This window comes from Lygodium microphyllum, chromosome 21 (assembly GCF_053477565.2).
Source record: "Lygodium microphyllum isolate KBCC chromosome 21, Lygodium_microphyllum_v1.1.10, whole genome shotgun sequence".
In the NCBI taxonomy this organism is placed as follows: domain Eukaryota; kingdom Viridiplantae; phylum Streptophyta; class Polypodiopsida; order Schizaeales; family Lygodiaceae; genus Lygodium; species Lygodium microphyllum.
This window is the reverse complement of record NC_141155.1, coordinates 15,298,874-15,370,962: the sequence shown is the minus strand read 5'-3', so window position 1 is coordinate 15,370,962 and position 72,089 is coordinate 15,298,874.

The window sequence follows — 72,089 nt, the reverse complement described above, 5'->3', positions numbered from 1 at the left end:
TTTGGAAACACTGATGGGCTTTTTGGGACTCTCTCTAGAGTCTCCTCTACGTCTCCTTCCCTTTTCATTTCTCCCATGGCTTCTTAGATGATGGTGATCAGCACCCCTCTAAACCTTATCAAGGATGCTTTTGATGCAGGTGTTTTCCAGTGACTTGGTTGTGGTGGCCGATGACTCACCTCTTGCAAGTCTTTGACTCGATGATAGTGCCTTGGCTGACGATTCAATCATCTTGCAAATGTAGGTATTCAAATTTACTTTGTCTAGGGCCCCTGCTACAATAATATCAAGCATCAGTGTACTGGGATCTGAGTCATGAGGGTATTGTATTAGTGACTGTAGAATAGAGCATGCACCATCTTTGCCTACAATTAGAGGAGTGTGGGGTCATGGATGTTTGCTAGACTAATCCCATCATTAGTGTGTACCTTTGTCTTTAGTATCTTCAACGTGCCATAGACATCCCTCGTTGGTCTCTTTCCCTATGTGTTAGCCAATCCCAAAGCCTTCTCCACTATTTCAAGGCTCAACACAAGCTCCATCCTTTTGGGTGAGCCTTCCTTCTTGCCAATCACCATGCTGCTATTCTTTCTTACATCAAACATTTGCAAGAACTCTATGCACTTGTGTCGGTCAATTTTTTGGCCAACCTTCTCTACACATCTATGGAGATTGCACTGGTCGACTATTTGTCTCGCCGCGTAGCCCTTGTTCACCAGCTCTTCCAAGGTGTTGACTGCTATGATACTTTAGCTTGTTGTAGACTTGCATTTCAGTGGCCAATCAGTACCTGTTGTGTTCTTCCTCTGACAATGGAAGTTGGCCTACCATCTTGAGTTCCTATTCTGGCACAATAGATTACCATTAGCTCATTTGAGAGTACCTTGTGTGGAGAAGAAAAAGTTTAAGATCAAACATTATGGAATGATGCGATGTTCTAGTAAGAAATGGAAACTTTTTATACTTCAAGTAGTCCACAAATTCCAAACATGAATTCCATAAAAGATTTTTTCCAAGTCCAAGTTCCCTTTATTTGTCATTTTTTGCTTTTGAATCTTTTTTGCTGTGAATTTCGGTGTGAAGTTCTCAAGTTCAAGTCATATTTTCTTTTCTACCTTACCCCTCCCCCTCAGGAATGTTAAAAATCCTTCCTAGGATTAAGGGCATGAAGTAGTTGCTTTTGTGCTTTATTTCTTCATGAGCCAAGCATAGAACTGTGGGTTATACTCTAAGTGGGCATGATTGTCCATGTTTTGAGGCCTAATGCCTATGTGTGTAATGCAGGTTAAGACATCGGTTCGGAAGTCTCCAAAGTCCGTCCTATTGTGGCGATGTGTAGTTCTTCTTCATGAGTCGATCCAAATATATATGGGCAGTAACTTGTTCCTCTAAAGGTCAGTTGTGTGTGATGGCTAATACTTTGAATGAGGTAGGAGCCATATAGACTGGATCGTACTCAGAGGTTTTGATTGCGCATCTCTACTTGGTGTTGGTCATAATTTGGTAGCCCTCTTGTTCCCATTGGAGATGTAGAGCATATGATTTTCATAGAAAGGAAGAGTTAGACTCAACTAATCGTTTTAGCTCTTCTAGATCTTGGGTTGTTACAAAGACTATGCTCTTACTATAGGAGGTGAGCAACCACTATTTGAGAGCTTTCTCTCGAGAAATCTCACTGTCAATCAAGACCTTAGCCACCTCAAGAATCTTGACAAACATGAACTCTTATTCCTGCCAAGTGCATGGCAAGGAGCATAATTTTGTTGCTAATGGCGAATCGTGGATCAAGGAGGCCCAAATCCAACTATTCATAACTTTTAGCAAATGTGGTAAGATAGTATCCAAGCATCTGATGCAGGTGACCAAGTTGTTCCCCATGTTCGTGACTAGGTCTGAGGCCAAAGTAAGGATAGATCTTTGCTTATAGGAGGGTCGAAGGCCTGCGAGAGGTCGGGGTTTGGTAGAGTTGGATAACTCTACTATTGATGCTTACCACCTCCTAAACTGTTCAATGGGGTGTTTGTCAACCTGTTATGCAATGGATTGGTCTTGCAACTAAGTTCATGTGCTGCTCTTTGCTTGTTGAGTCATTGGAATAGTAGAAGTATCAAGTTAAATCACTTCGAATGCAATGGGCCACAGTTTTGATTGATAGACCTATTGAGGCTCGCTGGGTTTGATTCCTTTTGGGTCAATTTGTTTCTCATACCTAACTCACTCATAGTCTCGTCGAGGTGCGTGGGAAGGCAGTGGCTAAGGAAAACACGTGCCACTTGTGGAATTGGGCAACCAAATCCAAGTGTTGCTTTCATAGCAGCCTTGAGCGCACAATAGGGCTTTGGGCACCCATTGTGGCTTGATTGTTCATCGGCTCCTGTAGTGCCATGTTTGTCTCCTAGGCCTAGGGCCTGAGGTTTTGGGATCACAGATTTATGCATGATTGAATTTGAGGTGACTGTGTTTGTCATTTTGGAACCCATTTGAGCTGTTGTTTAGTGGTTTTGGGTGTGTGTGCTAGTGGTTCTGGTTGATTGGTTGTGGTGGGTCTGGATAAGTCACGACCCCCATCCTTAGGCTTGGTACTAAGTTGCTCTACGAATGGCACTGTAGTCTTAGATGGAGCCCCACTACCCTTGCTAAAAGCCATCACTAACATAACATTTCCAATGGCAAGGTGACTGCACTATGAGTAATAGTCGACATTACAGTTTGCTTGTTTCTTGAATGCACATCCTAGCAGTGATTTCTTACTAGCGGCTTTGGTGTTAGGCATCATATAGAAGATCATTGGCAAGCTTTCATTCTCGATAGAGACTACTACCTTGCACTTTCCAACAGTGAATAAGACTGCATGCCTCCCAAATGGGCTTAGTTTTGTGTTAGTAGGTTGCAACTAGGGTTGACCAATGAGAGTCCAATGGTCATCTGTAAGGATATTACGGTAAGCTCCCTCATCAATGAGTGCCAAGGGTTGGGTTTTAGATAGGTGTTCTAACTCTAACAACAGGCGTTCTATCCATGCTTCCTTGCCATCTTATCTTTCTTGTACAGCCACTCACAAGCTTGGAATAAATAACTCCACTAGTAGGATGGCTTTGGTCCCACAAGTTAGCTTGAATGGTATCTGCCCTATGGCCATCTTGTAAGCTATCCTATAGGCCCATAACACTACCATGACCTTATTATCCCAGTCACTACTATGCGATAGGTGGAGACTACCTTATTTAGGACATTTACTAGGATCTTATTCATAGATTCTGCTTGACCGTTAGCTTGAGAGTAATATGGTGAGGATTTCCTATGGATGATCAAGAAGGTGGATAGGAGATGGGAAATCACTTCATTAATGAAGTGTGGGCCTTGAGTACTAACTAGTTGGATGGGGTAGCTAAATCGAGAGATCACCTACTCCCAAAGGAACTTAGCCATGGTTCTAGCATTAGTCTTTCTAGTGGCCTGAGCGTTAGCCCATTTTGTGAGATAGTCTGACAATTACATATTTTACCTGTGAGTACTATGTTGCAGGGCTAATTGGCCTAATGAAGTTGATTTCCCATTTTTAAAATGGTTGTCGTGCTATCACCCGGCTCAATTCCATCTTGTCCTTTTCAGATGGGAACTTTGGTGCTTTGGCACTCATCTCACAATGCTTCAAGAGCTTAGCTACATCACGAAATGGGGTGAGCCACCACATCTAAGATTGCAGCACCTTGCATACCATATTGTCTCCGATTAAGCGTGTACCAGCAATTCCATCATGCACTTTAGCAAGTACATCATGCATCTCATTCTCACACAGACATCTTCCTAATAACCCATCCTGTCAAGTCTATAGATCTGGCCAACTATCAATTGATAGGGTTGAGCCTTGAGGATAAGGCGCTTTAGCCCTAGCCTTCTCTCTCTATGGGTCTCTCAAGCATCTATGCTCTAGGATTTGGACTATGTCATCTACGCAACACGATGTCAAATCGGCCATGAAAATCTCTTAATCACTAGATACTCCAAAAAGATGTGCATTTGGTAGGTTGTTTATGATGTCGTGGTTAGCAGCTTCTCCTTGGGTATGCAGGACATATGTTGTGTCATGTAGTGCTACTTATCCTTATGTACAACCACAGAGAAGTCAAACTCTAGTAGTAGAAGTAACCATCTAGCTATGTGTCCTACAGTGCAAGGTTTGTTGACTAAATAAAGCAAAGCCTCATGGATCAACAAAGAAGGTGAAGAGCGTAGCTAAAAGATAATGATGGAACTTGTTCATAGCAAACACCATAGCTAGGTCTTCTCTCTCCATCCATGGAGTAGTTCATCTCTGTATTTGTGAGTTTTCTACTAGCAAAGCTCACAAGATAATCGAGATTATACTCACCAAGTTGACACAATGGTGGCAAAATTTGATGCATCAGTGTACATGTGGAATGTTATATTCCAATTTGGGGCTTGTAGGATTGTTGTGGTTGTAAGAGCCTTCTTCAACTCCTCATAAGCATGTTGGCATTCCTTGGTCCACCCAAATATGAGTAGTAATTTGTAAAGGGGTCTAGCAATCAATGCATAGTTCAGAACGAATCACCAATAGTACCTTGTGTACCCCAAAAAGCACTTAACTCCCTTATAGTTCATGGATGGTGGTAAATCAACAACAATGACCCCAACTCTAGAGAAGTCCTTGGCAATGCCATTCTTAGACACCACATGCCCTAAGACACATCCGTGTTTTTACCCAAAACTGGCACTTCAAGGGGTTCAAGGAGAGATTATATAGCCTACACTGCTCAAACACTATGCGAAGTTTATCTAGGTGTTTCCCTCAACTAGATGGACACATAGATCATCAATGTGTACCTCCAGTTCTTTCCTAAGTATGTCTTTGAAGATGGCACATATGAGGTGCTAAAAGGTAGCTGGTACATTAGTTAGCCCAAATGGCATAACTATGTAGGTGAACACACTTGATTCAATCGCAAATGTTATCGTTATCAGGGTACACTGCACCTAGTTGTAGTTTGAGAAGCCATCCAGGAAACTATAGGCTTCCTTTTTTACTACTCTTTCGAGCATGTGCTCCATGTAGGGTAGTGGACAGTTATCCCTCTTTGTTGCAACATTGATCTTTTTATAATTCACACACACTCAAATCCTCCTATTCTTTTGAGACAATCACTATAGGTGACATCTAGTCCATGTTCTCAATCTTGTAGATGAATTCGGCCTTCAATAGCTTCTTTATTTCCTCTTGAATGGTATGTTCATGCTTTGGATTCATTGGGTAGGGTAGTTGCTTGACTAATGTTGCATCAGGAGTCATGGGAATATTGTGAGTCATGACCCTTGGATCTACTCCTTTCAATTTTCCATCTAAGGAGGATCAAGCAAACACATCTACGTACTCTCATAGGAGAGCCATGAGATTATCCTCCTCTTATCTAGTTAGGTTCTGGGCTATGAATACAAGCTAAGACTTTTCACCTTCCCATGCTAAGTTATATTCCTTGACCTTGGCAGGCTCTGCGATCAGTTTGCTTACTTGTCCTTGCCTCTTAGTTCCTAACAAGATCACTACCTTGTTGCCCTTTTTGAACTTCATGAATCACTTTAGTAGATCTTGGGGCTTTCTTTGCTCTTCAACTTCTGACTCCTTTGACTACCTCCTCTTTTCCTCCTTCAACTGCATCACCCTTAAATGGACCGGCAGCTCCCCTTGGTCTGTTTGATCTTAGGTGGATAGGGTGTCTCTGAATCACTCTTAGAGCTCACTTATAATTCAAAGATAAACTCACAATCATCTCTAGAAGAAGGAATTTTCCTCGACAGTCGTAGCTCTGAGGTTGATTCTGTTCTCAAGAGTGGTGTGGTACTTGGTTGAACTACTCTAGATTGCTCATAGTCCATTACATCTAGATGGTCCAACCAAGTATGGTCACATTCTATCATGACAACTCCTCTTCCAATCCTAAAGATGTTGGCTTCTGTGGCTTGGAGTCTACTCATATATGTTTGATTACTCGGCTGTCCATATCATACTCTATCGTATCAACCTCTTTCTCACTTTCCTCATTCGTAGAGTAGCACTCTTGTGGGAGCTTTCACTCAACCGCCAAGACCCACGGACCGCTTATTGTTTCAAGCGTTCCAAGCCGAACACTAATGGCTACCTCTCACATAGCCGACGCGCCATCCATATCTACGGGTGTAGTGAGCTTACCTTGATGCCGTTCGAGTTACCTCCTCTCCCGCGCACTCCGGTAGCTCGACGATCCAAGTGCAAGCTTCAAGCAAGCTCCATCCTCAAGCTCCACGCTCCAAGCTCCATTGCCGCGAGCAAGACAAGAGAAGAGAAGAGAAGAGAAGAAGAGAGGAGACGATGGAGAGCTTCTCCTCCTCGGTCCCTCACCCTCACACACTCACTCCCTCACACTCGCATACTCCCTCTCTCAAGCACAAGCTCAAGCAAGCAAGAACAAGAAGAAGAAGAAGAAGAGGAGAGCTACTTTTGGCCACACACAAGAATGAGCTTCTCATTCACTTTTCAACTTTATATACAAAACCCTAAATCCCTTTTGGGCGGTCATCCCCTTTTTCCCCTTTTTACATGGCCGGCCATAGCCTAGGCCCTTTTTCCCATTATCCTTCTATCTTCCTAGCTTCCTTTCCACTGCCCGTCTACATTTACAAATTGCACGGGTGAGAGCCCGACGCTCTTTTACAAGATTTCAGGGTGCGCCTTTTTATTTTAAAATGCGCCTTTCCCCTTTTGCCTTTGCCTTGGACTTTTAAGGTTGCCCTTGCTCTTTTGGCCTTTTCTCCTTTTCTTTCTTCAGTCGGGCTACCTTTTTTCCGCCTTTGCCCTGCGTCTTTTCCACTTCCTTTTGCTTTCTTCGTGTTGGGGTTAACATTACCCCCTCCTAGACGAGTGCCAGTCCCATGGCACTCACCGTCGTAAGTAGCAAGCTGTAGCATGCACCGAAGACGTGGGTGACAAGGACGCCTGTGGTTTCCGTGGAGGAGTGTTGGTGGTGGTGTGGCAGAAGGTCCTGGGGGCCTGTTGGTGGCCAAGATGGCTGGTGGAAGGTTGTTGGAGTTGGTGGTAGGGCATGCTGTGTTGGGGATTGCATGGATGGCCAGCACAAGTATTGGTTTATTGGGGATTCTGCGCATGACGATTCCTTGCGGGATTGTCGGATGGTAAAGGACAAGCATTCAGAGTTGAGTGTTGATAAGGAGCGATTGGAATTTCATTGGAGGCTTCAATACCTGCAATTTGAAAACCTCTCGTGTGATCTCTCCCGAAGGGGTAGTGCTAGTCTTCTTATCGTGCACAAGACATATTTGATTAGTTTGGGAGACAGGTCGAACTCTAAGCAAGCTGAGAGTATTGTCCTGCACTTGAGGACCCAAACTGTGCATATACTTTGGTACAGATATTATGTAAGTGCTCGTGCATACTTAGATATTACATAGTTAGAAGATTGTGGGCTAGTTTCTCATAACAATTCGTGGATGAAGCAAAGTTGTCCATGTGGAGAAGGAGTACGCGTGAAGGCATATGAGACATCCTTTGCATTGTGACTGCACGATGTAGCATAATGAAATACAAGGACACCGCACTTTTAGTAGCTGGGAACTATTGGACTCACTTGATGAGTACGGTGTACTTTTCATGGCCAATCATGCGGTGCTTACCACCACTGATTGCAATGGTACGAAGGCAGAGTGCAAAAGAAAATTGTGCAAGTGGGTCAGGGTGACAGGTCTAACCCTAGGCGAGACAAGCTCCCCAGGTATGTCCTGCCCTTGATGTGCCCTGAACAATTGTGGGTGAGTGTAAGGGGCTAGGGGACTAGGGATGAAGCCGGTCGACCAAGGTCACTAGACGTATCTAATTTGAGGACCCCTAGGTGCTGTGCTGTGATCGCGGATGCTTCTTATTTTTCCATTCATTTCTTTTCCTTTTCTTTTCCTTTCTTTTCGTTTCTTTTTCTTTTTCTTTTTCTTTTTCTTTTTCTTTCCTTTTCTCTTTTCTCTTTTTTTTTTTTTTTTTTTTGGTGCCTGAGTACAACCATTACAATATGTTGAGGCTATCAGCCTTTCAATGGGTTGGAAAATGTCAAGCTTCGAAGGCTCAGAAAATGAATAGTACAATGATGATGGTGCCCTAGCCTCGTTGTTTAGAGAAGCAGTTGGCGAAAGGGGGAGATACACTGGAGATATTGCAACCCTCCTTGCGGCACATGCGATGTGGGTACAATTGAGGTAACGACTGCCGTGAGCCAACTATAGAGCTTGACCCATAAAGGGGGTGTGGCCCAGGAATGTGTTTTGGGCCATGCAATGTGGGCGATTGGCAAGGGTGCTTTTGGCAACATGGCTTTGCCGCGGCTCGTTGTGGGGTTGTTGGTGTTGCGGTGATTGGGCATTGAACATTTTCGCACAAGGACCTGTATTATCCTGCATCCACTTGTCGCTTCATGAGAGCATATGCATTGTGTATGCCACAAGTATAATAAATCAGTGCAATGCAGGGAGACATCATGTATTTGAATTCTATGGTGTTGACTAGACATTTATCACCTGTGCTTGATTAGCTTTTTCTTTTGCTAAAGGTGTAGCATATATTAAATGCAGATATGATAAGTTCATACAAGTCAGGAACATGTCAACACTTAATAAGTCGGGAACACTTAACCATTTAAAAACAAAAAGTCCTGGCCAGTTATTATTTGATAAGCCCCTTATGCATTATGGGCTACTCGATTTGTAGGAGGCGGGGCGAGTCTGGATGGCCGGGTGATTGGGGCTCTGCTGGTGTGGGACTCCCGTGGGGGTGAGCAGGGAACATGTCGGCCGGAACATGAATGGTGTAATCCCGGCCCGCCACCGTCTCCAAAATATCTTTAAATAATTCATTAAATTGTTCGCTTTCCTGAGCTGCCCTTTTTGCCTTTGAGCGTCTGGGGCCCGAGCGGGACCTGGGAGTGCGTACCACTAGTGCTGCCACCTATTGTGTATTTCGAGTCTCGACTTTCCTGACTCGAGGATTCTTCGGCCTTCGTCCTGGGCAGTGTCGCTTAGGGCCTCGCTTCTTGGCATACCTCTTGATGGTGGGCACATAGCGCTCCGGTGGAGGGGCACGTGCCACATGCTCCCGTCTTTTGCTAAGAGCGTCTTTGCATGCTAGCCCTCCATGATTCTTCATGTGTTCCGCCACAAAGGGAAGCCTGCAAGATGTAATCCAAGGGTCAGACCTGGACATAGGATACAACTGTTTGCATGGAAGGGATTTTAGTGTGGTTTATCAAGCGCATGTGACAAGAAGGGGAGGGGTGAGGCATGCAGTGTTTTGTCGTAACGGGATGGCCCCCATGATGATGTTCGTTTTGCCTCCAGCCATTAGCCAATGTAGGGGTTGCACCCTGTCTACACCATCAATGTTGTTGGTCAAGGCTTTCTATGGCGGTAACGTGGGTTGCATGCCCTTCACTTGGAGGTGGGATTTGTCATACGGCTTTTAAATGTGTGATGAGAAGAGGACTTGAGGAGGTTAGCCTGTTAGAACTAACTCTTCTCCCTACGCTTGACTATCATTACTTGTGTGTGTTGATATTGTTTATACAAGGTGACACAAAAAATCAGTGTTTTTTTATATACATATCTATGAATCCATGTCACATCACGAGGATAAGAACCAAGTGTAGAACTCGGGGTTGTACCGGAGCGTGGCACACGCATCTAGTATTTGTGGCAGCTGACTTAATAGTGATAGATATTTTGCCACGCCGCGTAGCATGGAACCCTGACCGAGTCTACTGGCAATATGTAACTCCTCCTCAGTGAGAACCTTATCAATCAAAGGGCCCTGAAGCCTAGCCCCAGCTAAGTCCGTACCCCGAATGTCAGTGAGCACTCGAAGGGACGTTGGTGCCACATAGGTTGGGTCCCTTTGGGATCGCCATTTGGCCAATCGCTCTTCTGAGACCGTCATGATCTGAGCCCCTAGTTCAGCCATTACAACGCGGCTTTTGCACCAACGCTGCTCAAATTGACTCTGGTCTGCTGTCAGTCGCTTTAGTAGCTCTATGTCTACGAGATTCGGTCGGCAGAGCACTTCATTGAACGTGACGGTTAGGCGCAGTTTGTCAGCCTCCTCGTCAGGGATGAGTCACATATGTTCATGCAGGAGCCTGTCGTAGTGCCCGTTAAGATGTTCTTGTTCTTCCCATGATAGAGGAAAGGTCAAGTAATCTCCAAGCTGCTCCTTGGGGATCGTGCCCATGTCCGCAAGGACGTAGACACGCGCGACCACCTTGAGCTTAGCCTCCAACTCAGTTAAGCATTCTGTGACACTTCTATGTTCAACGAGGACTTGCTCGGTTGCTATCTCATGCAAAGTTCTAAGAGTTTCCTTAGGCTTTAGCATGGCTGGGGGCTCAGGCCTAGATGAGCAAGATTGGTCCACGCCAGGTTTTCTTATGCTCTTGGGGTTCTCACATTTCTCCTGAGGTTTTGCTGTTATTTCGTCATGGTCCTTCTCGGATGTGACTGATATAGATTTGTCACCCTGTTGTGACAGCGTTGTATCCACTCTTGATTGATCAATGTGAGTTCTATTGTCAGTGGATAGAGTGTTGCAAGCAACTGTTGATGGCAACGGTTGCTTTGGTTTCTCAGAACACACGGATGTGTCTGGGGTTTCACCGCTATTAGGAGAGGCATCAGTGGGTTCATTGGTGGATGGACTCGATGCTTTATTCATCATCTCTCCAGCGCCCTTCGTCTCAATGTTCTTGGGGTCCACAACCACCTGCAACTGTTGCTGTTTTCTCTGCTTTCTCCTCTTTTTCTTGGTCAATGAAGGTGCCTCTCTCGATGACTCAGGACCCTGGGCTATATCGACCGTTGATGTGCTTGGTCAGGCCTCACCATTTCCCTTCTCTAGTGTGTCCTTATGGGACATAGCCGTGGTTTGCTGAATAGCCTTCCTCGGTTGTGAGGGCACAATTGCCGCCCTTTTCGGAGAATCTAGCTTTTCAACCAACTCCCTTGCGTTTGAGTCCTCTGTCCTAGGCTTTAGGCACTTTGAAAGTGCTGGAGTTGCCGAGGGATTTGGTTATGACACCTCCTCCACAGGTGAACTCCTAAGGACACGTTCCACATAGGGTATTGTTACAGCCAAGGGCTGTGACTGCTGTGGTCCCTGGTTGAAAGTAGTAGCAGCTAGTTTAGTGGGCTGGCTACCCTTGGTGGATTGCGGTGTCAAGTCCCTAGGGCGATCAGAGGTGGTCATGTCTTTTGTTGGTCTTTGAGCACTCAACTATGTAGATCGAACATGAGCTGATCTAGTCGCATTAGGTGGCTCAGGCATATCCTTGGGTCGAGGGCTACAGATGGCATCATGTCCCACCTCTTTGACGGTTGGAAGCTTGGATGGAGATAGAGATTGGAATTGAGCAGTCGCCCTTGACAACTGCTGTAGTGCTTCCTGCGTCTGTTTGGGAGAAGAGGGCGTAGGAGATCTAGGGCTCCTCGGTGGATGTGGCACTAGCTGAATGATTTTCTCAAGGCTATTAGATGATTGTGCCATGAGCAATGTTGTGCCTATGATGTTTGTTCTCCCCTTGGGAAATCAAAGGCTTCTTGGGCACTAATGATTTTTGTGCACGCTCAATGGCTGCATCTGATGCCCGCTTGTCAAGCACACTAGGCTGAGGATCTACTTTTTGATAGGCCATGTTTGGTTTCTTGATTTTAGTAGTGCTGGGCTCAATCACTCCAATATTTTTGGTTTGAAACTTGGCCTTTCGTTTAGTTTCCCTCTTGCGCCTCTTTGCTTTGGACATAGTTTGGGCTTCTGATAGAGGTGGCCTAGCAGGGAGTTTGGGTACCCAAATCCAATGATTGCCTGCATAATACCCTTGAGCACGAAGCAACGCCTTGGATATCCATCGCGGCGTTGTGCTAACCCTCCATCGATGCCTGCGTCTATAAGGCTTGGACTTCTTTCGTGGTCTTCTACGATATCTGTAAGTCCAAAGCCCATCCTTGGCATTGTCTCTTGACCTTTTTGTTTCAAGCATGGCCTCACTCACTGGTCCTCGGTGTTCGACCTGTGCTTGTATCAACTCTTCCAACAAATCCTTGCCCTCGTTAGTAGGCTTGACTGTTACATTAGCACCTTCCTTGCCTTTCCCTCGAGGTTTGATGAGGTCACCCTTGCTAAAGGTTGTGACTATCCTCACACCCGGTAGTGTCAGGTGTATCCTCTATGCTACATAGTCAGCCTCACACTTGGTCGCCCTTTTGAAGGGTCTTCCAAGGAGGGTTTCTTTCCCACAGCTAGCACTATTTGGAGGAACATGAAATAGGATAGGCAAGCTTTCAGTTTCAATAGTTGCCAGGATTTTGCACTTCCCCATGAGTGCTTGTGGGTGTCCCCCATAAGGGCTAAGAGTTGCACTAGTCGGTGTGAGCTCCGGTTGGCCCAGTAGGGTCCATGATTCATAGGTCAAGATATTGAAATCTGCTCCTTCATCAATCAGAGCATCGATAGTATGCTCTCTTTTCGCAGTGAGTTTGACCCTAAGATAAGCAGGTGGTACTATGTCTTCATCTTCCGGGTCTTGGCTTGTAAATTTAAGCCTTCTGACCGATGCCCTTGAGTTCTCGCCTGCACGACCAGATGTGGATTCTCCACTGCTGTCTTGGATCGTCAGTGCGGTGCTATTCAAGGTACATCTCTCGTCCAGAGTGTCATGTCTAGTCATCCTCGCATTTGTAGCTTCCTGAAGTTGCATTTCACTCTGGCTAGACATGGTATGAACACAATGTCTTTGTGTTCTAGTGATGTGGCCTTTTTTCCCTTGATGGCTAGATTGGCCCGTTGAGGTTCTAGGGTCTCTATTTGTCTCTGTTCGGGTATGGGCTTTTGGCTGCTCTTTTGCACGTGAGAATCCATGCTCGTATAGAGCCATTACTTCACTAGGTCCCAATTTGGAAGGCCTGTCACGGCACGCATTTTCTCTCCAACCTACTCGAGGGAGGTGCGGAGGGGGCAGAGCCCCCTCTGCGGGGGTCCGGGGGGGCAGTCCCCCCCGGCCTGCAGGGCCATTACGGTAGACACCATATGCAATTTGAAGGACCGTTTATAGCCAAATTTTGAACTACGTGCTCTAAGTTCCAGCCCAGTGATGGATCTGTGATGTGCCTTTAGCTCTACGTGGTCTTTGGGGTCAATTTCGGAGTTTAGATGCATCAGATTTGTGTTCTAGATACATGTCCGATTTTGACAGTTTTCTGGTCCGATTCTAAGATGTCCGATTTTCAAGAGTCCGATTATCAGAATCGGACGTCCGATTTTGGGTTGGTCCACTGGTCCGATCGGACCAGTGGTCATGGATCAAAAAGCGGTCCGATTTTCAAGTGGTCCGATTCTGGGAGTCGGATCGGACAGGGTGGTCTGATTCTTGGAATCGAAACGGACAGGGTGGTCCGATTATGCCTGGTCCGATTTTAGCTGGTCCGATTCTGAGACTCGGACGACCTGGTCCGATTGTGAGTGGTCCGATTATGGACTCGTCCGAGTGTCCAAGTCGGACGGATTGGTTCGAGCGTCCGATTCTCAAAATCGGAGGGGGTGGTCCGAGTGCCACGTGGCACGTCAGATCGGGCTAGTCCGATTTTGGGACTCGGACTATCGGGTGGTCCCATTCTGGGAATCGGACCACAGCGAGTTGGTCCGAGTGCGTCGGCGGTGGACGCGATTCCCGCGCATTTGTCCCCTCCTCACTGTCTGGTGCACAAAATCACCACAGCCTTTCTAGATCTGATCACGGCACTTGTTGGAAAACACCAGACTCACCTGGAGCAGCACGAATCACCGGCGCCTAGAAATCGGGGCAGCGCTTCCTCGTCCTGTGAACCAGAAGTTCTCTCTCTCTCTCTCTCACAAAGCAAATCAAGGAAATGAGGTCTGTCTTGGCCTCCCAAGCCTCTTAAGGTCCTTTCCCAGCACTGCAGAATCTTACAACTAGTTTCCTGTCCCTATCTCACCCAGAACTTGAATCTGGTCCCCTGTTTCCTTGTTTTAGCCTGTTATACAGCAACAGAAGACCCTATTGTTTGCCTGCTTTTTCTTCTTTTTCTTTGTTTTTTCCTACCCTAAATGCATCCAAATCACAAAATAAATACCTATACTACTCCATTCCACAACATAAATCTCAGAAAGCAAAAAACCTACTTGCCAAGGAGATCGAATACCCTCTTCAACCCCCTCGCTTCCTACCTATCTACCTCAAGCACCGTTTTGGGGCAAACCCTACTCCAATGCTCGATTCGAAGCGCAAGCGCTCAAGGCTTGAATCCGTTGGTCCCGGCAATGGAACCAAAATGTGGGAGCTTTCACTCAACTGCCAAGACCCACGGACCGCTTATTGTTTCAAGCGTTCCAAGCTGAGCATTAATGGCTACCTCTCACATAGCCGACGCGCCATCCATATCTACGGGTGTAGTGAGCTTACCTTGATGCCGTTCGAGTTACCTCCTCTCCCGCGCACTCCGGTAGCTCCACGATCCAAGTGCAAGCTTCAAGCAAGCTCCATCCTCAAGCTCCACGCTCCAAGCTCCATTGCCGCGAGCAAGACAAGAGAAGAGAAGAGAAGAGAAGAAGAGAGGAGACGATGGAGAGTTTCTCCTCCTCGGTCCCTCACCCTCACACACTCACTCCCTCACACTTGCACACTCCCTCTCTCAAGCACAAGCTCAAGCAAGCAAGAACAAGAAGAAGAAGAAGAAGAGAGCTACTTTTGGCCACACACAAGAATGAGCTTCTCATTCACTTTTCAACTTTATATACAAACCCCTAAATCCCTTTTGGGCGGTCATCCCCTTTTTCCCCTTTTTACATGGCTGGCCATAGCCTAGGCCCTTTTTCCCATTATCCTTCTATCTTCCTAGCTTCCTTTCCGCACCCGTCTACATTTACAAATTGCACGGGTGAGAGCTCAACGCTCTTTTACAAGATTTTAGGGTGCACCTTTTTATTTTAAAATGCGCCTTTCCCCTTTTGCCTTTGCCTTGGACTTTTAAGGTTGCCCTTGCGCTTTTGGCCTTTTCGCCTTTTCTTTCTTCAGTCGGGCTACCTTTTTTCTGCCTTTGCCCTACGTCTTTTCCACTTCCTTTTGCTTTCTTCGTGTTGGGGTTAACAACTCTTCATACTCATCATCCGAATCGTCATATTCTGAATGGTCCTATATATTAAGTTTTTGCTCTCAGTCTTCTTTTCATCCTTGATTAGTGCCCGATTGCACAACACATTCAAATCATGCACTTAGGTCCATTGCTACTTCAACTCATCCATGAGGTCCTTGAGAGGTTTGAGCTTTTTAGCTAGGTTATTGGTTAGATCTCTCATCAAGTATTCAAGAATCCCATGGAATTCAAGCCTATTGGATGGGATGTGGAAGGGGACATGTGTTGGTCATCTACTAGAGCTCCTGGCCATCATGCAACGTGGTAGACTAATGGTGGTATCCTACTCTTTGGTAACTGAGAGGGTGTGACTTTTTGGGACTCACCGACTACCGTTGGTAACATGCTTATAATCATCCTCGTCATTTGAGAACATTGGATTGATGGTGGCTAATACATGCATACAATCCTGCCTGTCCTCGTCAGGGCAAGGGATATACTTTGTTAGTGGCCCGTACAAATTATTGACTTGTGATCTCCTTTCAAATTAGTAGAGATGGCATCTAGGTCAACCAGTGTGGTTTTCCAAGTATCCATCTCGACTCTCAAAGCTTTTGATATATTGTCTAGGAATATTAGAATATTTCCCTAGTCTTCTATCACTCGTGCGTTTCGCATCCATGTTTGGCCTTGCAAGGTTTTGTATTCCACTCCTTTCATGACTATGAAGTTTACTGAGAATTGGATTCCCACTATCTTCAATGGCTAGCCTTTTAGCACTCTGATCTTCATTCTGTTAGCTAGTGCGATGTTAAACCTAGCGGTCTGCAGAGGAGAGTTACCTTGAGATTGTAGGACTGGCTGGCTAAGCACACTGAATCTTGCTCCTATATCTACAATTCCCTTCCTTATGACATCTCCTGATGCATTGACAAGCAAGACTGCATGCATGTCGGTGCCTTTTCACAAGGCATTTACGTGTAAAAACTTAGGCATCGAGTTCAAGATTAAGCTTGGTATATGTATTACATTATCGTGGTCAGGCAAGTTGGTCACTCCAAGCTTGTCAAGTCATTCTACCCACTACTTCAACCCTTGCCATAGTGTTGAGTTCTACCTAAGTAGCTCTCCCAGAGGTAGGGTCACAGGGGCTGATATCAATGTTGTGGCAGGTTTCCAACCACTTGATTTTCCTTAGGCTCTACACTCTTTTGCTAGTGATCTCGATCAATCTACCTACCTATGGTGTCTAGGCTTTGTTCATGCAATGCTACATGGGGTGCGGACGTCTCTCTCGATCTTAGACGCGTGGGCGAGACTAGTGTGCTCACACTAGAGATCTCATCGATCACGTCTTCCATGATGGGTTCGGAATCCTTGAGGTACTCTTGGGCTTCTCTCATCCACCCCTTGACCTTATCCACTACTTCTAATTGGTACCTTGGGTGGAGATACTCCCCTATCTTGGCACTCCCCTTTTCTACCATCTTAGGAGTAGATGTTTCCTCTTCTACACATGTGACCTACTTCTCATGGGGTAGTGTGGTGGCACTATATTTCTTAAGTGTTACCTTCATCTTGGCCTTCTTTCGCCTCCTCCTACGGCTCCTCTTCCTTATTGAAGCTACATGAAGATTGCTAGGTTTGGGTAATAAGATACTAACTTGCTTTGTTTGCGCTTAGGTCATGACATTCAATGGGATTTTGGTGGCCTCACCATCAAATGCCTCAACTCCAAACAGCACCAAGGGTATGGATGGCACGATTACTAAACTAGTGGAAGCTTTCTACCTAGAATACTCAGCATATAAGTGTGTGATCTTGCACTATGTACATCTTACATCGGCTTTGTCTTGATTGGCTTGCTCCATTTTGGGGCAACGCAATGAGATATGCCATCGGTGACTAAAAGTTCAGCACACAATGGCTTCTTGGTGATGTCCTCCTAAACCTCTTCCTCTTTTTGTGCCTAACGCTATCACCACACCAATTAGAAATCCATCATGATGGGGTTACCCTCTTCATCGTACAAAGACATAAGGGTTTACATATGCTTCATACTCATTCGGCTCCTCTACGTAATGTACCAGAGTATCCCTCGATGGGTGGTTCACGAAGGGTCCAGGTGGTCTAGGTATCCTTGTAGGATTGATGTCCATCCTAGGGATGGCTAGCTTTGAGTCATTGGGTGTTGGGAGGGCCAATGGAGCTCTCCATTTGAAGTTAGGTAGCTTATTCCCCTAGGAAGTATGGCTAATTGTATGGTTGTGGGTACAAAAATCATCTTAGCAATCTACAATGCATTACATCATGTCCAAACCTATTGCAATTAGAGAATGGTGTTGACCTAGGATCCAAGCACTCAATTGGGAGGTGATTTCCTCTACAATGCACGTATTACACATGAGGTCAAGTGGTTCTTCTCATAATCTCTTGAGCAGGTCATCCACACATATGGCTTCTTCAAAGACCCTAGCTAGCACATCCCTTTGTTTGCAAGTTTGAATGGCTCACCAAGGCCTTATAGAGCTCTTCACTTTGGATTGCATTTATAAATACTATGGAGACCGCTCATTTATTAGGTCGTTCTATCTCATTGGGATTCTCTTAAAGAGGCTTTGCACGTGCGTGACATAATCTCATATGTCCTCCTTGTCCTTTTGGTTGACTTTCATCAACTTGATGATGAGGTTGTCGAAGTATCCCGTTTTGGAGAACCTCTTGATGAAGAGACTCTTGAGATTATTAAAATTATTATTTTTGACATCATCTAGGCTAACAAACCACGTCCACCCTTTATCTTCTAGGAAAAATCGAAAAGCTTATGCTCATTAAGCAAATTTCATGGGGCCATTTGCCTCACATACTTACTTGAACTACTCCAAAAAGCTATATGGGCCATTGCCAGGTGGATATTTGTTGATTTTCTAAGGAAGTATAGGTAATTTGGTCTGGCTTTTAGAGATGATATGATTCCTAGTCATGCTAGTAATGTAATTGCTAGGGCTTCTCCGCTCTGCTCTATAGCAGTTGCATTATCTAAGAGTTTCTTCATGAGAAGCTCACTTAGCGTAAGATCAACCTCTAATGCTCTCTCTCTCTCTCTCTCTCTCTCTCTCTCTCTTTCTCTCTCTCTCTCTCTCTCTTTGTGCATTTGGTCTTGCCCTAGTTCTATTGGTGTCAGAGTTAAAACATGCTAGAGCTCGCATATTTCTATGTCTTGTCTTAGGTTCTAGGCTCGTTGCTCTTGGTTGTAGGTAGCTATGCTTTGCAACACTTTCTTTGCTAACCTTCTCTCTTCCTTGAGATCGACTATGATGTCCTCGGCTGGTGTACCATGATGCACCATTTTGGTTTGCAGGTTGTATTGGTTTATCATTTCCTGAATGTCAACTAGGAATTCTCCTAAATCAAGCTTGTTATGTACAGGGTTGGTGCTAGTTCTTGACATGTTAGCAGTTTCTTGAGCCAGTAGTGAGTCGACCAAATTGATTAGATCGGCAGAGCTGTGTCCCTAATTGAGTTGATTCTTTGTCCTTCTCTGCCGCCGCTGCTTGACAATTTGCAGTTGCTTGCTTCAGGTCCTAGTTCTCAAGTCATATTTAACTTCTTGGGGTTTGCTCCTATTAATATGTTTGTTTCCTTACTTAGACCTCATTAGTGTATTCCTTGTTATACACATCAATTTGCAATGTTATTACATGAATTGAACACATGAGTGGTGGAGTGGACTTGTGCCAAATCAAGCTTTCATCAATTCATGTACACTTTAAGTGTTTATGTGACAAAGTGTGTGAGTTCAATCATAATCAATGCAGATCACATTCCCTTTAATCAGTTTTGGCTGGTGCTAGCTCTTTTGTGTAAGTGGTGTCTACTCACAATGGTCCATTCTAGGTTCTTTCTATATGTTTCAAGCGTGGTTTGAAGGGTAGTGGGTTCAAGTTGTCTATTCAAACCTCTATTGGGATATGTTTAGTGACCATAATTGCTCTTGGAGTGTCGGGTTTCAACTCTTAGATCAATAGAGTCTATTGCCCCACCCACTCACCTGGGGACCTATTGGGGTATCCTATAGCTAGGGCTTGCCCCTACAAGTTTTAGGAAGACTAGAGTTTGTCAAATATTAATGTTTGGCTTTACTGTCTGATTTGCAGGTTTTTGGTTTGATTCCCACAATCAGACATTCGATTCTAGGTGATTTGACTATGGACTTCGGAGTCCAATTTGTCTGAATGGGATAGTTAAGGTGTTTGATTTTTGGATTGTCCAATCCTGGACTATCTTTTTGGGAAGTAGACAGTCCCCGAACATAGTGACGAAAACTGAAAGGTGAGAAGGATCGAAGCTTGCACTTGAGAGCTATGGCGAGAGAGCAAGAGCAAGAAAGAGAGAGACAAGAAATGGGAACTCCAACAGTCACAATGTGTGACCGGGCCTTCCTTTATTCAAACTGTCACTAAAAGAATAAATAATAAAGTGACAGTGACAGGCGCCTGCCACCTACAATGTGCAGTGGCGGTGACTATCAGTGTAGTAATATACGGGTGGCTAGGCGGAGGCACCTTTACCCCCAATAACCTCCCACTTAAAAATCTACCCTAATGAGGAGTGAAAAGAAAAAGAAAAAGACAGTACAATATGTACACATGTACAACAGGATGAGGAAAGACGTCATCTCATCCCACGCCCATCAACCTCCTAAAGAAGGCAAAGTGCTCTGTAGAGAGGCTTTTCATGAGCAGATCTGCAAGATTCTGGTCAGTCAAGATTTTGACAAGATCAACAGACTTGTCCTCAATGACCCCACGTATGAAGTGATACCTCACCTCAATGTGTTTCGTCTTCGTATGGAAGACCGAATTCTTGGCTAACTGAATAGCACTCATAGAATCCGAATGTAGTGTAGGGATAGCATCAATACCAGGGTCAGCAACCAACGACCCAACCAAATGGCCTCCTTGCAAGCCTCAGTGGGGCTGCAACATACTCGGTCTCTATAGTAGAAAGGGCCGTGCATTTCTGCACCATGGACATCCAAGAAACAACACCTCCAGCATAGGTGAATACATAGCTGGAAGTGGACTTTCTACTATCTGCATGTCTTGCATAATCAGAGTCAGTGTACCCCACGTGTTGAGAGTGGAAAAAGAATGCATTTTTTATTGATTTTTGTTGTTTTTGAGGTCTGAATGGTTGATTTTTGATAGATTTAGAGTGATGTATGATTATCAGTGGGAGTATTTGAGAGTGTTTTGGATGATATTGATTATGTTTTAGAAGTTCATGATGATTTTCAGTGGAGATATGAGGCTCTGTGATGTTCTGATAGGTTTTGATTAGTTCTGTATAGCTTCTGTTTTGTTCTGATTGTCTTCTGTATGAAGCATGGATTGATGATTGATGAAGATTGAGATCTTTTGAAAGCTTATTGAATATTTTTTGAGATTTTGGAATGGTTTGAGTATGAGCTATGCGGTTTTGATGACCTTTTGTAACCCTCTGTAGAGCCTCTGTCTCTGTATTGTAACTGTACTGTAGCTGTTCTGGTGCTGTACTGTGACTGTTTTGTAGACCTTCTGTAAGTGTTCTGTAAAATGTATGTGTGAATTTGGGAAAGTTTTCTAACCTTTGGAAAGGATGAATCTAAGTTCAAAAGAGTTAAAACAAGTGGAAGAAATAGCTATTGAAGACTGAAGAGAAGACTAAGTGATAGTGATAGTAGTGAGCTATGAAAAGACACTGTAGTGGCTCTGGTGACTCTTCATATCAGACATACCTCTTGGGAGGTGCATCAAAGACCTAATAAGGATTATTGAGGGTTATTATGAGAGCATTGTAGTGAGGATATGATGTATTATTGATAGATAGAGAGAGAGAGAGTTAGAGATAGTCAAATCTATCAAAACAATGTAACTGTATATGAGAGATTGAGAGAGAGAACTATGAAGACATTGAAGAAGAATAATATGTGATTGATTTTCATTCAAAGATGGTGTATTCCTTTGTGTTCTTTATTCTATTGAAGAATTTTATGAAGATGTTGAAGATTATGGTTGATTCTATCAAATCCGTGGGAGAAATCTACTATGATGTTGCGTGAAGAATTGTTGTTTTCTTTGTTTTGATGATCAAAAGAATGAAATAAAAGCTTGTTGATGTTACAAGATAGATTTTCTTACAAGAGAATTCCCTTTTCCTTGGTTTTCCTCTTGGGGCTCCATGTTTTTGGTGCGCAGCCTGGGAAACTTGCCATCAACAAGTACCAAAAGAGGCTGAAAATGAAGGAAATGGCATTGCCAAGAAGAGAAGAATTCAGTGGATGTTTGTAAAGTTCCTTCTTCCACTGAAGATTTGGAAATTCTCATTATCAAAGCCACTTTCCACAAGAAGTTCATCCCACAATGGCAGAAACATATCACCATCACGATGCATGCTCTATGTGGTGGACTGTTTCCTCTTCCTGTTGAAGCAGCAGAAACTTGCATCTTAGTGGCAAACTGTTTGGGAACAAACTGAAGAGCAGAAACAGAGAGAATGACCATCCATAGAAGACTCAAGAGTCTTGGTCTGTAGAGGTTCACGAAAACAAGAAGGAGAAGAGTTAGAATTTGTTTGTGGATGCTCAACAGCAAGATACATGGGATGCTTGGTGCACTGATAATCTTCTGTTTGTCCAATTAGCAACCCACTGGAAGTTGGTAGACAGAGTGTTTTTCACAACATACACTGTTGAAACCCTCAGAAGCTGGCATTATTATAATGACGCAATAACAATCCTAAGAAGAATGAGTTTTAATACTTTCAAAATAGAATATCTTCCCCTCTGTAGTGGTTTGAAAGCCAAATTCAGAGATATTGAGAAGAAGGAAATAGAGGAGATGTTGGCCAGAGAATCTATCAGATACTGAAGCCCCCTCTAACACTATCCTGTTGAGTCCAGACCAACTGGTTGAAGCCAACCCCCTGATGAATGATGCAATAAAGAGGCAAGCATTGGAACAAGTCCAGAGGTACGTGAGAAGAGAGAAGGCAAAAATCAAAGCTGAGAACAAGCTCGCAGCAGAAGCCTCCTTTGATGCCCTAAAAGCACTCTTTATAGAAGTCCCCATGGCAACTCAAGGTCCCCTTCCTAGTCACATTCGTTCTGGAAATATTGATGACAGGCCAGCAAATGTAGTCCCATTGCTAGTTTTTAAGGGAGAGTACAATGAATACCTTGATCTTCATGTAGCAGAGTTCATGGTAGCATATGTGGCTAACAATGCCAGAACCCCTGATCATTGGTTATCAATCTTCCCTGCTACTTTCAAGGACGCGGCGTTTCAGTGGTATGAGAGACAAGCAGTAGGAACTTTTGGCATATGGGACGACCTGAAGTTGGCCTTCCTCACTAAATTCAGGCGTGAAGGTTTTGAAGAGCAAATGCGAGAGGAGTTCATGAATTTAAGTCAGTCCTCTGGAGAAAGAGTAGAAGCTTATGTCTCCCGAATGGAATCCATCCTGAAGAGATGGACTAACCATCATTTGGATGAAGGTATCCAGAAAGGAGTGTTTCTCAAGGGCCTACAACCAGAAGTTCGCAAGTTTGTGGAATTGAGAAGACTAGTCAATCTGCAAGCTACAGTGGAAGGTGCAAGATTGTATGATGAAGTTGAAGCAAGGCTGTCAATGACTCCAGGAAGGGGAGTCTTACCTCCTCCTATGCCTGGAATGGTATACCTACCAAATGCAATCCCAGGGACAGTTCCCTACCCCTATCCCCAGATACAAACAGTGCCGCAATATAGTGCACCTAATCTAGTGTGGTCAGCATACGACAGTGCCTCAAATGATGGTTCAACCACAACAACAGTGGCCTCAAATAGTTCCTTCAATGGCGACTCAACAACAGTGGAATCCTACCAACTGGAATCAACAATCCCAAGTCTCAATAGGAGCTCTGAATCAGAGCCGGAGCAGAGGACCTTCTGGATCTACCCAACCAGTGTATGCAGTAATTACAGACACTTCCCAAAATCCCACAACAAGCAGTTCAAGAGGTGAAAATCTGAAGGGTTACTTATCCAACTCAGTTGCAAGTATCAAAAAAGAGCTTCTGGATGTGATTACAGAGCAGCTACAGACGTTGAAGGTGAATACCACCAATATATCCACTCCTGCAGGAGCTGGAAGAGATGTGATGCACTCTAATACATGGTGTGGAAAGTGTCATCAAGCGGGACATTTAGCCACTGAATGTACCCGAAAACCAACCATTCCTGGAGCCTTCTGTTCCTATTGTTTGTGGAAGAACCATACAGAGGATATTTTCTTTCTGAAAGAGATGCATGAACGAAGAAAGAATGATGAAAATGCAAGATTCAACTTGCTGGAATCTAAAATGACAACACAGGATATTGGACCTAAGCCTAGAGAGTTTGGTCCTAATTTCGGTCCAAGGAGGTTTCCCTCTCAAAGTTACAGAGGATGACAATCTGGCGGTGGTCAGAGATCAGAGGTGGAATGTTATAGGTGTGGAGAAAAGGGACATATCTCCCCAAATTGTCCAAACCCTAGATGATCTGTGGATTAGAAGCCCTTATGCAGCCGATGTAAAGGTGAAGGCCACACTGCAAAGGACTGTCCCAGTCTAACCCCTGTAAAGGCCAATACCACTGATAGCCAATAGAAGGTACAAGAACCTGCTTCCAATTCGGTCGAGTTGGAAGTTTCCGCTGTGACGTGCACCAAGAAGAAGGAACCAGTGGTTCAGAATGAAAATAATTCTCCTGCCAAGACTGTGAAGTTTAACCTACCTTCAGAGGGACAGAGCAGTACAGAACAAAACAGTACAGTACAAAGCACTACAGTGCCACAGAGAGTTACAGAGACAGTCCTAGAGACAGGACCAGAGGCCCAAGAGATGGATGATACAGAAGCACTTCTAGAGACAGAAGAAGTGCCGATGTTGCAATTGTTAGAAGAAAAAGGAAAGATGAAAATGGGTATAGCCCCATTCCCCAGCCTGTTGGAGAAGCCTGTGGATCTTATCAAAGATTATGACTTAGTCAAAGACCTAGACACTTTTAAACCAAACTTAACATTCCAATAGTGGTGTCTCCCAGCTGCTGAAAGAGATTCAAAAGCATCTTGAAACGAAGGCGTGGACTAAGGATCGCTCCTTCAATAGTGACCAAGACCAATAAGGCCCCGGAGCCTGTAAAGGAAGTAGACGTGGCTAATTCCTTTCTAGATCCTGGAACCCCAGAGATTAGTGTATGGATAGAAGGATGCTTCATTTCAAATGCATTGATTGATGGAGGCTCATCAGTAAACATAATGATGGATGTCACAATGAAGGACTTAGAGTTGCAAGGAATTCAACCTACAAAGTGGCTTATCAGATTCGCAGACCAAAGTAGAGTCAAATCATTGGGGATCCTCCCATATGTAAAAACAACCCTTGCCGGAAGAGACTATTGGTTGACATATTTGGTGGTCAAACCAAATTCTTATGGGACTTCATACCCTCTGCTGTTGGGAATGTTGAGATATCGAGCTCCACTCGTGATACGCCAGGGTGACCGTTGTGTATTTATGTCACCGACTTGTCAGTTGCAGATGCGGTTGGTACACCGCCCATGAATAATAGCTAGATGACAGCTATCCTTATCTACTCTAGTTTGTGGCTCAGTTACTATGCCATCTTAGTTAGTTGAGTTTAGTTTGAGACCCGTATATAGGGTTCTTCTATTTCTATGTACGTGAGTTCTTTTTGGCTTACACAACTAAGAAGAGGAAAACTGTTTTCAGCCTTCATCTCTGTGTGTATTCCCCCATTGTGCAAGCAAGAAAGCTTCAAGTGAGACTCCTTCCTTCTCTCCCACAATCGTGACATGGTATCAAAGCCTTGTTCGTGGTAAGGAGCTCAAGAAAGCAAGCCAAGCTCGCGGTGTTCTAGTAAGAGGAGCAGTGTTGCTTTCATTTTCTGTTTTGGGAGCAGATCTCTGCAGGCAGCACAGCCGGAAATTGCAAGAGTGCATTGTCTCAGGTTGAGATGCCCTTCGCGGTGAAGCAAGAGGGCAGTATATGCTGCGGGAAAGCGGGCTTTAGCCCCTGGCGACTCTGTTTTTTTTATTTGAGGCCATTTCGGGGCCTGTTTTGGAGGCGGAAGTTTTCTGCACGCACTCAGGAAAAAGCCCTATTTTATGCTGTGCTACCACTATTCTACAGGTCGGTGAAAAGTTACCACAGATACTGCATCGTATGCTCATGTGCAGAGACATTGGGAGTTACAGAATCATCCTTGGTTCCTGTATATGCAAAATCATCACTAGGAAGTGACTGTGTGGTCAAATACCACTTTCGCCAGTTTTGCAGATTTGCCCTTGTGAGGCTGAAGCTGTGTTTTGTGCAGTGACAGAATTTTTTGCAGTGTTCTGTAATGGCGTCTGATTCTCTTTCACAGATTGTCACTGAAAAGCTTGACAAGAACAACTTCCAAGCATGGAAGTTTAGAATGACGAATTTCCTTATGGGAAAAGGATATTGGGAATTTGTTGCAGGAAATGAAGAAGAACCAGTTCTTCCTGATGCTCCCAATCAACAACAAATGCAGGCATTTAAAGCATGGCATGAGAGAGCCAAGAAAGTTATGTATTGGCTGTCTATCAGCATTTTAGACTCTATGATTGTGCATATTCAAGATACAAGTACGCCAAAGGAGGCATGGGATACTTTGTCAAAAATGTATAGCACAAATACGCAAGCCAGGAAAATGCAGCTCAAGCAAGAGTTGCACAATGTGCAAAGAGAAAATATGAGCATCAACGACTACCACATGAAGGTGAAGAAGATTGCAGATGCACTTACTTCCATTGGGTCGCCAGTGGAAGATGATGATTTAGTTTCTGTGACCTTGAATGGTCTAGGAAAGGATTATGCACATTTCCGAACATCCATTTCCGTCCGTGAAAGATTTCCTGATTTTGAGGAGTTGATTGCTCTTCTAATTTCCGAGGAGCAGAGAAATGGTGGTGCATCTTCTTCAGGAGGAACTTCAAAAGAAGCTGTCTTCTACTCAAATGCTGGAAGAGGTAGAGGCAGAGGTAGAGAAGGCCGATTTGGAGGCCGTGGTAGAAATCAGAATATGCAACAAACTCAAGAAAACCAGTCCTATGGAGGAGGACGTGGTAACTCTAGAGGCAGGGGGAGCCAAAGAGGTCGTGGTGGATGGCAAAGAGGCCAAAATGCAAACAGCAATGTTGAATGCTACTACTGTGGTAAAATGGGTCATATGGCTAAAGACTGCTATAAAAAGCAGAATGACATCATGAATGGGAAATTGCAACAAGGGAGTTATGCATCTTCTAGCAGACAGGGTGATGACAGAAATGAGCATTTGTTTATGGTCCAGCACATGAACAATTCTGTGACAAGTGTAGAAGAAAGCAACGATGTATGGTATGTTGACTCAGGTGCATCAAACCACATGACAGGTCATGCAGAATGGATGGAGGATGCAAGGAAAATGGAAAAACCAGGATTTGTGGAGACTGCTGATGATACTGCACATCCTATTGTGCAGATTGAAAAAATTCCTTTGTTTGTGCAGGATGGGAAAAATAAATACCTGTCCGATGTATTTCATGTCCCGAATATCACCAAGAATCTGGTTTCTGTTGGTCAAATGGTTGAGCAGGGCTTGCAGGTCAGATTTAATCCTCATGGATGCTTTGTTGAGGATATGAAAAATAAAGGTCGCTTGATAGCAAAAGGAAAGAAGAAGGGCAGAATGTTTACGTTGGATACAGACATGCCTGAATTGAGTACAGCAATGTTTGCACATAGGACCGGTGTAGTTGCAGATATTGATATCTGGCATAAACGCATTGGTCATGTTAATGTACAATGACTTAAATCAATGCAGGCCCAAAATATTGTTGCAGGATTGCCTAAACTCAAGGTTGCAGAAATGCATAAGGTATGTGAAGCCTGTCAATTTGGAAAACAGGCAAGGAAACCATTTCCTAGACATGTTCAAGAGAGTAAGAAGCCATTGGAATTAATCCACTCTGATGTGTGGACTACTAAAGCTGCATCTCTTGGAGGCTGTTATTATTTTGTCACTTTTATTGATGACTATAGCAGAAAAGTTTGGGTGTATTTTATGAAAAAGAAAAGTGAAGTTTTTGAGCATTTCAAAACTCTTAAAGCTATGGCTGAAAAAGAAACAGGTCTGCAAATAAAATGCCTAAGGTCGGATGGAGGGGGAGAGTACCTCTCAAATGAGTTTGCAAGGTTCCTGCAGGAGCATGGCATAAAGCAACAATATTCATGCAGTCATACCCCACAACAAAATGGAATTGCAGAAAGGAAAAACAAGCATATTGGAGAGGTATCTCGTGCCATGCTCAATGAAAAAGACTTGCCAGATTTTTATTGGGCTGAAGCAGTTGCTACAGCACTCTACATAATGAACAGGACTCCCACTGTAGCAATACATGGGATGACTCTAAAGGAGAGGTATACTGGTAGGAAACCAGATATTTCTCATTTGAAAATTTTTGGTTGCATTGCTTATGTACATGTGCCAGATGAGTTGAGATCCAAATTGGATCCAAAAGCTGAGAAGTGCATCTTTATTGGTTACTCTCTGCAGCAAAAAGGGTATAGATGCTATAACCCTTCTACTCGTAAGTTTACAGTGAGCAGAGATGTTGTTTTTTATGAGATGAGTAGCTGGTATAAACAAGTAAATGTGATTGATGATGTAGATGCACAAAATGGTAATGCTACACAGAATTCATAGCAGCAGTCACAAAATATTAGTGGACCTGGAGCGTCCTCTAGCAGTGGTTCACATTCTTCGCCATGGACAGGCAGATTGAGATCAGGAGAATCTTCTCAAAGCAATGCAGATAGTGGTATACAGGTATCACGAAAAGGAAAAGAGAATGTTGATCAGCCCATGTTTGATGTGAATGCAGGTCACTCTTATGTGGATGGTGAATCCAGTGGCTCAGAACAGAGCATTGATGATGAGTTGGGTATTCCTTCTATTGTTACACCTGGAGTAAGGAAGACAGGGATGTTTTGAGAGCATCTGGGAGTGAACCTATTTTGCGCAGGTCTACGAGAGCTAGGTATCCTGTGGATAGGCTGAAATATGATGGATTTACAGCCATTCACTATGCATATATGGTCAAAGTGATACAGGAACCAGAACCCACTTCTTTTGAGCAAGCCATGGGAAAAGAAAAATGGGAGAAAGCCATGGATGAAGAAATGGATGCCTTGGAAGCAAATGCTACATGGGAATTGGTACCTTTGCCTAAAGGTAAGAATGCAATTGGCTGTAAGTGGGTTTATAAGGTGAAGCACAATGCAGATGGTTCTGTGAACAGATACAAGGCAAGATTAGTAGTCAAGGGGTATGCACAAACATATGGCATTGACTATGAAGAAACATTCAGTCCGGTTGCAAGGATGGCAACCGTAAGAGTAGTCATTGCTATGGCTGCATCAAAGGGATGGTCTTTACATCAGATGGATGTAAAGAATGCCTTCTTGCATGGTGATTTGCAAGAAGAGGTCTATATGGAGCAGCCACCAGGTTATGTGCATGTTGTTCATCCTAAGTTTGTTTGCAGGTTGAAGAAAGCCTTGTATGGCTTGAAGCAAGCACCTAGAGCATGGTCTGACAAGATAGAACAGTATCTTGTCACTATTGGCTTTCAGATTTCCAAGGCAGATTTCTCACTTTATGTGAGAAAAACAAAGAAAGGTATTATGCTACTTGTCATTTATGTTGATGATTTGATTATGACAGGTGACAGTGATGAAGATATCCTTCATGTGAAAATGCTATTGAAGCAGAAGTTTGAGATGAAGGATTTGGGAGAGCTGCATTATTTCTTGGGCATTGAGGTGATTAGATCACCAAGTGGGATACAGCTCTTGCAGAGGCAGTATGGATTGGACATGCTGTCCAAATATGGGATGACAGGCTGTAAGCCTATTTCAGTTCCCTTGTAGCAGAATGTGAAGCTGAGCGCAGATGCAGGTGAGCTTTTGGAAGACCCTACTATGTACAGACGCATAGTAGCAAGCTTGATTTATATGACTATTACCAGGCCAGATTTGAGCTATGTTGTTGGATTGGTAAGTCAGTTTATGCAGGCTCCAAGGAAACCACATTTGGATGCGGCTAGACGCATACTCAGGTATGTGAAGTCCACATTGCAGTATGGACTATTTTATGAGACTAGGGTTCAGATACAGTTACATGGATACACTGATGCTGATTGGGCTGGTAGCATTTCTGATAGACGATCTACCAGTGGTTATGTGTTCTCTTTTGGGAGTGCTGCAGTCACTTGGAGCAGCAAGAAACAGCCTACAGTTGCCTTATCCAGCACAGAGGCTGAGTACAGGGGTGTAGCAATGGCTGCATGTGAGGTAGCTTGGTTACATAAGCTACTTTATGATATGCATCAGCCTACAGATGGACCAGTTGTCATTTATTGTGACAACATGAGTAGTATACACTTGGCAAATAACCCAGTCTATCATGCTAGAACAAAGCACATTGAGGTGCATTATCACTATGTGCGGGAGAGGGTTTTACTAGGTCTTATTGATCTAGTTTATGTCAGCACAGAGGATCAGGTAGCTGACATATTCACGAAGGCATTGGGCGCAGAGAAACTGCCAAGTTCAGAGACCTGCTTGGTGTGCAGGAATTGGGATTGAGCTCGAGGGGGAGTGTTGAGATATCGAGCTCCACTCGTGATACGCCAGGGTGACCGTTGTGTATTTATGTCACTGACTTGTCAGTTGCAGATGCGGTTGATACACCGCCCATGAATAATAGCTAGATGACAGCTATCCTTATCTACTCTAGTTCGTGGCACAGTTAGTATGCCACCTTAGTTAGTTGAGTTTGGTTTGAGACCCATATATAGGGTTCTTCTATTTCTATGTACGTGAGTTCTTTTTGGCTTACACAACTAAGAAGAGGAAAACTGTTTTCAGTCTCCATCTCTGTGTGTATTCCCCCATTGTGCAAGCAAGAAAGCTTCAAGTGAGACTCCTTCCTTCTCTCCCACAATCGTGACAGGGAAGACCTTGGCTTTTTGAAGCAAGAGCCAGGACGGACTGGTTCAAAGGAACCCTAACCCTAGGAAGAGGACCCAATAAAGCAGTGTTAAAGCTGTATGGATCGCAAAAAGGCAATGGATCCACATCCATTGAAGTCATAACTGACTCCTCTAACGAGGCAACAGATGGTACATCAGGAGATGAAGAAGTTGTTAAGCAAATATTTCCTAAGAAAACAAAGGCACAGTCCCTAACAGTGGGCACTGTAAGCCAGGTACCAAGGGAAGTAAAATCCTTATCCATGGGAGAATATATCCTGCCTCAATTAGAATTAACTTCTGAAATCACCTCTGACAGTGAAATAGAAGCATGGATGTATTGTTCTCCCTGTTACATGGCAGTCGCAGAGATAGAGCAGAGACAGTACAGAGACAGTACAGTTACAAAGTAGAGACAGTACAGAGGCAAAACAGATACAGAGCGACTACAGAACAGAGACATGCGCGATATAGAGACAGTAACAGATACAGAGCCAGAGCCAGAGCCAGAGGTAGAAGCAGAGTCAGAAGCTGTGACAGAAGTAGAAGCGCATGCAGAGGCAGAAGATCTGTTCTTCTCCTACAGAGCCTCTACAGAAGCAGAGACAGAGCCTCTAGAGGATGAGGATGAAAATGATGAGAAAGAAAATGAAGTAGGCTATGAAAGTGCAGATGAAGAATTCCCTCTGATAGAGAATGATCTGGTTGATGTCCCTACAGAGACCTCAGAGGCCGAATATCTCAGGGTACTGGATGGAATGACCATGGTTCCGTTTGGGTTGGTCAATGGACCACAAAGTATGCAGAATCTGTATAAGCAATGGATTAAAAGCATAAAAATTAACTTCACCAGTGGCTCTTGTCACCCTGACTGTTCAGTCCAAAGAAAAGATGATGATGATGCCCCCTGCCAATAAAAGCCCAAGCCCTTAAAGCCACGGCCTCTAGCAAGTCCGTGCTCTGTGACATTCCTAGACGCACCCTCTGAAGATGAAGCCTTGAGTCCTAAAGAGATCACCACTCAAACAAAAGCAAACAAAGCTCTGATACCCTTCCAACAACTTAAACAGACAAATGAGTCATCTATTCAGAAGGAAGACATTGGTTCTAATGGGACATTAGACAAGGATACGACTCTCTTGAAAGAGTCAGACCTCTACCCAGAAGCAATCCGTGGGACATTTATCCACGAAGTGGAAGGTGAAAGATAAGTAACGTTCCTGGATGCTGAGGGTACTGAACGCCACCTAAAAGTGGGTCTCAATCTTCCAAAAGAAGAACGAGTGGTCCTGTGAGACCTACTCAAGGAGAACTTAGATGCGTTTGCTTGGTCCTACAAAGACCTAAAGGGGATTGATCCCACAGTATGTCAACATCACATTGATCTAGAGCCCGATGCCAAACCTATAAGGCAAAGACAAAGACGGATGAATCCTAATATTTTCACTCTAGTGACTGCCGAATTATTGAAACTGCTTGAAGTTGAGTTTATTTATCATGTGGCTAACAGTGAATGGGTTTTGCCCGTGGTAGTACCCAAGAAGAACGGGAAACTTCGAATATGTGTCGACTTTCGAAAGCTCAATTCAAAGACGAAGAAGGATCATTTTCCTATCCCTTTTACAGACCAACTGTTGGACACAGTGGCAGGCCATGAGCTGTATTCCCTCTTGGATGGATTTAGTGGATATAACCAAGTCCAAATCGCAGAAGAGGACCAATCTAGAACAACCTTCACCACGGAATGGGGGACCTATGCCTACAGAGTGATGCCATTCGGACTCTGTAATGCTCCTGCCACCTTCCAATGAGTAATGATGGTTGCCTTCCAGAATCATCTTCATGATTTTATTGAGGTGTATCTTGATGACTTTTGCGTCTATAGCTTGATTCGAGAGCACTGGGGACACCTAGAGCAATGTTTTGACAGATGCCGAGAGTATGGGATTTCTCTCAATCCCGACAAATGTGTCTTTGGCGTCTCCTCGGGAGTGCTTTTGGGCCATATTTTCTCGGCACAAGGGATTGCAATAGACCCAGCAAAGATTGAAAAGATTGCCGCCTTAATAGCACCAACAAACCTCAAGCAAATGAGAGGATTTCTTGGCTATATGGGCTATTACAGAAGATTTATTCCACATTTTGCAACCAAGGCAGCCCCTCTGCACAAGCTCCTAAGGAAAGAAGCTGATTTCCTTTGGACTGATGACTGTGAAGAAGCCTTTAATACCCTAAAACAATGCCTGGTCCAAGCACCTATTTTACAACCTCTTGATTGGACGAAGGAGTTCCATGTGCACACAGATGCATCAATTGAAGGGCTAGGTGTTGTTCTATGTCAAAAGGGCCCTTCTAAATAAGATCAACTGATATATTATGCAAGCCGAAAGGTCACTGATAGGGAACGGAACTATAGAGTGAGAGAGCTTGAGTGCTTGGCAATGGTGTTTGCACTGGAGAAGTTTCGACACTATCTACTGTCCACACTTTTCAAGTTCTACGTGGATCATGAAGCCCTGTCCTTCTTGATGAACAAAGCAGATGTTAAATGACGAGTGATGAGATGGTTGCTCCTATTCCAGGAGTTTGACTTTGAAGTGGTTACTAAGCCTGGCCGTTTCCATGTCTTAGCCGATCATCTGTCACGGATCCCTCAAACAGAAGAAGAGGAACACGATGATCTAGACCTTCCTGATGCTTCCTTGTTTCTAGTTGAAACAGTTACTCCCTGGTATGCAGACATAGCCAACCTCTTGGCAACTCAACAGTATTCTCTTGGCATCTCAAGTCGTGAGCGGAAGAAGCTTCTCTTAGAATCAGCCCCCTACACTTTGCTAGGCGGTGCCCTGTACAAGAAAGGCAAATATGAAGTGTTGCGAAGATGTGTTGCAGGGGATGAAATCGGCATAGTATTGAAAGCATGCCATGATGAACCATGTGGTGGACACTTCGCAGGAGAAGTGACAGCTAGGAAGGCTCTATTAGCAAGATACTAGTGGCTGACCCTCCACAAGGATGCATATGATTATTATAAGAGATGTGATGCTTGTCAGCGAATGGGGAAACCCATCAAAACAAGTGCCATGCCACTGCAACCCATTCTTCCCCCTAAAGCCATTTGAGAAGTGGGGATTGATTTTGTGGGTCCCATTGATCCACCTACCAGACGGAAGCCGAAAAGATACATCTTAGTATGTATGGATTATGTCACAAAGTGGTGTGAAGCTAAAGCCCTAAAGCGGGACGATGGTAATAGTGTCACACTATTCATGTATGAGATTATTATCACTCGTTTTGGCAGTCCCCTCGAGCTAGTAAGTGATAGAGGTACTCATTTCCTTAACAAAATCATGGAGGAGCTGACGAAATTGTATAAGATCCACCATCGTAATTCCACTCCCTATTACCCCAGAGCCAATGGCCAAGTTGAAGTCACCAATCGCATCCTTTGCTTGATTATGACAAGAACGATTGCCACACATTGTTGCGACTGGGATGATCAACTTACAGAGGCCCTCTGGGCATACAGAACCTCCCATAAGGCAGCTACAGGACAGACCCCTTTCCAGCTAGTGTATGGTACAGAAGCCGTCTTCCTTGTTGAGCTGGAATTGCCCTCCTTGCGAGTGGCAGTTAAAGAATGCTTGGGAGATAATGAGTCAGTGCAACGCCATCTCCTACACTTGGAATGCTTGGATGAGATCCGGCGGATGGCCCTACAGTGCATGGAAACCACTCAAGCGCGACGCAAGGCCTATCATGACAGTTTCATCAAGCACAAGGAGTTCAAAGAAGGTGATCTTGTTCTAGCCTATGATTCGAGATTTGGCAAGTTTCCTGGCAAGCTTCAACAACGGTGGATGGGCCCGTACAAGGTACTGGCTGTCAATCCTAACGGCTCTATTCAGGTGCAGACCATTGATGCCTCTGATGATCCTTTCGTGATTAATGGATATTGTCTGAAAAAGTACTTCCCTCCTTGGGGATCTTGACAATCACAGTCGGCCTACCCTTTCCCTTTTGGGCATTGCACTGTCCTTCTTGTCGTGCTTCTGATAGCCATGATGATTCTCCTCATGAGGCGGTCTCGTTCTACTACCCCCTCACAGAAACATCCCAATCCGACATTGTTCTCTTCTCGTCTGATCCAACAACGATGGCGAGGTTGGTCCTTATATATGGTATTTCTACCATTCTCTTTTTTAAGAAAAAAAAAGAAGGGAAAAAAAAGAAAAAAAAAAAGAAAAAGCAAAAGAAGGAAAAAAAAGAAAAAAGAAAAAACGAAACTGTTATGGGAGAAAAGGAAGAAATTCCTTGTCATAACAGGCCTCGTTCCAAGAAAAGGTGGAAAAACCCTTGGGCGAGAAGCTGACTGTGGAAAAGGTGGTAACACCCCCCAGTTCAGGATAGCTGACTCACCAGCAGAACCTCTTCAGCAAGAAATTTGAAGCCACCTCCCTTGGTGCGTTGTCTCTACAATATCCATCCGTCTGCCCTTCTTAACAGATGAATCTTCTTACAAATCCTTAACGTACGAGATTTGTAGGCTGCCTCCCTAGGTATGCCTCCTTCTTAAGATCTTGATGACCCCAACAGTCGACATGATCTTCATCACCAACCTCTGGAGTGATGTGAGCTTTCATCCTAATAGGATGGGGATGTGAGTATGGGCTGCCCTCTGTATCTATCAGAGAGTGAGACAGAGGGTGGGGTGAGTGACCAGTCTTTCCCTTCAAATCAAATGAGAGGTGAGATGTATGAACGGAGTGTTGTATGCAGGGGAAGGGCCTCTCAATGCACAAACCACGATTTGTTCTTGTGCACTGCACCATAAGGCTCCCTGGCCTTCCTTCTTGCACTGTATGCCGGCACAGGGCGGGATGCACAGTTGCACCATTAAATATGCACAAGGCACAGGGCGGGATGCACAATTGCAGCATCAAATATGCACAAGGCATACAACCTTTGCACAAGTGGCCGTGAGGATTACATCAACGGGTTTCAGGATATGGCTGCCCTCTGTATCTTTCAACAGAGCGTGAGACAGAGAGTGGGCTGAGTGTGACTGGAGTTTCTTCAATCAATTACTGAGAGGTGAGGATTGAGGGACGTTATGACCTTTGGAGTCAGGTACGTTCCCGTTTCCCTATGCACCCAAAGGCTGGGTTTCTGCCATCAACATAGGACACATCATTCTGTTCTACACACTGCACTACAAGGCTCCCTGGCCTTTCTCCTTGTACCTATGCCAGACGGGTTGGACACACCGATGCACCATCAATTGTGCACCTTGGCATACTCCCTCTGCACCATTTCCTTGTCGATTCCTAAACTGGGTGTGCACTATGGGTTTTCATCCTGATTTCCTCGAGTGATATTAGTAATGGGGCGAGTGCCTGCTCTTTCAATCCATTTGAGTGATCGTGAGTTGAGTGTAATATCTCTCGTCATCGACGAATTTCCTATGATTCCTTCAACCTGCTACCTCCCTGGGTGTTGCCGCTTAGTCCTTGCCATGATGGCCGAAGAATGTGTGCTATGAAGATACCTTGTTACCTCCTGCACTCAACGACGCCTCCAGATGCAACCTCGATAGTCAACATTCCTCCTCAGCAATATGGGCCAAGTTTTTCTAACCCTATAACTTCTATTTTTAAGTACTGGTCATGTTTTAAGTGTGGGGACGTTTGTGGTTGGTCTTATGAAAGGTACCATGTCCTTGCAGTTTGGTTTATCCTTCCTGTTAAGGTTCTTAAGTGTGGGGACGTGTCCCTACGCGTCTATGTTGCATACCCCCATGGATACACCCTGTTCTAATCATGCATCTATGCCATGATTTCATGCTACCCTGATCGGGTCCCTTCCCCACCCTTACGTTCTATTTCACCCTGTCCTAGGGGTTGTTCCGTGACTGTTTGCCCTTATTCTTGGTTTTGCGCTTATTTCATGTGAACGGACCTTACACTTATCGGAAACTCCATCCAACCTTACAGCCTCGTTCATCCCTTCAAATTACCTATTTTTCCTTTTTACTGACTCCTGTTTCGCCAAACGGTTTTCAAGTTATAGATTTTTGAAGCATTTCCCATAAAATGGGATATTTTTCCATGTGAACGCATCTTTATTGCTTCGGAACCCTGATCTGATGTGTCAATCTTGTCCTACCCTTTCTCCCTAACATTTTTCCTTTTTACTTTGTCTCCTTTTGATGCACGGTTCATCCGTTATTAATTTTTGCGAGTTTTCGAACCTTTTTCGTGTCTCTTTTTCACATTTTTCCATGTGAGCCTGCCCGATTTTCACCGGAATTCCAGTTTGATTTGACAGCCGTGTCCTACAAGCCTTTCCCCCATCTTTTCCTTTTTCCTCCCCCCTCTTCCGACTGCCAGATTTTTAGTTATTAATTTTTCCGAGCGTTTTTTAATGCATTTTTCGTGTTTTTTCCATGTGAACCCTTCCTAATTTCCCCCAAACGGAGCTTTGATGTGCGAGTCCTGTGACTTCCTTTTTCTCGAACATTTTTCCTTTTTACTACCTGCTATTCTGATGCACAGTTCTTCCCGTATTAATTTCCGAATCCATTTTTTGGGCCATTTCTGGGGTTTTTTCCATGTGAACGCATCCTATCTCGATCGGCACTGTGTTTTGACATGATAGGATTGTTGGACTTATTGTTTTGCACACTTTTCCTTCTTTCCGCACTTCATTCTGATGTGCAGATTTTCTGATGTTAATGCCCGTATGCATTTTTGGGTTTGTTTTTTTCATTTTTCCCATGTGGACACCCTCATTTTGTCCCCGAACCCGGGTTGCACATTTCCAATATTTTCCCCTCATCCCCCGGCCTATTTTTCCTTTTTACAGATTTTTGATCCGACAAATGGTTAGGTTTTTATTAAATTTTCTTTATTTTTTCTGTTAATCGTGTTTCTCGCCTCGCGTATGAACGTGCCTGTTTTTCGTTTTACACGCCCCCGGACGCCCCCGTGGCATCCATGGCTCGCGCATCCCCGTCCCTGTCCGTTTGAATCCATCATTGCAAATTTTTTAACCCTTGCCCGCGCATGCACACGAGCCAGGGATGTGTTCTTTTCTTATTTTTTCATTATTTAATATCCCCAGAAAAACAAAATTTAAAAAAAAACACTATACACACAATTTCAAACAAAAACAAACCAAAAACAAACTAAATAAATACATAAATACATAACACGTCTAACTTTAACAAAAAGTAATAATAATAATAATAAAGGGAAAAAAAGCAGAGAGAACAAAAAACAAACCACAAACACACACTTACACATCCCAAGGAAACCCATATATATATATATAAAAGAAAACAATAAAACAAACACAACAAAATACTGAAAAAGAAAAGAATAAAAAAGAAAGGAAAAAAAAAACATCTACGTACCTGTACCTGTTCGCCGCTCCTCTCCCCTTCTTCCTCTTCTTCTTCTTCTTCTTCTTCTTCTTTTTCTTCTTCTTCTCCCTCTCCATCTCCCGCCATCCCCACCGTCCTCTCCCTCTGCTCCCCGTATCAACCGGCATATCAACCGGTCACATTTGCAGCGACGAATACGGCCATATAACCCATAGCAACGGATCCTCCTCCCCGTACTCGACTCATCCGCTCCGCATCCCTGCCACCATCATCGTCATCATTACCAGTCCGGGCGTCATTATTCTCCTTTGACGCTGCAACAGCGATCGCCCATCTCCGCTATTCTCTTAATCCCCCTCCTCTCCACCGTCCGCCGTCGCCTCTTGCTTCAGCGGCCCCCAGCGGCTTCTCAACCTCCCCTCCTCCTCGCCTTCAGCAGCTACCCCCGCCCCTCAGCGGCCATCTCCTCCTCCTCACGCCGCTCCTCCTCACACTGCTCCTCCTTCGCCACCTCGTCCAACTCCACCTCCTCTTCCCTCCTCCTCCTCCCTCCCTGCCACCACAGGTTAGTTAAACTAATCCTTCATTAGTTACACTAACCATTCATTAGTTACACTAACCATTCATTGGTTAAACTAACCCTTCATTAGTTACACTAACCATTCATTAGTTAAACTAACCATTCATTGGTTAAACTAACCCTTCATTGGTTAACCTAACCTTCATTAGGTTAATCTAACCTTAGTTTAGTTAGTTACCTCTAGTTTAGTTAACTAACCTTAGATTAGTTAATTAACTCTAGTCTAGTTACGTAACCCTAGTTTAGTCAACTAACTCTAATCTAGTTAATCTAACCTTAATCTACCTAGCCTACCTCAGGTTAGTCTCCACCTTACTAACTAACCCTAGGTTAGTTAGCCTAATCTAGGTTAGTTAGACTTGACTTAGCCTACCTAACTGACCTAGACTAACCCAGACTAACCTAGTCCCCCTTGACTAACCTGCCTTGACTTAGTCTAACTTATCTGACTTACCCAGCCTCACAGGACTTAGCTGACTTGATTTGACCCTACTTACCAAACTAACCTGATTTCCCTAATTTAAGTGATTTAGTTAATTTTTAAATTCATTTCAACTTAGAAAAATTTTAGAAAAAATTCTAAAAATTCCCTTATATTTTTGCAAATTTTTGGCAATTTGTGAGGTGGAAACTTCCACCACTAAAATTACAGAAAATTAAATATTTGATAATTTATTCAAAATTACCTTAAAAATACGGAAATTTCATTTAAAATTAGTAAAAAAATACATAAAAATTCTAGAAAATTCCACCCACCCCCTGACCTTTTTCCATTCATTTTTTATTTTAAAATATTTTCATACAAGGCACCAATATTTATTTATTTTTTAAATAAACAAACAAAAAAAACATATTAAACATAAAAATCCAAATATTATTTTCCTAATATAAATTCTAGATATTTCCTAAATGGCTGTAATTTTATTTTTCTTCATCACATATCCATATGTAATTATTATTTCTTTTTATTAAAAAAACAAATAAAACAAATAAACAACCACATACAATTTATTAAAAAACACAAACCGAAACACACACATAAACCAAACAAACACACATAATAAAATAAATTAACCAAACCACACTATAAAACCAAAACAAATACACCTTACATATAACCCCCACACAATCCAAACTAACCTAAAAAATTTAACAAAAAACTTATTAAAAATTTTTAAAATAAAAATAAAAATACATTCTACATTATCAAACCCACTAAGGTGTTGTCTTTGTTGTTCAGTCAGTGGTCTTTGATTTTGTTTGACTGGATTCATTGCTTTTGGGAGACTCTTCCGTGCGCCTTCAGGCCATTGCATATACACCTCTACGAGGTATTTATTTTGTGAGATTTATTTATTTTTATTACCCCCTATCACAAATTAATTGTTAAAATGAACTATTTATTCACCCACATTTTCCACGCACATTCGCGCTACACACACCATTTCATAATTTTAAAAATCAACCAACCGTTCACTTTGCACGCGCTATGCACGCTTAAGATGCACATTAATTTGTATTAAAAATGAACCAACCGTCACAAGAGCACACGCTGGCAAAAAAGCGCTCCACATCACTCTTAATTTTTAATTAAGGAATTTGCATTTAGAGACCTAGTCTGGGAATCGTAGTTTGGGTTGCATTAACGCATCGTTTCAACTTAATAATTTGTAATTAAAATTTTAAGAAGGAACTGCTGTTTTCTTATTAAGGTTTATAATCTAATAAAATGTCACCCATTGTTAATAATTTATTAAAATGAACCCTTCATTAAAGTAATTCCCTCTCATTGTACTTTTTCCCCCTTTTTAATAAACTCGCTTGGTGGGATAGGTGCATACAAGTCTCTTAGTTGACACTGATGTCAAGGTTATGGTCCAGTCTTGATGTACATTTTTATGGTGGTCTGATTTGTCCATGTGTTATAATTACGAGTAGGGTGTGTAGTTTTTTTCTTTATTGCCTAATACGGGGATTTAGGTGCTTGCATATTGCATCGCATGAAGCTTTCGGTCGCACATATGTAGAGGTCATGCCATAATTTTTCTAGGCTATGTATTGTTTGAGGTGGTAACTGGGTTAGTTACATCTATGTCTGTATGAGTGTCCTTCTTTTTTTTTGGATTGATTCCTTTTTTATAGGCCTTTGGTTGTTTTGCAGGCATTCTTTGTGACTGTCTGTGTTGTGGCGTGTGTGTTTACCATCTGAATGGCGCCTTACGCTCCTCCCCCTATCTAGTATGCCCCACTGGTTAGTAGTGATTACTCTTTCCTACTCACTTTTGAGCCTCTCACGAAGGTAGGACTCGCGACTTTAGTGGCTGTCTCCTTTCCATTGATTCCAGAAGATCCATCCATGTGTGATGAGTTCCTTGCCTCTTACAGCAAGAAGTCTGGACTGGTCCATGGTACTTCCATGACTTTGATGCCTTGAGGGTTAGGGAAGGCTCTGTCTTTTCCCTACAAAGGAGAATCCTTTATTACAGCTCACCAGCTATTCTTTAACGATGAGATTTTGAAGCTGTTACAGAAACAGACCAAGGAAATTCTGGATGTCAAGAAAGTGATCAATACTTCAGGAGTCTCCTTTTCCATGATCACTGATCTTGTGTGGAAGTTGGTTTGCCAGTTCCTCTAAGACAGGTTTATGCCTGCCAAAACGCCGTCCCATTACTTGTCCAAAGAGCTCTTTACAGCTTCAAGGATGGTATTAACAGGAGTAGCTATTGATTGGAGCACTTACCTACTCACCAAGATGGATCAACATTTCGTTAAAGTAACCAGGGGCAATGTTACAAATGTCACCTATGGATCCTACTTGTCTGCTTTCTTGACCTACTCAGGTTTAAAGACCGGGTGTGCCTCCACCTCTTCCATATGATCCAGTACCTCCCCCTCCACCTTCAGATGAGTCAGAACCAATTGATATAGAGGATTTGGATTCTCCTCCTCCCCTGGTCATACAATGCAAATGCTTGAAGCAGGTGGCAGATAAAGCTCCTTCAGTTACAATTCCTGCTACATCTGGCAGTGACCTCCCTGCTTATCTCACCTGTAACAACTTGTTCAGATCACATCGTGAGGGTTCCTTGGACATATCAGTCCCTTCACTGAACAGTCAAGTCTCAGGAGATGCCATTCCATTTCTATGTACAGACATCCAGAGTTCAATTGAACTGTCAGTGAGACAGCCTGTGTTCAACAACTGTATGCTTCCTTTTATGAGGAGCTGATGCAGTCCAAAGACTAGTTGCATAAGGCAACATCCGAGTTAGCCTCTGCTAAGGATACCTTGGTAGATCTGTTTAAGCAGATGGAGCAACAAACCCAACTGATTGAAACCCAAAGAGATGAGATATCTTCTTTGAAGATTCAGTTAACAGAGGATCAATCTGAGGTCACTAGAATCTCAGAGGAGAAGGAGAGGGTGTCCAACGCAGCACAAGCATTTCACAATCTTTTAGATGTAAAACTCTCAGCCTTACAGACTGCTAATGCCACAGTGGAATCACAAGCTTCCCAAATCAAGCAGTTGCAAGACCAGCTGGCATAGTCATGGTCTGTTCCTCCAAGCCTAATGTTCCCCTGATCCCTTTTCTCTCACAACAGGACTTGGCAGTTCTCCAGCGACAGGCTACCTTGTGTCCTCTCTTCCAAGATAAAGTGGAAAGATTGCAGTCCAGGATGGATCTGCCATGGTCTACCTTTGAGCATTTCCAGGAATATGTTCCTCTAGACCATTCTTTCTTTGTCCACCATCAACTACAAAAGTTGGCCTTTTACATGAAGCTTTCAATGATGGATCTTCCTCTTCCAGAGGATGGTTGGAGTGGGGCTTGGTCTCTTGAGTTGTTGACAGAAGTGGTTCGTATGGTGTTTGAAGATTCTGTCACGACAGATACCATGTTGCTATCATACATATATCTACAGGGAGACTTGTTGATTCTAGATGAAGTGGAGATGGCTTGGTATGTGGGAGATGTGCTTTTACAAGCTGTTTTGTATGTCAACTATTTGGAGTTGCGAATAGATGACATGTTCCAGAGTTACTCCTCAAAAGTGGCTACTTGCCTTGATAATTCTTAGCACTCCATGATTGATTCTGTGGTCCTGAATCAACGATAGAATACAGCTTCTACCTATGTACAGAGTACTAACCAACTGAGGGTGGATCTCTTAGCTCACCTTTTCAAAAATAATCCATTTGATTCCACCTTTTTTTATGCCTATCAAAGAATATCTATCTTAGGTCCCTCTGTTCCTAGCCTACTGTATTACCAACAAATGGCTCACCGTTATGATACAGATCTTTCCCTCTATCAAACCAATTCCACAGGCATCTTACCCCTTCTTTTCCAACCTCAATCTTTTCCTCAAATTCCCATATTTACATATTGCTCTTTTATCAAAGATAGAGTATTTTTCCCTTCTCCACCATGCTCTTCTCCATCCATCCATGTACCTTCTACCTTTCCTATTTATCAATTAACACCCTTCCTAACTGATTCCCTAAAATTTTTAGCCATTCCTTCTTTAACCTATTCCTCCTTTTATGATTTTGCCTACCCATCTCTTCATCCACTTTTACTTATTCCACTTCCATCTCTTGCCACTTCTATCTCTCAACCCCCTCAGTTGGTTAGTGAATATGAAGGGTTTGATCAGCAGATTTCCAGACAAAGAGGATGGAGCTCAAGTGATTCTCTTACAGGACCTCAGATAAACTGGCCAATAATTCCAGGAGATTGGACAATTGCCAGTCAAGCATACCAGAACTACCTTCATTTTGCTCACCAATATTCACAATCTCTGGATCCTTCGGTGAGATTGACAACTCAATTTGCTTGGCATCTAGCATACATGCATAGGCATTCCCATAATGATCAAAAGGCCATTCCAAAAATTTGTATGAATGTCAATGTGAACATTGACTCCCACCAGTTGGATGTCCTGTATTTTCATGCCCTATGTCTCCCTAGCAGATACCTTGTCTTGCTCGAAAGGATGTGCTACTTGTAGTTCTTTCAAAATCCTCCAAAGACATTTGTAGATGAATCCTTCTCCATGGATCGCTTCTCAAACCACCAAGCTTTTAAAAGGGATCATCTTCATTGATGCCTTTGCAATGTATCTTGGATGATTCTTAATGATATATCTCTTTTTGGAGGTGTCATTCAGATGATTGTGTTAGTGTTTGTGTATGTGTTATATTAATTGTATGTGATGAGTTCATGTTGATTGCAAATAACTTGTTCGAGAGCTCTTTTCAACCGATTGTTGGTGGACGAAAAGCCTATGGTGGAAAGTTGAAAAGAACCTCTTATATCCTTTATAAATTTGTTATGGCTTTTAAATGATTAATCAGAAGAGTTAATGAATAATGGAAGTTTTCATTTAGTAGTATTTTTTCTATCAGATATAGATGATAAGTTGGGGTTGTGGGTTAGCAAGATTATTGAAGATCTGAAGGAACACAAAACTTGAGCTCTTTAGTGAACTTATATTCTTATTTTTCCTTAGGTCGTGAGGACACTTCCTTTCTAAGTGTGGGGATATGTTGAGAGTGGAAAAAGACTGCATTTTTTATTGATTTTTGTTGTTTTTGAGGTCTGAATGGTTGATTTTTTATGGATTTAGAGTGATGTATGATTGTTAGTGGGAGTATTTGAGAGAGTTTTGGATGATATTGATTTTGTTTTAGAAGTTCATGATGATTTTCAGTGGAGATATGAGGCTCTGTGATGTTCTGATAGGTTCTGATTGGTTATGTATACCTTCTATATAGTTTCTATTTTGTTCTGATTGTCTTCTGTATGAAGCATGGATTGATGATTGATGAATATTGAGATCTTTTGAAAGCTTATTGAATAGTTTTTGAGAGTTTGGAATGGTTTGAGTATGAGTTATGAGGTTTTGATGACCTTCTGTAACCCTCTGTAGAGCCTCTGCCTCTGCTCTGTCTCTGTACTGTAACTGTACTGTAGCTGTTCTAGTGCTGTACTGTGACTGTTCTGTAAACCTTCTGTAAGTGTTCTGTAGAATGTATGTGTGAATTTGGGAATTTTTTTTAACCTTTGGAAAGGATGAATCTAAGTTCAAAAGAGTTAAAACAAGTGGAAGAAATAGCTGTTGAAGACTGAAGAGAAGACTAAGTGACAGTGACAGTAGTGAGCTGTGAAAAGACACTGTAGTGGCTCTGGTGACTCTTCATATCAGACATACCTCTTGGGAGGTTCATCCATGACCTAAGAAGGATTATTGAGGGTTATTATGAGAGCATTGTAGTGAGGATATGATGTACTTTTGATAGAGAGAGAGAGAGAGAGTCAAAGATAGTCAAATCTATCAAAACAATGTAAGTATATATGAGAGATTGAGAGAGAGAACTATGAAGACATTGAAGAAGAATAATATGTGATTGATTTCCATTCAAAGATGGTTATTCATTTGTGTTCTTTGTTCTATTGAAGAATTTTATGAAGATGTTGAAGATTACGGTTGATTCTATCAAATCTGTGGGAGAAATCTAGAATGATGTTGTGTGAAGAATTGCTGTTTTCTTTGTTTTGATGATCAAAAAAATGAAATAAAAGCTTGTTGATGTTACAAGATAGATTTTATTGCAATTGAATTCCCTTTTCCTTGGTGTTCCTCTTGGGGCTCCACCACGACTCCTGTATCTTGGCTGCCATAGCATATGCACATATCTGCAGTGCCCTTCAGGTACCTCATGATACCCTTCACGTCATCCCAATCCTTCTTGCCAGGAATAGCCATATAGCGTGCCACAACACCAAAATTGCAAAGGCAATATCTGGACGAGTGGCGATCATGGCATACTTAAGACTGCCACTGCGGATGCATAGGGAATCTTGGCCATCCCGGCCCTCTATTCATCTGTCTAAGGACAATCAGCCTGTGATACCTTCACATAAGAAGGCAATGGACAGCCAATAGGCTTTACGTCTTGCGTGCAGAAGTGCTCAAGGACTTTATGAATGTACTCCCTCAATGACAAGTAGAGGAGTCCCTGATGCTTGTCGCATCTAATGCGCATACTAAGTATGTGAGGGGCATGTCCCAGATCTTTTATCTCAAAGCTCTTCTTGAGTTGAGCCTTAAGAGCATCTAGCTCATCATGAGCTTTCCCTACTATCAGCATATCATCCACATAGAGTACTAAAATCAATAAAGAACCTTCACGGGCTTTCTTCGTATAAAGACACGGATCCATAGCACTCCTGTTGTAGTCATGTGACTGCATAAAGGCATCAAACTTATGATACCACTCCCTAGGTGCATGCTTCAAGCCATAAAGACTTTTCTTTAATTTGCACACTAGGTAGTCCCTGCCAGGTTCTGCAAAGCCCTTAGGCTACTCCATATACATCTCATCATACAAGTCCCCATGTAAGAAGTCATATTGACATCCATCTGGTATAAATCCAAGTCAAGCTGAGCAACCAAAGCCAAGACTAAGCGCAGGGTGGTCATCTTAACCACAGGAGAAAAGACCTCATCAAACTATGCTCTTGCTTAAAACCCTTTGCTACCAATATAGCCTTGTATGCCGGCTTGGGGTGTCCAAGGGTACTTTTCAGCTTGTACACCCACTTGCATGGCAAAGCCTTCTTGCCCGTAGGCAAGGAAACCAAATCCCAAGTGTCATTCTTATGCAAGGAGTCTATCTCAGGCTGCATAGCCGTCTCCCAGGAGTGATTGTCACCCCTGCCCATAGCCTCATCATAAGTGAAAGGCTCTCTTGCATCTCTAACCAAGACATAATGCATCGAGGGCTAAAATCTATTAGGTGGACGTCTGTCTCTAGTAGACCGTCTCACGACAGGCTCTGCTGCTTGCCCAGCTATCTATCCAACACCCTGACCATGAGCATCTATTGCAGATGTAGGCTGTCCAACTAGCTGTGCGGGAGCTCTCGGCTCCTCCAGAAATATGGCTCTATGGATCTCAACAACTCTCTTAGGCTGCCGATGCATCTTGTCTTCTTGGAAGACTACATCATGACTGCAGATGAATTTTCACGCCTGCGGATCCTAGAGATGGTAACACATCTCACCTGCATCCCCATAACCAAGGAAAATGCATTTGACACTCTTAGGATCTAGGTTACTTCTCTTGTCCCTGGGCACATGGCAAAATGCCTCACATCCAAAGACACAGAGATGCACATAAGATGGAGGTTTTCTAGTCCATACCTTCTTTGCAACCTGGAAATCCAAACCACTAGAAGGTGATCTATTTATGGCATGCACAGCTATACTAACTGCCTCAGCCCAAAAGCTCTATGTGGTAGGCATGCATGGCTAAGCATACTGCGTACACACTCCTGGATGGTTCTATTCATCCGCTTAGCCAAACCATTCTGGGGGGGAGTGTAGGGGGCGGTCAACTGATGCTTAATACCCCTCTCATCACATAACTGCTCAAAAGCACATGAGACATACTCACTCCCATTATTTGTGCTTAGGCATTTTAGCCTATACCCAGACTGGTTCTCAACCAATGCAAGACATCTCTGAAACACAGCCAAGACATAAGATTTTGAAATTAATGGGATAAGCCCAAAATTTTCGTGAAAAATCATCTATGAATGTAACAAAATACTTTGCACCACCCATAGACTGATAAGGCATGGGTCCACAGACATCCGAATGTACCAATGCCAAGGGCTCACTCACGCGTGGCCTACCAGACTTCTTATGCATAGACCTAGTCTACCTGCCATAAAGACAATGCTCACATGAATCAAAACATGCATAACCAAGGGGCGGTAAGTACTGCAAACCATAAAGCATTTTCATTCCCTTCAAAGAGATATGGCCCAAACGGGCATGCCAAAGAGATACATGTGGGATAGAACCCACAGACAAAACATGATCAAGGGAAGAAGCGGATACAATCAAGGGATAGAGGCTGCCAGTCTTGGCACCTCTCGCAATCACAAGTCTACCATGAGTGATCTTCCATGCAGAATCTCCAAAAGATACATGATAACCTGCGTCATCAAGCTGTTCAGCTGATAGGAGATTGCGTGTCAAAGCATATACATGACGTACATCCTGCATAACAAAACTGCTGCCAGAAGGAAACTGCAACCTAACATCACCAATGCCCACAATGTCAAGAGAGTTGTCATCACCCAAGCGCACAGAACTAGAAACAGTATGGTATGAATGAAACCACTCTCGGCAAGGTGTCACATGAAAGGACGCACCTGAGTCCAAGAGCCAACATAGTGCATACATAGAGTGTATCTCTGTCATCTGCGAAGCACTAGAAGAAGCTACAAGGATATAATCATCATCAACATCCTTAGGTTGCATAACATTAATCTCTTCAATTTTAACAGTGGACTTTGCAGGCACTATGTTGCGATCAGAAGACTTATCTTGCACTTTGTCTTTCCCTTTATCTTTGTGCCTTTCATTGCGCAATTCATGGCATTGTGGCCTAATATGGCCCTTTTTCCCACAATGGTGACAAGTAATATCTACATTCCTACCATGGGATTTGCTACGTGACTTTCCATGAGACTTGGACCGAGATTTCTAAGAATCCCGTCCACCGCCACTGCCATGCTTTCCATATCCATCATTCTTGCCTCTAACTTTCATAGCATATGCGACACACGAGAGACATCCAAATTCTTACGGTTAACCTCTTCCTACAGAAGAGAACTCTCAACATCAAATAATTTCAAGGTAGCAGTAGAGGCACATAATGCAGTGCGGAATACATCCCATGACTCATTAAGAGTACCAAGCAAGAAAAGAGGATGAGATCCTCTGCAAAAGTGATGTCCTGCGAAGTCAAGTTCTTGAGTATAGCATGGAACTGGATCAAGTGAGCAGACATAGTCACATTCACCTTCATGTGCAGATCCATAAGCTGCTTTAGCCAATACATCTGACTCGCTGGACTTTTCTTGTCATAGAGATTCTTAATTTTATCCCACAACTGCCATGCACTCTGTTCTTCCTCAAATACATTGTAATGAACCTGTTCTCTGAGAGATAATACAATAGTGGACTTGCATAACTCATCAAGCTCAAGCCATTCCTCATCTGGCATAGTTGCGGGCGGATGCCTGCTCAACCTCAAAGGTTTGATCTGCGATTTCTGCACCAACACCTACCAAATCTGGCTCTTCAAATAAGAGTAATGCGTGCCATCAAGCTTAGTGATGTTGAAAATAGTATGATCAGTGGACAAACTCACCATAATGTAGGCTGGAAGACTGTAGATAGTTCAAAACTGCTTGTTGTTTACTGCAAAAAATGACCAAAAAATCACCAAAATCGAGAGAAAATGGCGAGAAAAGTGTAACCAAAGCTGCTGCCCACCAAGTACTAGTGAAAGTACATCATTTCAAAATATTTCAGTATGAAAAATCCATGTCAGTTCGGAGTTATATGCTTGCTGTAATAAATGACAGGAGGGTATTGTGAGAGGCAATTGCTGACCAAATCACTGCATAAAGTAAAGAAATGACAGCCAAGACATGACCAGCCATAAACTGGCATAAATCAGCACCAAATAGTCATCAAGACCCTGAGCAAACACCCAAACATGTCACCAAAGCATCCGTCAGAGAGTAGGCATACCCCCTGGACAATAGGGCAAAGTATACATAACACTGGCAAGATCTGACACCAATAGCTCATGTCAAAAGCAACTCTAAGATATCATTGCATGAACCATGCAATATTTAAGTGTAAGAGATCCCAAAGTATCAAGTATGAGCAAAATGCTCAAAATAGCATAAACCTTCTGCTCAATGTCGGTCAAGCATTCAAGATGCTCCCACTGGCTCAAAAGGCGGATAAACGAGCTCAACAACTCAAGCAAACCAAGTCAGAGTACCAAACACAGGTAACCAAGACAATGCCTCAATAGCATCCAAGGTGGTAATGGAAAAAGCCAAGTCGTAACAGAAAAATCCAAGTCAATGTCCAACTGCTCAAGGGAATACTCAAATGAATTTCGAGATGAGCTCAAACAACTGCCATCCATAGCCAAAGCATAAAGCATTTACCAAGACATCATAACATACTGGGTAGCCTAGGCATAAACCATGTCATAGATAAAATGCCAAGTGCAAAGAAGTGATAGTCAAACCTAAATCAAGCTCTAATCTCAACTCAAAAGCATTCCGTAGCATAAACAAGACATGTGACATAGTCCAAATACATCATGATGTCATACCGAGTAGCCGGGAGCACCCCCCGTGACCAATAGGCATAACCCAACTGTAGCATAAATAGCTTCAGCCATGAAGTTTCTAGCAGCATATAACCTCTATAAACTGAGAAAATCACTGCTCAATCCAAGCTCAAATCCATAGGCATACATTCCCATATGTATAGGCACCAACCGGACATAATCGGGCATCAAATGCCAAGACCTGTAAGCATAAAATTGAAGTAATAGGTGGCTGCCCTGTTTTGGACAGATCTGGGATTGTTCAAAATAGTCAATGGCTAAGATAAATCAGCTCCAAATGTGTCTCACATAAGAGGCATAACATCCACAAGTGATTCGGTATCAATAGACATCAATAGAAGCATCACATAAGCCATAGGCATACAAATACATGTTGTCTTAGACCTGAAATCTATTGCAGAATATTTTTTCATTAGAATTTGGTATATCCGACATCACCATTGCGTCCAAAGTGTGCCAAAAACCCAACTTAGACTCTTACCTTGCCTAAATTGGGTTCCGAATGCCCGAGATATGACAAAAAAAGTGATTTTTAGGCCAAATTTTGAAACAGGTGCAAAAAAAACGTGAGTTGGCTGGGGGGTTCTACTATCCCACATGTCAACAATGGGGCCCAGAGGGGGCACAAATGGGGGCCAAAGAAGGCCTACACCAAGCCTCAGCAAGCCTTGATAGGCTGAAAACAAGATCCAAGTGAAGGAAGACCCAAGAGGTGTGAGCTATGGTTGCCCACAACTTGTGAAAACCCTGTTTACCTAGACCTGTGGACTGAAGTAAAACTCTGAAATAATGAAGCAATACCTCAATGTCAATGACCTGATGGTGCCTCAATAGGCCAGGAAGAGGCTCGAGAAGTTGGGGAGTGACGAGAGCTCAAGAGAATGAGCTATGGCTGTCGGGAAGGAGACCCAATGTGAGTGGGGAGTCAATGGGAAGCTGAGAATGCCACGAGCCAAGCTCAAGAGTCAAGAAGCCGTGCTCTGATACCAGTTGAAAGGTGAGAAGGATTGAAGCTTGCTCTCGAGAGCTATGGCGGGAGAGCAAGATCAAGAAAGAGAGAGACAAGAAATGGGAACTCCAAGAGTCACAATGTGTGATCGGGCCTTCCTTTATTCAAACTGTCACTAAAAGAATAAAGAATAGAGTGACAGTGACAGGTGCCCGCCACCTGCAGTGTGCAGTGGCCGGTGACTATCAGTGTAGTAATACATGGGCAGCTAGGTGGAGGTGCCTTTACCCCCCAACAAAAACGGGTGTAAAGTTGAGGGAAATCCATCTCAATGCCCACAAGGCCTTGTTCTAGTCCCTAGGAAGATCCAAGATCAAACAATTAGGAGTTAATAATCAAATAGGCCACAAATACATCCAATCGCACGAATGGAAGCTCTCCTTGCTTGACTACTGCCCTGCAATGAACCTGTCTAACTCTCTCTCTCTCAACTTTGAATGCAAAAATGAGCACCCCTTTTCTCCCTTTTCCCCTTAAACCCCTTCTTATTCAATCTTCCACTCCCGTAGCTCTCTGTCTTCTATCTTAATACACTGAAGCTTTGATTCTCTCCTTGTTCTTCCTATTTATATAGCAGTAACCCTATAGTTTGTTTATCTATTTTCCTTGATTTTTTCCTTACCTAAATGCATCAAAACCACAAACAAACACTTAAGCAAGTCCAACCTAATTGCCTAAACCTTAAGAACCAAAAAACTTACTTCTGAAAGAGATCGAATGCCTTTCGACTTGCTTCCTACCTATCTCAAGCACGGGTTCGAGGGGAGAAACTCTACTTTCATGCTCAATTCGGAGCATGTAAGCACTCAAAGCTTGAATCCATTGGTCCTGGCAATGGAACCAAAATGTGGGAGCTTCTCGCTCAACTGCCAAGGCCCACGAACCGCCTAGCATTTCAAGCATTTCAAGCAAAGGGAAATGGCTACCTCTTACATAGCCGTATGTGCTCTCACACCTACAAGTGTAGCTCCAATAGCTCCACGATCCAAGGTCCAAGTTCAATTCTCAAGCTCCAAGCTCCAAGCTCTATTTTTCTGCATGAGATAAGAGAAGAAAAATAAGAGAAGAAGAAGAGAGGAGAAGATGGAGAGATTTTCCACCATGGTCCCTCACCCTCATACACTCATTGCTGCACTCCCTCGCACTCCCTCTCTCAAGCCGAAGCAGAAGCAGAAGCAAGAGCAAGAAGAAGAAGAATAGAGCTATTTTTGGCCACATATAAGAATGAGTTTCTTCATTCTCTTTTTACCTTTTTATACATGCCCTAGTCCTCTTGGGTGCCCATTCCTTTTTTATATGACTTGCCATTTTAGTCTAGGCCCTCTTTCCCTATTCCCTTCCTATTTATATTGTTCCACCTACATTTACAAATTGCATAGGAGGGAGCATGGCGCTCTTTTACAAGGATTTACATTTCACTTTTATATTTAAAATGTGCCTTTCCCTTTTTGTGCTTGCCGTGGACTTTCGAGTTTTCTTCTTATGCTTTTGGCTCTTTTCCTCTTGTTTTTCTATTGGGCTGCCTTTTTTTGCTTTGTCTTGCATCTTTTTAATTTTCTTTAATTTATTTGTGCTTTCTTTGCACGAGGGTTAACATGTCCTAATGTCCTAACCTACTTTTGAAGTTCAAGGGTTACATGCCCTAGTTAAGGTTCACTCAATACCTATCAATGTAATCCAAACTCTAGTGCACTTTATGATGTGGTCAAGCTACCTACAATGTTTGACTCTTTGATTTAGTCGTGTTTTGAGTTGATGTTGTAGATCTTTAGCAAGTGGCCTCCTAGGATATATATGAATTGAAAATGAGCTCAAGTTATAGAGTCAATCCTTTGGAGACTAGAAAATTAGACAATATCCATCCAAAACTGCAAGGTTCCCATTTCATGGGAAGATTTTGAGGTCAAGTTACTCTAGTTATCCAAGTGAAGTGACTTGAAGGTACTACCTTAAGGGCAAACTTCTATTTTTGGGAATTTTCTTTGAGCTCTCTTTTAGTGCAATATCAATAAAGAGCTCTGGTTGTCCCAAATGGATATTTCTCAAGGGAGCAACACGTTAAGTGCCCTAGATGATACAAGGCTACATACTAGACTTTTTGAGTGTTAGAGCTTTCCTCATGAGAGCTAGATTTTGGGACCCATTTTTTATGCAAAAAAGTGTCCAAAGAGGCGTAAAAGACCAATTTTTAATGAAAAATAAAACGGTTACAAATCGAAGAGTTAGAGTTTTTCGAGATAGAGTTCGACGCCATGAACACAATGCAAGTCATAGTTCATTGAATCGAAGTCCGTTTGACCCTCCATTTAATTCTCGCAAGGTTTCACATTATAAAGCAGTTATGTAATCCGAGAGGCAAAAAGTGCAAACGGAGCCCATCTTGATAGATTTCGATGTCATGGAGCTGATGTCCAGTCAGATCTCAATTTCGAGTTCGTTTGCCCCTCCAAAATGACTGAAACCACTTATGTCCAAGTGTGAACATGAGAAGATGAACTAGACATTTTAAATTTTAAAGCCCTAAGCTTGATTAGAGAGGTTTAAGCCTAAAAACCTAAATCATAGGGGAGGAGGGTACCATTTTTTTCGGCTCCCCCTTCTTGATTTAAAAAAAAAACATTTTTGTGCATGTTGGCATCAGGGGGAGGCAAGAGGGCAACAAGATGAAGAATTTCCTTGCCATCCATCACTTAAATCGAATAAAAAATGATCTAGTTAATGAAGATATCAATTTTTAGCCTTTCTCTCTCCTCTCTCCTCTTGTTGTGTGTTTCCATGGTTGATTCTATGAGAGAAGGGGATGGGCTAAGTTTAGAGATTTTAATTATGGGATGATGCTAGAGTGTGAAGGAGTATAGAACGAGGTTGGAAGGATCGTTAGCAGCTGTTGGAAAGCATCAACGGGCCTCTAATCATGAGATACATACAATATAAGACGCGATTCTATGAGTAAGTCGTAAATTTCATCATTTTCTAATCAATCTTGATTGATAAATGGTTGGAAATGGTTGCATTTGATTGTCTGTGCTATGAATTGATAAAAAATGTTAAAGAAATTAGAAAGATCGATCATCTAATAATTTCTTTATAAACACGCAAAACCCACAATATTGTTGCTTTAAGGAAAATCATATGTTTTTTGGGTTTTGTTGTGTGTATCGTATTCATATGGGATGGAATGTGATAGAAAAATAATTCTCAGCAAGATCAATAAGTCTAAATCAGTAATTAAAAAAATAAATATTTATCAAAAAATAGAAAAATAAGAGAAAAATAAGATTTTGTATTTAAAAAAAGTTTATATTTGTGGTTATGAATGTATGATAAGGTTGAGGCATGAGGTTTGGCCTTAGTTGAGCCCTATCTTTATGTTAAAGTGGGTATTTACTATTTTTATGAATGAAAACTACATTAGAAATGCTCCCTAAGCCTACCACCGAATGCACAATCTTAAGTGGTAAGAAGAAGGGGGTTGTTATGTGCTTATAATATGTTGAATTGTGATATTTCTCTAATGCATGGCATATAGGACACGTGTGGTTTAAAATTAAGAGGGTCCAGTAGCACGAGTATGCTCAGTGTGTTGGCCGCCCTAGGCAACGCAACAATTGTGTTTAGAGTAAAGGCATGAAAAGAAATGTTTTTTGCACATTCACAATGTTGGTTGTTGATAAAAATAAATTTTTGAGCACTATAAATCATACACAATTTCATTGAATGCAAAACATGGTATCATCCTAGATGCACAACAATTGATTTCATGAATAATCACCTATGTAAGGGAGGTGAGGTACCCTAAGTTGTAGGGTTAGTGGTTCATTTCCTTGGGGAATATTCACTAAGAAATAGATTACATCTCCTGGCAACTAATTAAAAGAGGAGGAGTACGTGTCGTATGTGCTTTATTTGTTCATTGCACATCTTGGGGCCAATCCCCAAGGTGTAGGAGAGCCATAGTGGGGCCACGGCAATCAGCCAAGGAGTGCTACCTTTGTCTATGCTTACATGATGTCATACAATGATATGTGTAGGGACTCCCTCTAAGGAGTGTAGGAAGACTTATCCATTGGATTACAATCCATACAAATGCAAAGGTCTACATTAGAGATTAGGGTAGTAGACCCCTTAGATGCTCTTGGCCATGAGGCCAAGGTGGGTAGTTTGGGTATGTAGTAAATGCTTGGCTAGAGCCTTAGAGCCAATGTTAGCTCCGTTTTAGGTCCCTATATGTGGTGCGTTTTTTAGGAGCCACTAATAAAGTGGTGGTCTTAGAATCTCGTTTGATAGGGACCAATTTATTTGTGTATGCCAAAAGGTAGTAAAATAGATCCAAAAGACCATCATGCTGAGGCTTCAGAAGCAAGAAAGAGTTGAATAGGTTTGAGGGCGGGCTAAAATTATTAGGAGATATTCTCCGTAAAGGAGTGGTCTGATATTCTTATAAGGAAGGGGTCTTAGCAACTCTATTTCCACAAATAGTTTGTTAGGAGGATGAGGAAGTTTTAATACTTCCTCTCTCCTAGTTAGTCAACCCACTTCGAGTGGGGTTATAGCTTCCATAGTTCAGGGACTCTTAGTGAATTCAGTTGTCACCATGGCACAACCCATTATTGCAATCCCAACAGAAACTCTAGACTTGCCAACCTTGGGATATCCTTTATCCATTTTTAATGGGTTAGCAGAGGAAGATGTAAAACTTCATATTAATTGTTCAACTATCGAATCCAAGATGAATAACACTTGATGATGTTCTTTAATATGACTCTGAAAGAATGAGAGATATAGTATAGTATCATAGTCTAGAGACTTGAGCCATAATGACAATTGATGTATTCTTTGCAGCCTTCCGAAGAGAGTTTGCACCTAAAAGGGGAGGTCAATATTGGTTACATGTTCTCAATAAAACATGTCAAGAAATTCATGAGAATGTTCAAAGAGGCTATACCAAGAAATTGAAAGAAGTATTTCATAAGTTGCAAACCTATATTTCCATTCTAGCTGCTACTAAGTTGCATTTTTTTTTGTATGGGCTAGACTTTAATATGCAAGTATAGTTAAGCAATGTTGCTCTTGTTGACATTGATATGACTATTACACACAAGAGAAGAGGAGATAGAGTTGTGATTACAAGCGGCCTATACGTCAAGAGAAAATTGAAATTCGAGTTTAGGTGTTGGAAATACTTTGGCACTAACAAATGGAGGTCAAGGTATTAAGTGAGAAAATATCATATCTCTTGGAATGTTCTAAAATAAGAGTGGATTTTTTCATGCATGTGTTATTTGTGTTAGCAACGCATCAAGGGACCAATCCCCAAGGTGTAAGGAGAGTGTAAGAGAGCTGCAATGGAGCCATGGCATTTAGTTAGAGGGATGCCTCCTTTTGTTTGTGATTGCCAGGTATTTTGTATCGATCTATGTGTAGGGACTCCCTTTGAGGAGTGTAGGGTTTAATCGTTAGACTACAATTCAAAGAAAATTCAAGATTCACGATAGTAGTTACAGGGCAATGTGTCCCTTAGATGCTCTTGGTCGCGAGGTTAAGCACTTATAGCCAGTGTTAGTGGGCCCATTTTAGGTCCTGACAGGTGGTGTATTTGTCAGGAGCCGCTAATAAGTGGCGGTTTTTGAATCTCAGTCAATAGGGACCAATTCATTAGTATATGCCAAAAATCAGTGAGCTAGACTCACAAGACTGTCAAGTCAAGCTTCAAAAGTAAGAAAGAACTAAATGAGTGAGACTACGAGCCGAAATAAATAGAAGATATTCTCCACAAAAGAGTGGTCCAATACCCTTACAAGGGCGAGGTCTTGGTAACCCTAGCTTGAAGCATAGTCCATTAGGGGGAGGAAGCTCTAGTACTTCCCCCCTTTCAATCAGTTTGCCCACTTCAAGTGGAGTGATAGTTTTGATTGTGCAAACTCATTTAACAAATCTAGTCATTATCATGGTGGCACAATCCATTGCAATCCCAGCAGGGATGGCAAATTTGCTAGCCTTACGGTTTCATCTACCCTTTTTTAATGGATTAGCAAAGGAAGACATGGAACTTCACATCAATGAATTCCAAAAGTTAATGTTTAACTATTGACTTCAAGATGAAGGATACTTGATGATGTTCTTCAACATGACTCTGAAAGGATGAGCTGCAATGTGATATCACAGCCTAAAGGCTAGAACCATAACTACAATCAACTTATTATTTGTGGCCTTTCGAAGAGAGTTTTTCCGCGAAAGGGGAGGTCAGTATTGGCTACGTGTCCTTAATGTTACATGTCAAGAACCTCATGAGAATATTCATGGGTATGCCAAGAAATTGAAGGAGGTGTTCAGTAAGTTGCAAACCTATATTCCTATTCCAGTTGTTGCTCAATTGCAATAATTTTTGAATGGGCTAGACTTTAACATTCAAATGCAGTTGAGTGGTGTTTCTCTTGCTGACATTGATATGGCTATTACACGAGCAAGAGAGGTAGAATTGCAATTACAAGCGGCTTATGTCTCTAGGTCAAATTGGAATCCGAGTTTAGGGTTTGGAAATACTTTAGCACTGATGAATGGAGGTCAAGGGATGCCCATGAGTCCTCCTAATGGGAGAGATAGCATAATTTCAAATGTGCCCATGTTGCCAGCTCCTCCTCCTAGTCCTGACCATGCCTATGACTAGTCAAATGGCTCCACCAACTATTGGAAGCCCAACGATAAATCCTACCATTATTTTAAGAAATCAATAGCCAATCCCTAAAACCAAGTGTTTAGGCCAATGTAACAATATGTAGACAACCGTGGCTATGAGTCAAGTGCCTTGAATTTCCTTGGCAAAGTTAAGGATATGATGAAGCACTATACTAATATGATTAGCAAACAATATAGAGAAATACTCATTGATGGTAATTTCCTTAAGAAGTAAGAGAATTTGATAGGAAATCTATGTCTTGAAGAGGGTGGCCCCTCAAGATTCAATTGTAAGTGGTGTGGTGGTCCACATTTCCCTAGGAATTGTCCAAATGTTAAATGTGACATATGTGGAAAGTTTGGACATTTAGCTAGTACCTATTGGGGTAAGATTAGCTCTCTCTAGCAAGGAAGTAAATAGCCAAGTTTACTTAATCATCAAGCATAAGGGAATAATCTCCAGCAAGATGAAGGACCGAAACAAATATTACAAAGAGGGAAAGCTATGGTAGAGGAGCTACCTAGTGGTAGTCGAGTTAGCCTGCTAGAAGGTGTTTGCGTCAATGGCATTGAAGCTTCTCATCTACGGGTTATTACAAGATGTCAAAAGGGTAAAGAAGTCGACAAAGCCAAGGCAAAACCTATCAAAGAGAAATCCCAAGCAAGATGATAAGGGGAAGTAAGTCCTTAATCCCAATATGGAAGGCGGACCTCTCAAGGCTGTAGATGGTAAAGCCAACCCCAAGAAGGATAAGGAGTCACCAAAGAAGGAGGAAAAATCCAAGAAAGAAGCACCAAAGTCGGTTCAAAGGCCAAAGGAGAGAATGGTCTGGCAAGAAAAGCGAGTTCTTGCTAGCTATCATGAATTTGATTTAGTGAGTTCTCTTTGCGAAGTTAAGCCAAATGTAAATCTTCTATAGTTGATTATTTATCTCCAAGAGTGCGTAAGGAATTTAAGAAGATTCTACGCATTGGGTATATCATTGAGCCCTTGGAAATAGCACGAGTAGGAGATGATTGGTTTGAGCATGTTGAAAAGAATTGTCCAAGGGTAGCATCATATGTTGATGGAATATTAGTGGACCATACTATTGTGGACACATGATCCTCTATTAACATTATGAGTTTAGAATTGATGAAGATACTAGGTTTAGAAATAAAAAAGGATGTCTTCACGATTCTTTGAATGGCTGATGATAGTTTAAGACAACCCGAAGGTTCTATTACTAAAGTCCATGTGACCGTTGCCAATGTGGAATGCATTTTGGACTTTAGGGTCATTAGATTTGTAGGGCAAGTATTGCTAGGTAGGCCATGGATCTTACAAGTAGACTGTCAAGTTGATATACCCACTGGGAAATTTATCTTTGGTTGAGTACTAGACATGTAGTAGTAGATGCTTATCCAGAATCTTCTCAAAGTGAGAGAGTTTCTTTATCTTTGTCAGTGTTCGATATGCTAGATGCTCCATCTGCTGGTGAGACATCATCAAGTGATGAATCTAGTGAGGGGTCCAGTACAGAGGATATCTTCCAAGTGACTTTGAATGAGCCAATAGAGGCTTAGGAGAGGATGAGGGATGAAAATGTAATTGAGCTTGACCTTGGTATTATGAATGATTCACACCCAATTAAATTAGGATCCATGCTTAGTTATGAAGAAAGGAAGGACTATGTATCCTTGATTCAAGAGTTCTGCGATATCTTTGCTTGGAGTTATGATAAGCTGAGAGGTATTCTTTCTAGCCGGGATGTTCATACGATTCCTTTGAAGGAAGGTAGTGGCCTTGTGCGACAGAAAGTGTGGCATATGCATTTCAAATTAAGGGATGCACTATTTAAAGAATTGACAAAGCTATGAAAGGCTGGTCTGATATTTCTAACTCAATGTTGAGATAACAAGCTCAACACATGCGGACATTGATGATGGACTGCCTGGTTAGATGGGTTCACATGTCTACACTAAGCACGTCGGTGGTCATTATGACTCTCACATGGCCACTGACTCATTACTTATTATATTCAGGTTGTTACACCTATTTACAACTAGCATTGTTATAGCGCCAGTTGACTAGTGTAGTCGGTTATACATTGTTTGACTTAGTAGGCCACTTTTCTTTATGTTATATCTATCTATACTTTGTGTACATTGAAAAGTGTGTGGAAGAAGAAGAAGAAATTAGCAAGAAAACGTTTTGGCCTCCATCTCTCCTTGTCTCTCGAGTGAGCTTCTCCTTGTGCATTCTGTGTGTGTTCGGTGTAGCATCTTGAGCAAGTCCCCCCACCACGGGATTCTTGACATGGTATCAGAGCCGCACCACTGAGAGAGGCTGATTTCAAAGACTGAAGTGAAGGAGAAGAAGCAAGGTTCGAGCAAGCAAGCAACATGTAAGAAGCTCTCCTATTCTTCCATTCTTTCTCTTGGATAGTGCCTGTAGAGGCACCAGAAGCAGGGCAGAGCAAAAATCTCAGATTGCAGTGAGATTTGGTGTGCGTGAAGAGCGCTGTGTATTCTACAAATGTGCCCTCTAGGGCGTTCCCACAGTTATTTTGGGTATCTGAGGCTATTTCAGGCCCTGTTTTAGAGCCGCAAGGTTGCGGATAACAGTTTCAGGGCACACTGTGACTTCGGCTGTATTGACCGAAAGTGGGTGCACAGATTACAGATTTTAGATTTGTAAGTTCAAAGGTGTTTATCAGCAAATAAACACAAGGTTTATCTGCAAACTGGTTGCAGATTGCATGTATTGTTGAGCAAACAATGAAAAAGGTTGTCTAGTGTATTACTATGCACTACAGGTTGAGGGTTGCAAAAGATTTGCTTGCTGTTTGGTATTAGTTTTGTTATAATGGTAGAGAATAGTGGAAACCCCAGCATTGAGAAGCTAGAAAAGAACAACTACCCTTCATGGAAGTTCCGTGTCACGAGCTTCCTTATTGGAAAAGGCCTCTACGAGTTTGTTTCAGGCGAAGAAAAGGAGCCGGAGGTGAGTGATCCTCCAACTACAGAAGAGACAAAGGTACGAAAGGAATGGAATGCAAAAGACAAAAATGTTATGTATTGGCTGTCTGTAGTAATTGACAGTAATATGCTGGGACATATTAGAAATGTAGAGAATTCATATGCATCTTGCACCATACTTGAAAGTATGTTTTTTGTAAATACAAAGGCACGAAAGATTCAACTCAAACAAGAGTTGAATACATTGAAGAAAGGGAAGATGTCTATCAATGAGTATGCACTGAAGGTAAGGAGCATTGCAGATGCCTTGGCAGCAATTGATGCAATGTCCATATATGTCAGAAAGCCATTTCCAGATTTCGATGAGTTGGACTCCCTTATGATCACTGAAGAAATCAACATGTAGAGTGAGACATCTGAAAGAAGTGGTGAACAGGTCCAAGCTTTCTACTCCAGTTCAAGAAGGGGACATGGCAGGTTCTCTTCAAGAGGCCGTGGTACAGGACGTGGTAGTGACAACCAACAAAACAGATTGAATCAGCAATTTGGCGATATGCAGGTTTCAGGAGGTCTTGGTAACTTTAGAGGCAGAGGGAGCTTTAGAGGAAGAAGTGGATTGCAGAACAGAGGTTCTAACAACTCTGGTATTTTGTGTCACTACTGTGGAAAAACGGGTCATATTGCAGCCCAATGTTATGCTAAGAAAGATTATATTCGCAGTGGTAAGTTAAAGTAAGGAAACTATGCATCGTCTTCACGGCAGAATGAAGACAAAAATGAACATCTATTTGTTATGCAGCATATGCTGAATGCTGTTACAGGAAAGGAAACACATGATAATATTTGATATGTTGATTCAGGTGCATCCAATCATATGACCATCCATGCAGAATGGTTTAGAGAGATGCAGGATTTGCAAAATGCAGGTTATGTGCAGACGGGTGATGATTCATGCCACCCAATTTCACACATTGAAAAAGTTCCCTTGTCCTTGCATGATGGTAAGACAAAGAGTCTTTCAGATGTATTACATGTGCCATCTATTACAAAGAACTTGGTGTCAGTCGGTCAAATGGTAGAGCAAGGGCTGCAAGTCAGATTTAATGCAAAGGGCTGCTTTGTAGAAGACTTCAATGACAAGTGTAGGTTGGTAGCAAAAGGGAAGTAGAGTTGGACGTATGTTTACTCTGGATGTTGGAATTCCTGCTATGAATGCTGCTATGTATGCTAAAGGAAAAGGTGTTGTAGCAGATATTGAAATTTGGCACAAATGCATTGGACATGCAAATGTACAAAGGCTGAAATTAATGTAGTCCAAAGGGTTGGTTACAGGTTTGCCTACATTTAGAGTTGCAGAATTTCATAAGGTATGCAAAGCATGTCAGTTTGGTAAGCAGGCAAGACAACCCTTTTCACATGACAGAGATGTAAGCAGAAATATCCTTGATGTTGTGCATACAGACATTTGGGGGCCTACACAAATGTATCTCATGGAGGCATTTCATACTTTGTCACATTCATTGACGATTGTTCTAGAAAGCTGTGGGTATATTTTATGAAGGAAAAGAGTGAAGCGTTTGAGCACTTTAGAACTTTCAAGGCTGCAGTTGAAAGAGAAACAGACTTGAAAGTAAAGTGCTTGAGGTCAGATGGAGGGGGAGAGTACCTCTCGAATGAGTTCAGTGATTTTCTGAGGTCTCATGGGATAAAGAGACAGTTCACATGCAGGTATACCCCACAGCAAAAAGGGGTTGCAGAAAAGAAAAACAGGCATATTGCAGAAGTTGCACGTGCCTTGATGGCTGAAAAGAATATGCCTAAGCATTTTTTGTCTGAGGCTGTTCATACTGCTGTTTATATTATAAACAAAACTCCCACAGCTGCAGTTCATGGGATGACTCCTGAAGAATGCTTTACTGGCAAGAAGCCTGATGTATCGCACTTGAAGGTATTTGGCTGTGTGTGTTCATGTGCCAGATGAGCTACGGAAGAAGCTTGATCTAAAGGCAGAAAAATGTGTCTTTATTGGATACTCTTTAGAGTAGAAAGGGTATCGCTGTTATAACCCTATCACATGTAAGTTCAGAGTGATCAGGGATATCATCTTTGATGAAATGAGTAGTTGGTATGCATCTAGTGGTGATGCATTGGATGATGATTATGATCACGACACTAATGTGAAAGCTAAAAGAAAGAATCACGGACTCTTAGTGGACCAGAGACATCATCTAGTAGTCCTTGGTCTAGGAGACTAAGGAGTAGCTCTACATCTTCAGGCGCATCTAGTAGCACTACAAGTAAAGACAAAGGAAAAAATAAAGTGTCAGATGGCATTGATGTAGTTCTTGATGGAGACCACACGTACACAGGTCTAGTAGGGTGAGATACCCTATTAAAAGATTTGGTTTTGAAGGTTATGCAGCTCACCATTATGCTTATATGGTGAAACTAGTTGAGGATGTTGAGCCCACTTGTTTTGAGGATGCTATTGGTCATACTCATTGGGATGCAGTAATGGATGAGGAGATGGCTGCATTAGAGGCCAATAAGACTTGGGATATAGTATCATTGCCAAAGGGCAAGAAAGCTATTGGATGTAAGTGGGTTTATAAGATTAAGCACAATGCAGATGGTTCAATTAGTAGGTACAAAGCTAGGCTGGTTGCAAAAGGCTATACCCAGACATATGACATAGATTATGAAGAAACCTTCAGTCCAGTTGCTAGGATGGCAACTGTCAGATGTGTGATTGCTTTGGCAGCAGCCAAAGGTTGGAGGTTGCAGCAAATGGATGCGAAGAATGCCTTCTTGCATGGTGATTTGCAGGAAGAAGTGTATATGGATCAACCAATAGGTTATGAAGATTTAGAGCATCCCACGTATGTGTGCAGGTTGAAGAAGGCACTCTATGGGCTCAAGCAAGCACCTAGAGCATGGTCTGACAAGATCAGAGAGTATCTTGTCAATATTGGCTTTTATGTTTCTGATGCTGATCACTCACTTTATGTGAGAAAGGGAGATGCAGGTTTGGTCATCATAGTCATCTATGTGGATGACTTGATTATTACAGGTGATAGTGATAGTGGGATTGCTGAAGTCAAGGACTTTTTGAAGAAGAAGTTTGAGATGAAGGATTTAGGTGAGCTAAGGTACTTGGCATTGAGGTGATCAAATGTGATGTTGGTATATGGCTGTCCCAAAGACAGTATGGCTTGGATATGTTGTCCAAGTATGGTATGACAACATGCAAACCACTTTTAGTCCGGTTGGAGTAGAATGTAAAGTTGAGTGCTGATGTTGGGGATGAGATAGAAGACCCTACTATGTTTAGGAGGATAGTGGGGAGTTTAATCTACATGACCATTACAAGTCTAGACTTGAGCTACGCTGTTGGACTTGTGAGTCAGTTTATGCAAGTACCTAGGAAGTCACATTTGGATGCAGTTAGATGCATATTGAGATATGTGAAGTCCACATTACATTATGGACTTTTCTATGAGGCAGGTATAGATGTACAGGTGTTTGGATACATAGATGTAGATTGGGCTGGTAGTATGTCTGATAGAAGATCTACCAACAGATATATGTTCTCTCTTGGTCGAGTACAGAGGCTAAGTATAGAGATGCTGCTGTTGCAGCATGTGAGGTAGTATGGCTGCAAAAGTTATTGGCTGATTTAGATGTGCAGGTGAGAGGTCCAGTTGGCTAGGAACCCTATGTTCCATGCCAGAACAAAACATATTGAAGTACACTACCACTTACTAGCAGGTGAGATTGAATTGGTGTATGCCAGCACAAAGGATTAGATAGCTGGCATCTTCACAAAGGCATTGGGTATAGAGAAGGTTCAAAAGTTTTGAAGCTTACTTGGAGTTGCAGAGATGCAGTTGAGCTTGAGGGGGAGTATTGAGGTGACAAGCTCAACACATGCGGACATTGATGATGGACCGCCTGGTTAGATGGGTCCACACGTCTACACTTAGCACGTCAGTGGTCATTATGACTCTCACATAGCCACTGACTCATTACTTATTATATTCAGGTTGTTACACCTATTTATAGCTGGCATAGTTATAGCACCAGTCGACTAGTGTGGTCGGTTATGCATTGTTTGACTTAGTAGGCCACTTTCCTTTATGTATATTTTATCTATACTTTGTGTACATTGAAAAGTGTGTGGAAGAAGAAGAAGACATTAGCAAGAAAACATTTTGGCCTCCATCTCTCTTCTTGTCTCTTGAGTGAGCTTCTCCTTGTGCATTCTGTGTGTGTTCGGCGCAGCATCTTGAGCAAGTCCCCCCACCACGCGATTCTTGACATTCACACACACAATGGTATTCACCAATTGTTATCAAGAAAAAGAAGAACATCCAGATTTAGCTTTGCGTAGATTTTAGCGAGCTTACTAAGCAAACAATTAAGGATTACTACTCGTTGCTATTCATTGATCAGATTCAGCTTATAAGACCTTTGGTGATATCTCCCCAAAAGAGTTAAAAGTCTTTATTGATGATCTTGGGGTAGCCACCACAAGGGAGTGACAACTGATTATTTTGAGAAAATGTTTTGAGCATTGTAGATAGTTTTGCATTTCTCTTAACCCTAGAAAGTGTGTATTTGGAGTACCATATGGGTTGTTACTCGACCATGTGGTTAGTACAGTAGCTCGTATTGAGAATGACCATGAAAAGATAAAGGTTATAGTCTCTATGAGCCTGCCGCGTACTCCAAAAGAGATGCATAGCTTTCTGTTATGAGTGGGATATTATCAAAGATTTATCAATGCACTAGCGGAAAGAGAGTTTCCATTGATGAACCTTCTATCTTTTAATTGTATGTTTGAGTGGAATGAGGCCTAGCAAGTATCCTTTGAGGATGTGAAGCAGGAATTAGCGAAAGTGCCAATCCTAAAAGCACCCAGAGGAGGTGAAATTTTCTATATATTTTCAATAGCCACAATGCATAGTATCAGCTATGATGTTTAACTCAAACTTGGGAGGAGAAATTGTATAATACAATTGCCTTTACTAATAGGAAATCGGGGATATCTCAAGCTAACTATACATACATGGAGAAATTGTACCTTGAAATGGTCTTTGTGACGAAGAAATTTAGGCATTATATTCTCTATGAGAATGTAGTATTCTTTACAAAGGCAAAAGAACTTAGATAGCTAAACAAGTTGCAGTCGCTTGACCATCTAGAAAAGTGGTTAATCACTTTGCGCAAAGATACCCAATTGAAAGCAGATCCATACCGCACTTGGTTCAAAGAGAATGGGAAATGAGAGGGATGTGCCGCTCAACCTCTTTGCCCGCAGGGCATAGTACCATTCCGGTCCCCTAAAATGGCATGAATCAGGTTCTAACCTAACCATACCTAAAGGTAAAATGATGGTAAAACCTTGTGAGAAGCCTCCCTGTTTTTTGGGACCACCCTACTGTAGGATGAACCTGTCGGAGATTCCGCCGACCTGCTTCCCTTGATAGCTTTAGTTTTCTAATTAGGTCCTACCACATTTATGTGCGACATTTAACATCAGCTTCATTAATTAAGCCTTTTAGGGAATAAGAATCATTCACATAATTTAAGCACAAATACGAAAACAAAACAAGCAGTCCTTTTGACAAACAAGTTCCTTAACTTATCTTTTCAAGTTAATCTTTGTCTCTTGTCCATACAGGAGAATTATCTATAGCTTCTGTGCAACAGAAGTACCCCGTCCAAATCACATGGCACCAAAATTTCCATTCTTTATCTAGAATAGGATCTTCCAATGCCCTCGAAGTTAGAGTTTGATTATGAGATTAGGAGAAAGAAACCAAAAAACTGCAGGGTATTGTAAAATGTCTTGTGGATTTTGAGAAGCAAAAAGAAATTATGGCTAAGGGAAGTGATAATAAAGGTCTATTTAATATCGATAGAGCTTCCATCCCTTCCTAGTATATAGCTATAATGCATTATTTATGTACAGGAGGATTGGGGTTGCTTTATCAAAGTCTAAAAAGAGAAAGATCAAGCAACAAGCATTACACTTTTCAATTGTAGCAAGTGTCTTGTATCGGAGAGAGTAGATGATATCTATCCTCATTGTGTAGTACCCGATGAGGTACCATTTATTTTTGAGGAGTGCCACGATTTAGCATGTGGGGAAAATTTTGCTAGCTAGCTTACCACCCAAAAAGCTCTTCGTGCTGGATATTGGTGGCTATTGATTTTCCAAGTTGCTTTAAGTTATGTTAAGTGCTGCAATGTATGTCAAAGACATGATACGAGGGAAAATTATAGGCGACCTCTAGATCCCATTTTGGTTACATTACCCTTTGAAAAATGGGGTATTGATCTTGTGGAACCAATATACCCTTCATTGACTACACGAAAGCGGTATATCATTGTAGCAATGGATTACTTTACAAAGTGGATTGAAGCTTAGGCAATGGTGAAGGTCAATGCTAAGGAGATGGTCGGTTTCATTATGGAGCAAATTGTTTGTTGCTTTGGTCCACCAAAGGAGATTATACCTGATCGAGGGACATAGTTCTTAAACAAGGTTGTAGTGGCCCTAATTGAAGTACTGAAGACTAAGCACAACAAGACTACTGCATATAATCCTTAAGTGAACGGTCAGGTTGAGAGTACAAATAAATAACTTGTAATGTGTCCACCTGTTCCCTTCAGGACACATCTTAGCAGTCCATCGGAAAGGAGGTCTAGAAAGCTCCGCCTGGCACTCCCATGGAATGTTACGGGGTTTGCGATCTAGGACTTTCCGCGTCTGCCACGTAGCGGAAGTATTCTGGCCATTCCCACTTAGGACCGACCTGAATCAGGGTTTTCCCTAATGGTCATTTTCTAAATGGAAACTAGCGTTGAACCCCGAGCGAACTACTTTACGTAGAATTGCCAGGGCCGAAGCGGATTCACGCTGCACTTAGTTCAAGGAGAATGGGAAACGAGAGGGATGCAAAGCTCGACCTCTTTGCCATAATGCATAGTCCCATTCTGTTCCCCTAAAACAGTGTAATCTGGGATTATTATAACCTAGACTCTAGGTCAGCGCCCTTGCTATTCATTTTCATTGAAATGATCTCCTTGTTGTCCATTATGATTGAGAAAATTTACTGGCCAACCAGGACCACCCATTCGTAGGACACACCCATGGCCACATCCACTGCACTTTCCTCAGGTTGTTTTAGTTGTCTAATTACCTAACACATTTACTTGGACATGCATCAAGAATCTTCCTTAATTAGCCCCTTAGGCACTGGTTCCTTCACGTAATCTTAGCACTTGACATAGAAAATCAGTGTCAAACAAGTTCCTTTTCAACATGTTATCATATTTATCTTTGGAATACATTTATAAAGTCTAGCCCGTAGGCTTATCCAAAATCCGCTCCAGCAATCCACAGGGATAACTTATCCAAGATTTTGCCTGCAGACTAGTATGCGGGCCTCGAGATCCAATCTCGAGTCATGTTGGCCTCTTATGCAAGGCCCGGAAGGCGAGGGATTTACAGCCAGAGCCCCCCTGGCACCCAAGCATCCTCCTGCTCCAAGTAGCGCTCAACAGAGAGACCTCTCGCGGCGGGTTTGGTCCACCTTCCCGGCGCGGCTAACAACTCCCTTGGTTGGGGTCAGGCAGACAGTTGGGGGTAACTGAGGCTGCCTCTCCCTTCAGGCCTTCAACCTGAAGCATTAGATATCTTTTCATCTTTTAGTTCAATGAGCAAACAAATCAAACAGTTCTCTTTAAACTAATATAAGCACAATCATTTCCAGTGGTCGTTTATTTGGGCAACTGCTAAGGAGTGAATCCTTCTCTCTGAATGCATCCAGAATTCGATCAGGGATCAATTGTGACTCGGCAAGATTTCCAAGGGTTTGTTTGTTAACCCTTATGTTCTTGGGTAGGGCCGTTACCCTATTAACCCAACTTAACCAATACCTTAAGTTCTATTAATATGTTGCTCCAAATTATTGGTTGGTCTTTTGCTTCCAAGAAAATATCTAATCCCCTTATCTTGGTCACTTTTCCCAAGAAAGGTGCTATATCCCCTTATCTAATCCCCTTATCTTGGTCACTTTTCCCAAGAAAGGTGCTATATCAGGACGACTACTCATCCTCTTGCAAGATAAACTTGTGCAAGAATCTGCCAATCTCATTCCGAGGAATTGGCCATTCTCCTGTGATCAAACCACAAGATCATGCGACTCTGCAAGTTGTTGCACAAGTGTCACATCTAGTCCATGGGACTATTTTACCCATCAAACGGTGTCTTCTAATCACGGAATCATGATTAGATAGGAAACAAGGTTTAGGGTGTCTTCATATCCAATCCATTTCCAATTGCACTAGGCCGATTCCATCGGTCCTAAGGTTCCAACTCAATCTGAGTTTCATCTTTTTAACGTGCGATCCTTAGGGTAGAGACCCTAGATCGTTTCTTGCAAATACGTCCTATTGTCCCTACATTCTGTGAATGTGGGCAGGACTTAGGGTATGAGAGTTTTGACTTGGCAATAAGTGCAACTAGGTCAAGTCCTTAACATACTAAACCCTAGTTAGCACTTGGAGTATATTGTATCGATATAACCATCCTAAGTGAGTCCTTTGCGGTTTAGGTGTTTAGGGTAAAACAATGTACTTGTCTATTCCTAAAGACATTGTCTTGATCAAAGAGGGAAAAAACTAGTTGCATTACGATACCATTCTCATAAACACACGATTTATTGCCTCTACGTATGATTAGAATTACAAACCTTAACTTTTCTGGTTAAGATCAAAGCGTATGTTAAGTTATGGCATAATTTCCATTGATGCATTCACGATTCATGCTGCTAAGCTTTTAGGGTTTATGTTAAAATGAACCATGCATCCTTTCCCTAACTTCATTTTTGAATGAAATATTCGTACGCTGAATGAGCATTACACAACCTTTCCTAACTACTTACGTAGTTGATTGAGATTTATGCCAATTGACTAAGTTTAACCTACTTCATGCAGCCCTAAAATCATTTCCATGCCTTGCAAATTCCTACGGTTGTTAGCAACCTTCTTTAATGAATCATTGCGAAGAAAGAGATGTCTAATAATGCGACACGCGATTTAATCTTTCCATACATAATCGAAGTGTACTACAATAATTTCAACTTTGTAATGATGGTCATTAGTTGATCTAGATTCCTTACTTTGCAATGCACAAAAATAACTTGCTAAGAATGCATAGACATCTTATGTTCTTTTTTTCGTTCGTTTCATTGAAAAATACAAATGACCGATCTTCAATCGTGAGTTACTTCCTTTAAAATAGTCAATGTATTTCACTTGCAAAAGTGCATTTTACTTCCGTGAATTAACCATGCATAATTGCAATATTTCGACGTAAATCAAAAATAGGAAGAAAACCTGGACTTGTGGGTTCGGTGAAATGTCCACATGAATGTTAGGAGATGATCCTCTTGTGGTTGTGCCTTGTGCCTTTTATTAGGGGCCATTGTGAATTCGAACTTCTTGCCTTGGCCATAGTCTTATGATCTTGGCTCGTCTCCCTCGTACACGCAATTCCCTTTTTGAGGTACTGCTTCCTTGTCCGAAGTACCGACTTGCGGAATTGGGCTTTGGAAGTGGGAACTTATGAACTTCTCCTTCATTTCATAGAAATTCTGGGGATAAGGATCTTTGTGGAGAAGGAATGTGGAGGAAAAATTAGAGATAGGTTATGGGGGAATTCGAGTGGGAAGGGTTTAGAGAAACCCCTCTTCTTCTTAGAGGAACCGGGGCTAGGTTCTTAGTAACTCCCTTTTCTTCAAAGTCGGGATGGCTTATTGAGAATCTAAAGGGAAGGCCTTTAAAACCAGGGGGGAGGGGGTTAAAGATTTTACTTGTGGTGGATGCTATGGAAAGGGGGCTTGAAAATTCCGGGGTTGAAGCATTTAGGGAGATCCTGCGGTTTTCGTTGTTCTTCTGATTGTGTATCCCTAGGGTGCTTTGCCTTTTCCTGCCTTGACCGTCTGCGCCTCAGGTGGACGGGTAGGTCCCCCTTGGTGCGTCTGGTCACGGGCGGCCTAGGGATCTCTGGATCACTGTCCGAAGTAACTTCCAATTCAGAGTCAAACCCTCCATCTTCACTAGAAGAGGTGGTCTCCCCTGATGGCCGCAATTCAGACAGTGATTCAGTCCTAAGTATTGACGTTGTTCCGACTGGGCTAGGCTTGCTTGCTCAAGGTCTATGGCTCCTACGTGTTCCAACCAAGCGTGATCACATTCCATCCGCATGACTCGTCGCTCTATTCTAGGGGTCTGCCTTCCCCGCGGCTTGGTGTCTGCTCGTATCTGCTCAATTTCTCATCCTTCAATGTCGTATTCTATGGTATCTATTTCACCCTCGCTCTCTTCACTAAAGGATTGACAGTCTTCGTATTCATCGCTGGAATCCTTGTCATCCGACTGCTCGTCATCTCCTAGGGCTTGGTATGCCTTGTGTCATTAGTCAAGAACTAGGGCTTAGTTGTACCTGAGGTTTAAATCGTGTACCCTAGTCCATTGCCACTTGGAATCCTCTAAGAGATCTTGGAGTGGTTTGAAACTTGGAGCTGGGTTGCCAGCTAGCTGGTCTGTTAGGTATTCCAGTACCCCCTGGAGTTCCCTTTTGTTGGATGGTACTTGGAAGGTGACAGGCTCAAGCTTTCCCCGGTGGCTTCCTGCCATCATGTAGACTGGTGTAGAGAGTGCTTCGTTGGTCTTACCGATCATTTTGATGGCTTGCTCGTATACCTCATGGTCTGAGAATGGTAGGTCGATTGTAGCGAGAACGTGCATCCAACCCCGCTCATCCTCGGGGCATGGGATATACTTGGTCAAGGGCCCATAGGGCTTCTTGACCTGAGTGTTCCCTTTGAGCATAGCAGAGATGGCATCTAGGTCGACTGGAGAGGTCTTCCAAGTGTCCATCTCTATTCTTACGGCGTCCGTTCTATTGCCAAGGAAGATCAAGCTGTTACCCCAGTCTTCGATGACTCTAGCGTTGTGCATCCAGGGTCGGCCTAATAGGACATCGTAGTCCACTCCCTTCATAACTATAAAGTTGACAGAGAACTGGACACCTGCAATCTTCACTGGCCAAATCTTCAGCACCCCGAATGGCTTCACTCTCATGCCGTTTGCTAGCGTGACATTAAACCTAGCATCTTTGACAGGCGGGTTTCCCCAAGTCTGAAGCATTGCGTGGCTAAGCACACTAACCCCAGCTCCCGTGTCTAGGATTTCCTTTCTTGTTGTGTCACCTAGGGCTAGGACTGGCAAGACCGCGTGCATCTTAGAGCCTTCCCAAAAGGCATTGACGTGCAAGGATTTAGGCACGGAGTGCAGCGTCAAACTTGGCAATTGTGTTTCTGTGTCCTGGTCTCGAGGGTCTGTTGTGACCTGCTCTTGTGATCCTTCAACCCACTGCTTAAGGTCTTGCCATAGGGTAGGATGCTGCTTAAGTGGATCTCCCAGGCTAAGTGTTACAGGGGTGGTCACTAGCATGGTCAGTAGATCGTTAGATACTCATCCTTCCCCCAGCCTAGACTATCTGGGCCAATGCCCGCAGCTGATCTGCAGCTCTGTCGCGTCTAGGCTTGGTCTTAGTGGCATTGCTTGTGGCACAGTTGCTTCTGCCGACTTAGGTTGAGGCGGTGATATTGGCGTGCTTACGCTCGAGAGATCATCGATCTCATCCTGTATGAAGGGCTCAGCGTCTTTGAGATGCTATTGAGCCTCGCTTACCCATTCCTTCACCTTTTCTATGGCCTCTAATTGTTGCTTCGGTTGTGGGTACTTCCCTACCTTAGCGCTTCCGTTTTCGGTCATCTTAGGGGCTGAAGTCTCTGCCTCTGCATCTGAAACCTTCTTTCCCGCAGGTAGATTCATATCACTCTCGGTCTT